Source organism: Impatiens glandulifera, chromosome 4, assembly GCF_907164915.1.
Source record: "Impatiens glandulifera chromosome 4, dImpGla2.1, whole genome shotgun sequence".
Taxonomy (NCBI): Eukaryota; Viridiplantae; Streptophyta; class Magnoliopsida; order Ericales; family Balsaminaceae; genus Impatiens; species Impatiens glandulifera.
In genome coordinates, this window is record NC_061865.1 from 34487293 (window position 1) to 34559381 (window position 72089).

Sequence of the window (72089 nt, forward strand, 5' to 3'; positions counted from 1 at the left end):
ATTCGATTGAGATAAATTTTATATTTCAAAACAAATCTTATTTTAAATTATATTAGATGAATTAAATTAAAAATAAATACAATTTGACATAAAAATTATAAAAAAAAATATCCCTAAATAGATTAAGAAAACTAATTGTAATTTAAAATAAGAAGATGATTTTTATATATCAAAAAAATTATAATTATAAATACAAGTAACATATTTTTTAGAATATATTAAAATAAAAAAGTATGTCTCAAACTAATTTATAATGTGTTAAGATAAATTTTACTAACTAAAAACAAATATAACATAACATAAAAATAATGCAATATGATATATATTATTTGAATAGGCTTGCGATAATTTCGATTCAATTGTGATAAATTTTATATTTCAAAACAAATCTTATTTTAAATTATATTAAATGAATTGAATTAAAATAAACGTAATTTGACAAACAAATGACACGAAATTTCCCAAACTAAATTGAAATAACTCATTGTAATTTCAAATAAGATTATAAAATTTTTTACACCACAAAAAGTTGTTATTATAAATAAAAACACTAAATTTTCTTAGAATATCCCAAAATGAAAAGCATGTTTAAAATTTATTTACATTGTGTTGAGATTACTTTCACTTATTAAAAATAATTGGTTATGAAAATTTATTGTAATTTCAAATACAATGTTAATATTTTTTTTAACCCAAAAACCTCTAATCATAAATACAAGTACCCAATTTTCTTAGAATATTTCAAAATGATAAATAATGTCTGAAAATGATCTTGTGATTTATTTTACTTATTCAAAATAAATAAAATAATACAAAATCATAAATAATATTCGAATAAGGTTTACAATAGTTTGATTCGGCTGAGATGACTTATATATATAAAACTCATCTTAGTTTAGATTAAATTAAATTAAATTAAGTTAAATTAAATAAATAAAAAATAATTCAATTTGACAAAAACAATCACACAAAATATACACATTTATCATAATATCAAGTACGATAAGATTATTTTTTAAACTATAAAAAACTCTAATTATAAATACAAACACTTAATTTTTTTAAATCACAAAATGTTATAACAAGTCTCATATAAATTTATAATGGGTTGATATGACTTTGACTTATTAAAAACAAATCTAACCTAACATAAAATAAAATAATATAAAATGGTATATATTATTTGAATAAAGTTTACTATAATTTCGATTTAGTTGAAATGACTTTTATATTAAGAAACAAATTTGATTTTAAATTATATTAAAAAAAATCAATTAAAAATAAATGCAATCTGACAAAAAAAATCACCCAAAATATCTCAAACTAAATTATGAAAACTCATCATAATTTCAAATATGATGATATTATTTTTTAAACACTTAAAATTCTCTTATTATAAATAAAAATACCTGATTTTCTTAGAATATCTAGAGTGTGATGGAATTCGCTTGGACGAACATGAGTACAAGGACAATCTTAGGGAGTGCCGAAGGAGATGGAGATTTGAGAATAGTGGAGGTCCTTTGACCAATAAAATGCCGAAGAAAATTCTACAGAATACAGCCGGAGACAGTCACTTCAAGATTGATTTCGTTGTGTTTATTGTATCCAGTTTTTTGCGGACTTCGCAAAATCCATAGTGCAGGTATACCCAAACTACCTAGTAGTAATTATGTAATTTCATTTTGACTGTCATGTAAAATGATTTTATCCTCTATGTTTTTTATACATATTCAAAATATTGAAATCCCTGCAAGATGTATCTAAAATTAAAGATTACAACTGGTGCAAGTTTACTTTAGACGGTCTTGTTGAAAGTGTTTATAATTGGGAAGAAAAAAAGACATCATATTTCCATGGACCACTAACGTTTCTTTTGGTGAGTGTAGAAAATTATATGCAGTAGGTTCTAGCTTCATAATTTTTCAGGTACTTTAACGTAATATATATTTTTTAATACTATTGTATTAGTTGTGCTACTTGGACTGGGTTGTTGAGTACAAGGTAAACTGTAAGATCTCAAAGAATTTCCCTATTTTAGGATGATGGAACGACAAAAAGATGTACGACAGGGTTGATTATGAGGTTTTCCATGGGGGGTTTGGACATGGTAGGGTCATTGCTTTCATAGCCATTCCGAATGACCAAAATGTGCAGCCTCCACCAGAAGAAGCTGGGGATAACAATCCAAAGACTGAGTTGCCTCATACTGAGAAGTCTCCACTAGACCAAAATGTTAAGCCTCATAATGAGCAGCCTCTGAATGACAAAATTGAGAAGCCTCGAACTGTGCAGCTTCGTACTGTGCAGCTTCGGACTGAGCATCTATGAGTGAATGCACATCCAATCATGCCTCATGTTTAAGTAAGGTTGTTGCAGCTGCAGAAGTTTTGGCACAAGCTGCTAAAATTCTAAATGAGGTGCACCACGTTAACGCAATAGAAATTGTACAATCTGCTTTTGAGCCTCTTTCCACGGTCATCAACTACCATCCAATCTTGAAGGAAGGCTGGGCAAAGAGCTTAGATGAGACAAAACATCGCCAATAACAACATCATCACTCCCACAGCCGAAGCCAATAACAACATCATCACTCCCACAACCGAAGCCAACAACAACATCATCACTCCCACAGCCGAAGCCAACAACAACATCATCACTCCCACAGCCGAAGCCAACAACAACTTCATTACCACCACAGCCGAAGCTAACAACAACATCATTACCACCACAGCCGAAGCCAAAAGCATCCCAATTTCTCCAACCTTAATTTTTCCACAAACAGATCTTAGTCCATCAAAGTCATTCAATTTGTGCAGAAAACATCCCCGAAATCTGAAAACCGATTGGTTAAGCGGGATTATCAACACCGAAACTAACAATGCATCTCCTCTCTTGTCGGTAGTAAAAAGTGAAGAAGAATGTATCTATATTCTACCACCGCTACTTGAACCTATATTGCCTCTTCTACCAAATAATGATGAGCGAGCGACTGGCTTCATGGATTATAATTGACCCAGCATTGAAAACCCCCTATTTCGATAACATATTTATGAAGGTCAAGAATATATCAAACAAGCAGAAGATAATTGTGGGTTTTATATATGATAAGGGACTAGAACAAACGTAATGTTTCCTCTACATTCTTATTTCATATGTACTTTCTACCTCATTCTCAAACATGTTTTATTGTCTTCTGTAGTGCAATATTATTTTTTACTGATAGACTAACTATCCTCCTGACGCGCGCGGACATGCTTCCTTGGTTGTTGATCACTGGGTAGACAATATGATTGTTGATGTTTGGTCGTATATGTTGACCGACATTTGTAGGAGAAAAGTAAAACCCTCACACAATAAGATGTTCTTCACAACCGTGATCACCGTAAGTTGTACTAACACTATTATTTATCAATAACGTTATTAGTGTTATAATACAGACTATGTTGTAAACAAGCTTTTTCTATAAATGGGATAGATTCTAAAGAAAAATTTGATTTGAGGTTCTTTAATGAATGTAAGAATTTCAAGATTAAAAAAGTAGACTACCTGAAAGCGGACCTTATAAGTAAATCTGTCATTGTCATATCATTTAATAGCATGTACACCTCTATGAAATCTTATATGCTTTAATTGTATTTGTAGATTTTTTTCCATTCATTAATTAGGGTCATTTTTACTTGGTTTGCTATAACTTCATAGAAAATGAAATTCAAATAATTGACAATAGGGAGGTGATAGAATCGCCCTACGAGATAAGATATAAGAATGTCCTCCTTTTGATAATACACTAAACTTCGCTTTTCATCATGTTTAGTCGCCAAAAGTTTTGGTTTTTGTACATTACATTATGTTGTTTATTATGTACCAGGATTACTACCTTACACGATTTATGGACGAAGTAGACCCCATTCTTGGTGCAAAGTTCTCCAAGTTGTCAATGAAATGTTTGGAATTGTCATGGCAGAATAACAAGAATGTCACTGATTGCGGGGTTTACAACATTAGACACATGGAGTCATATGAAGGTAAAATCAAGGGTTTGAGAACTGGCTTCTACGATAAAAACACACGGTGGTCATGAATAAATTCCTTGAGGATGATGTACATTTGGCGTATCATTGGGTCAGATCTAAACAAAATAAGGAGAACCGTCTACGAGGACTGCTAGAAATGGATTAGTGGATTAATTTGAAAATGTATACAAATTGTGAAATTAAAATTTTAAACTAATTTAAGTTGACATTGTATATGAATGAAAATGTGTACAGATTGTTTCAGTATAAATGTGAGTTTTGTTACTTAAATTATTTCACTTAGTAGAAAGAATGTTTGAACAATGAAGTTCAAATGTGTTTACATGGATGTTCTGGAGGTTTTTCATGAAAAACATTGTTCCAGGAGACGGAATCTTCGCTCCAAACAGTGACTAAACAGAAATTAAAAAATTAATAAAGCTAGCTTCGCAAGGTTGATTTTTTTCTAATTTAAAAATAAATAATCTAGGTGAATTTATGTATTTACATGCATGAGTAAATGTTTTTACATGATAGGTAAACTGTCTTTTCATGGATGTGTTGGGGTTTTACATGAGCGTCAGGGTAAGAACATACTTAAGCCTAAGTATGGTTCGCCCTGATAGGCAAATCTCTTCATTCTGCCTTCCATGTCTCCTGCGAAAGGAAGTTTTGCCCGATTCTATAAGAATATAAACTAATTGATGCGAAGTATGCTTCGATCCCGTCCTTTGACTAGTATAAATTTTTTTTCTAAGTTAAAAATAAATAATCTAGGTGAATTTATGTATTTACATGCATGAGTAAATGTTTTTACATGATAGGTAAATTGTCTTTTCATGGATGTGTTGGAGGTTTTACATGAGCGTCAGGGTAAGAACATACTTAAGGCTATGTATGGTTTGCCCTGAAAGGCAGATCTCTTCATTCCGCCTTCCATGTCTCCTGCGCGAAGAAAGTTTCGCCCGATTCTATAAGAATATAAACTAATTGATGCGACGTATGTTTCGATCCCGTCCTTTGATTAGTATAATTATTTTTTCTAATTTAAAAATAAATAATCTAGGTGAATTTATGTATTTACATGCATGAGTAAATGTTTTTACATGATAGGTAAACTGTCTTTTCATGGATGTATTGGAGGTTTTTCATGAGCGTTAGGGTAAGAAAATACTTAATGCTAAGTATGGGTTGCCCTGAAAGGCAGATCTCTTCTTTCCGCCTTCCATGGCTCCTACGCGAAGGAAGTTTTGCCTGATTCTATAAGAATATAAACTAATTGATGCGAAGTATGCTTCGATCCCGTCCTTTAATTAGTATAATTTTATTTTTTTTACAAATGATCTTACATGGATGTCTTGGAGATTTTCCATGAACCTCAAGGCATACCATACGTAATCTCTACTTTCTTAACGGAGTTTATGGTTTTACATAGGCAAACGTAAAAATGAAGGGTTCACATGAACTGATCAATAGGTTTTCATTAAATCATTAATTTTGTCATTATTTTACATCAACCCCCACGCATATAATGGTTTCAAATCAAACTTACATACAAATATATTTCAACTTTCACATGAAACTGGAATTCGAGAGTTTGAGATGACAAAATAATAGTGAAAGGAGTATCGACATCCATGCTGAAACTTTTGTCCCATTGTTGAGGAGTTGAGAATTGAGTAGTTGTCGTTGTTGGCATTGTATTTGATGGCTGGAACGGTATATCAATTTAAAAGTTGTTAATAAATGAAGTGTAATAACTCAATTATTAGTAAAGTAGTTAAGCGATCAATTACATACCGGATTTATTGGTGATTCGATTGTTTTTCTTTTTCTTAAATTCTTCTCTAGTCTACCTTTCCTTCTCTTACTAGACTTTGTTGTCATCTTAGTTTTCATTCCTTTCACTCGAGCGGGGGCACCCTCAGCAGAACTTGATACAACTGGTGGAGTTTGCGTATTTGTATCATCTTGTAATTTTTTATCCACATACTTACACTGGCTAAGCATAATTTCTTTCACATGCCTATACGTGTCATCTCTTTCAACTGCCTTTGTAAATAAATGCATAGAAAAGCCACACAAATCTCTGTATCTTATGTTTTGAAGCTCACTCGGATCAACGTTACGGTTGTCCACCAGTAGATCAGTTCCAAAATATCCATCTTTGGCTGTTCTTGTCCACCTCTTTAATTTCAACACAGAAGGAATCTTCAACATGTCAATCGTCGTGAAAATCTTTAGAATGTGAGCACACAAAATCCCTCTAAATCTTTAGAATAGTAGTTGTTTTCAAGCTCGTAGTATGTCAACATTTGATTCCAAGCTTCTAGAAACTCTACCTCTTCATCAAAATCATATATACATGAAGAAAAATCCCTCGAAAATTCTCTGAAATTATGAAACACAGAGCTTAGATGTATGGATTCATTTTGAAATATGTGTCAAATACAAAGCTGATGATTTGTTTCGGGCCATGTAGACACTAAGGCCTTAGCCATGGTCGCGTCTTGATCTGTAAGAATTGTTTTAGGTTTTTTCCCAAGCATAGTTGTGGTGAAAGTCTCAAACAATCATTCAAAAGTCATAACAGTTTCATCGTATAATAGAGTTGCACCAAAAATAATAGATTGTTTGTGATGATTCACACATACAAAAAGCGCAATTGGACGACCTTCCTTATTCTTCTTGTAGGTCGTGTCGAAACTAACAACGTCTCCGAAGTATGAATAATTAGATCGCATGTTGGAATCACACCGAAAAATATTCGTTATCAAATCGTCCACATCAAGTTGAAAATCATTATAAAAACATGGATCGTCCGATTACTTTTTCTGCAAATACTCTAATACACCCCTATATCCCCAAAATTACAATCTATGGTTCTTTTCGATCGCAAGTAATTTTTGTAATCTTTAGGAATAAAACCAAGATTGTCCCTTTTAGCGATTTGTTTGGCATTAGAGCATTTGATGCCTTAGGAGGGATTCCCACATTATTTTCCATCTTAATGTGTAAGCCTGCAGCTACAGAAATATTCTTATGGCATCTATATAGGTGAGTTTTCTTTAGACTTGCAAGAGGATGACAAAGCTCAATAATTAAAGTTATCACTTCAAACTTTCTATTTACTACCCTTTATCCTCAATTTCGCTTTACAACCGAACATCGTTAAAGAACGGCTACGTTTCACATAAACATCCCGTTTGTCTTTTCCCCTTTCACCCTGTGTACTACAACAACAAAAACTCTATCTAGTAAAAAATCATCTTCATCGTCAGGTTTTAAACTACGCCTTATACCAAAGCCTATTATTTTAGCGTATGCTAAATAGAATTCGTAGGCATCTTCTTCCCTCTCAAATTCCCGACCTAAATGTGGAATCAAGTTGGCTGCGATGTCCTCCAAAGGTTCGCCATTTTCATCGAAATTCAATTGACGCTGACAACTCGCAGATTCGCTGGTCAATTATAGAATGTGATGAATATAAACATTCATCTCAACAAAATATAAAGATTCTTGTAAAATGAATGAAATATAAGTGAAGTGCGTTTCACTTCACTAGTATTTACGTAAATCCTATAAGTGAAGAGCGCTTCACTTCACTAGTATTTACGTAAATCCTATAAGTGAAGAGCGTTTCACTTCACTGGTATTTACATAAATCCTATAAGTGAAGAACGCTTCACTTCACTAGTATTTATAGAAATCGTATAAGTGAAGAGTGTTTCACTTCACTAGTATTTATATAAATCCTATAAGTGAAGAGCGTTTCACTTCAATATGAATAGAAATATCCTATAAGTGAAGAGCGCTTCACTTCAATATGAATAAAAACATCTTATAGTATTAAAGAAAACAAACACAACAGTATACCTCAAATCATGATTATCATTCTCCTTCATGTGGATTCTTTCCTGATAATTAACAAGAACAGAACATTTCTAGTCAAGTTTTCACAAAACAAACAAAACAATATGAAGAAAACTTGAGAAAGAATATGACATTAAAAAATGTACCATTGTCACTCCTAGATTATAATTTAGGAATATGGATTATCGAAGATATTAATCTTGAAGGATGGACGGATTCTAGTGAAGAAAAGTTGAAATAATGTGTCACCGGAGAGAGAGAGAATCGTACAACGCTAGCCGGCATGGCTGCCATGCAGCATTTAATGTGTTAGGTGGGGTGAAGTGACTTGATAATTTTTGGATTATATTAATAAAATAAATAACATTATTATTATAAATTAATGTTAATCAATGTCAAGCCTTGATCAGATAGCGAAGATTGCTTCATAATTTTTGACAATTGAAAAACATGTATAGAGTTTCACATTTAATTGAGATTTGTAAATACTAAAGGTGCGTATACTTTACATTACATGATTCTTTAATGTTCAAAGATTTAATATTTGGTAATTTTCATATTAAAAACTCATTCTATAAACTCATTCTATTGTTCATATATTAAATGAATACTGTTTAAAACTGCAATACTAAGAACCAAAATCTTAAATCACGAATATAGAAAACAAATTCCATTAGGAATGCAAATATTCAGTATTTTACAAGTCTAAGTAAACAAAGGATGCAAATCACAATCAGCAATAGATTCAAACAATCTTGTGTGAGGAACACCATATTCATCCAAATATGCCGACAAAGGATTTACTGCCTCAAATATCCAAATGACTTCATTAACATCGTGCCGAGACTCATCGTTTACTACTATAGTTTTGTCGTCCTCGGGCTCATAAAATGGATTCTCCATTTCTTTAATGGTACCTCCTCCAGAAATTACAAACCCTATGAGATCCTATTTGTAAGCTAGGATGAATTCACCTGCAAAAATAAAAGTGAAACTGTCGAACAGTTTCGGCAGCTGAAAAACAAACAAAACAATTTCAGTTATCGTGAAAAATAATGAAGATATAGAGGAGAAATAAAACCAAACTTACATTGTTCAAATACCGTAGTTTATCAGATCTTGGACCGCCCAAGGTCCCAAGATTATCTTGTTGAACCTCGTACGGTTCCTCGTCAATGTAAGTTTTTGATTCCAAAGATGATTTTATCCCTGTACAAAAAATATTTGTATTTAGTTTCTGATGCAGCGTGCGTGGCTAGGATGAACCTTTATCAAGATTCGTTGATTCTTACGAATACCGAAAGTTGATAGATATTGAGGAAACCTCGTTTTCTAATTAATAATCTTCCCCTCACAAAGTGTTTTAAGATTCTTTTAAATACTCAAACCCTAGCTTGCAAAAGAAGTAAACAACTTTTAATAAATTGCAAAAAAACACCCGAAACTAATAAAAATGCGATTTTGAGCCCCTAAACGTTTCCGCCCGAAAAACACTAGGCAATCGTCAAAATCTGACACTTGCGAGATATTTTCGGATGCTGCAACTTTCGCATAAACGCCTCTTCGACTCGCACCGCATCATTCCCCCCAGGGTAGAAAAGATTCGTCCTCGAATCTGGAACCGTATCATCCTCATCAGAAGAAGACTCACCCACAAAAGGAACAAGATGCTTCACATTGAACACATCAGAGGTACGCACATGGCTGGGAAGGCGTAAACAATAAGCATTGGGGTTGATCTTCTCCACAATCTCAACATGACCAATCTTCTTAGCAGCAAGCTTGCTATATTCATGAGCTGGAAAACGATCCTTAGTCAGAATAGCCCACACAAAGTCACCAACTTCAAAATCAACAGCACGCCTTCTCGAATCAGCCTTCTCCTTGTACTTGGCAGTAGCAGCAACCAAGCGGTCATGAGTGGTCTGATGAACCTGAGTCAACTGACCAACAAAATCCGCAGCAGTGGAATGAGGACGCACCTTGCTGGGCAGCGCTAACAAATCAAGAGGAGCACGCGGAGACAGCCCGTAAATCACATGGAAAGGACTGAAACCAGTGGAGCGATTAACAGCATGATTGTGAGCAAACTCGGCCTGAGGCAGCTTCAGATCCCAAGCCTTAGGATGATCCCCAATTAAACTGCGCAGAAGGTTCCCCAAAGACCTATTAACAACTTCAGTTTGGCCATCAGTTTGCGGGTGATAGGCACTGCTAAAATTCAGCTGAGTATTAACCAAACGCCAAAGACTCCTCCAAAAGTGACTCACAAAGCGAGTGTCCCGATCAGAAACTATGGAGGCAGGAAGTCCATGAAGGCGATACACATCCCTGAAATAAAGCTGTGCAACAGCCACAGCATCAGAGGTTTTCTTGCAGGGAATGAAATGAACCATCTTCGAGAATCGGTCAACCACCACAAAAATCGAATCAGAACCACGCTGGGTACGTGGCAGCCCAAGGACAAAATCCATACTGACATCAGACCATGGTTGAGTGGGAATAGGCAGAGGCAAGTATAACCCGGCATTAGTCGAAGCGCCCTTAGCCAACTGACAAACACGACAACGAGCAACAAAACGCCCCACCTCTTTGCGCATCGAAGGCCAGAAATAAGAAGCTGCAAGAAGCTGGAAGGTACGATCATGCCCAACATGGCCTTCTTTGTGGAGTTCCTGAATCATCCTCAAACGCAGGCTGCAATCTGGAATGCACAGCTGCACACCGCGGAAAAGGAACCCATCCTCCAAGACAAAGTCCCTCGAATCCCCCTGTTGGATGCGAATGAGGACCTGAGAAAAGAAAGGATCATCACGATAGAGGTCCACAAACGAATCAAAGCCGGGTACATGGACACGCATCTCCGCCAACAGCCCATGACGACGACTCAAAGCATCAGCCACGCGATTAGACTTACCAGCCTTGTGTTTAATCACAAAAGTAAACTGCTGTAAATAAGAGACCCACGAAGCATGACGATGAGAAATCTTGTCCTGACCACCAAGATGCTTGAGGGAATTATGATCCGTATATAAGACAAACTCCCGCTGAAATAAATAATGACGCAAGTGTTTGACTGCCTGGACAATAGCATAGAACTCAATATCATAGGTACTGAAACGAAGTTTAGCGCTAGACAGTTTCTCACTAAAATAAGCAACAGGACGCCCAGATTGGCTAAGTACAGCCCCAATACCCAATTTCGAAGCATCACAATGTAGTTCAAATGGCTGGGAAAAATCAGGAAGAACCAAAATAGGGGCTGAAGTGAGTCGGTGCTTGATCTCAACAAAGGCAGCCTCGGCATCATCCGTCCAGAAGAACTTAACCCCCTTCATACAATCAGTGATAGGAGCCGTAACACTGCTGAAGTGAGGAATAAAACGCCGATAGAAGGAAGCCAAACCATGAAAACTGCGAACTTCAGTGATCGAAGAGGGGCGGGGCCACTAATTGACAGCCAGTACCTTACTCGGGTCCACTTTCAGGCCCTCCCGAGACACCACATAACCGAGGAACTGGGTAGAATCAGTAAGAAATATGCACTTCGAGGAAGCAGCATAGAACTTGTCACGCCGGAGAACAGATAACACCTCACGAAGATGGGAGAGGTGTGCTACCTCGCTGTCACTGTAAATCAAGATGTCGTCGAAGTAAACGACTACAAACTTCCCAATGAAAGGGCGAAGAGCCTGGTTCATCACACGCATAAAGGTGCTAGGAGCATTCGACAGACCAAACGGCATAACCAGCCACTCATATAAGCCCTCACGAGTCTTAAAGGCAGTCTTCCACTCATCACCCATGCGAATACGAATCTGATGGTATCCACTCTTGAGATCCAGTTTGCTAAACACAGAAGCACCACCCAACTGATCCAACAAGTCATCCGACCGGGGAATAGGAAACCGATAACGCACTGTAATCTTGTTGATAGCACGACTATCAATGCACATACGCCAAGACCCATCCTTTTTTGGGGTAAGAAAGGCCGGGACAGCACAGGGACTAAGGCTCTCTCGAATGTGTCCCTTAGCCAGCAAGTCCTCCACCTGTCTACGCAACTCTTCATGTTCTTTGGGACTCATGCGGTAATGAGGACGGTTGGGTAGGGCAGCACCTGGAACCAAGTCAATGTGATGCTGGATATCACGCAAAGGAGGCAAGGCACAAGGCAGATTCTCAAGAAAAACATCTACAAACTCCTGTAACAGCGGCTGCACTGGAATAGGCACCTCAGAACTAGCACCACAGGTAATCAGCGAACAAAATAGAGCAAACACCATGCCCGATTCAACCATGGCGGTCTGAAAAGGACCCCGAGACAACAAGGTGGTAGGGGGGGACGCATGATGAGTGGGGGCAGCACCCTTCTTGGGCTGATTTGGCATCAACACAATCTTGGTACTATGAAATAAGAACGTGTAGGTATTAGCACGCCCATCATGTATAACAGAATGATCAAACTGCCAAGGGCGACCAAGTAAAAGGTGACAAGCATCCATAGGAACCACATCACAATATACAGCATCACGATAATGGGAACCAATGGAAAAATTAACAAGTACGCGCTTGGAAACTGTAACATCCGTACCTTGACTCAGCCAGGACAGGCGATAAGGCTTGGGGTGAGGTTCAGTGGACAGACCCAGCTTCGAAACTGCAACCTCAGAAATCACATTCTCACAACTCCCAGCATCAATGATGAAGGTGCAAACTTTGCCACTGATGGTACAAGTGGAATGGAACAGATTATTGTGTAACCACTCGTTGTCAGGAGCACGAGGGGTTAAACATGATCGACGAATCACCAAAAGGGGGCCAACATCACCAGAAACATACTCCTCCGCTGCCTCATCATCATAAACATCATACACTGGGGCTGAATCTGAAGGAAGAGCAGAGTCAGGATCATCCACCTCAGTAAAAAGACCACGATTGGTGGACTTTGGGTTGCGACACTCTGCTTGGCGATGGCCAACTTCACCACAATTGAAACAATGCAAGCCACCGGGACGTCCCTGCGGGGGGGCTGTAGTGCTGCGAGGGGGGGCTGTAGTGCTGCGAGGGGGGGCTGGGGTGGGATGGGCCGGCTGGGAAGAAGAACCAATGCCACTAGTGGGGACAACCTGTTTTCCAAAGCTACCCGAACCGCGTCTGGCTAGCTGTTTCTCAGCCTATGAAGCACGCTGATGTGCCTCAGAAATAGTCAAGGGATCAAACATATTCAAAATATCCTGCAACTGGAGGCGAAGGCCACCAATATAGCGAGAAACCAACTGGAGAGGGGACTCAGACAGGTCAACACGAGCCACAAAGGTGTAAAACTCAGTGGAATAGTCATCCACGGAACGAGAACCCTGACGAAGATTCTAAAACCGCTGGTACAGGTTACGTTCGTAATTATATGGTAGAAACGCAGCCCTAATATGCTTCCTGAATTTGTCCCAATTCGTGAGCTTTGCCTTACCATGACGAACACGTGTCTGTTTCAACTGCTGCCACCATGCTTGTGCACGACCATGTAAGCGGATCGTAACAAGGGGTACACGACGATCTGCAGGAACTTACTTGAAATCCAGAATCTCTTCAACCTGAGAAAGCCAATCAATAAACTCTTCTGGTGGTAGACTACCATCGAACTTAGGGATGTCCACCCTGAAAGCCTGCTCCCAGCGATGATTGGGGCGTTTAGGGGATCGATTCCGAAGACCACCGAGAGGGTTTTCATCTGTCATCGTAACATCATCTTCAGGGTGGTGCATGTGCATAGATGCATCCATCCGTTGCGTCAACCATTCAACCTGCCGCCTCAAATCGTCGTTATCACGGCGAAACTCAGCGTTTTCACGTCGCAACTCAGCAAGGTCACCATCATCAGCACCAGGGGTAAGGTTGCGCGGCTGTCTTCGGGGCGGCATACCTCAGGGTCGACTGGAAACTGATACCAACTGATGCAGCGTGCGTGGCTAGGATGAACCTTTATCAAGATTCGTTGATTCTTACGAATACCGAAAGTTGATAGATATTGAGGAAACCTCGTTTTCTAATTAATAATCTTCCCCTCACAAAGTGTTTTAAGATTCTTTTAAATACTCAAACCCTAGCTTGCAAAAGAAGTAAACAACTTTTAATAAATTGCAAAAAAAACACCCGAAACTAATAAAAATGCGATTTTGAGCCCCTAAACGTTTCCGCCCGAAAAACACTAGGCAATCGTCGAAATCTGACACTTGCGAGATATTTTCGGATGCTGCAACTTTCGCATAAACGCCTCTTCGACTCGCACCGCATCAGTTTCCTATATGTGAGATTTAATATTGAGTTAAGACTAATAGAGTCTCATAATCAATTTTGAGGACCCATCTCCCGTTCAATATTGCCTTTAAGAATTTGATAGATCGACAACATCCATCATTTGCATCAGTGGAAACTATGACATGGGTTACGTCGTCTCTCCACCTCATTGACACCGTTGCACCACAAGTTTCAGCATATTGAACCATCAACAACTGTGTAAAAATAATAATATTATCTAATACAAACATGGTTATTTCAGTGAAAACTTACATAATATGGAAAAAATGATTATAGGTCAAGAATAGTACTATATCTTCACTAGATAATGCATTTGGACAAAAAATCCATTCTTTCCCTATAGTGTTTAGGATGATATCGTTGTTTCTTGCCTACATATCAAAAAATATGCTTTGTTAATATCAAAAATGAGTTCTCACTACATTAGTAACTAGGGTTTCGTGGAAATAATATACAAAACCCTAACTTTAACCCTAAGTACGTTTTTTCTAAATACAAATGATTTTCATTGAACGTGAAAATGTCGGAGTAGGGTTTCTTAAATATGAACGAAAAGAAAAAGAAAAGATTACTATTTTGGTGTACGTACCATTGTAGGGATGTGAAGATCGAACCTTCTAGTCTGGTAGACGGAGGAGCCGGATTCGAATCGTCGTGAAAGGAGGAGGACACTAGAAGAGAGAGAGAGGAATCAGACGGAAGTGTTTATTATTATAATAATGTTAGGGTTTATATATATTAAAGTTGTTCATACAAGTGAGGTAAACATCGCTAAGTAACTCTTCAAACGAAGTATGATTCACGAAAAAGCGTCTATTCATTCTGTTTCACATGGCGGATGGACGATTGAAGATTCACTCGAAAAGCGTCTCTTCATTCTGTTTTAAATGGGGCGATGGAAGCACAGCTCGAAAAGTCTCTCTTCATTCGGTTTTACATGGCTCCTGGGCGATGGAAGCACTGCTCGAAAAGTGTCTCTTCATTCCGTTTTACATGGCTCTTAGGCGATGGAAGCACCGCTCGAAAAGCGTCTCTTCATTCGGTTTTACATGGCTCCTTGGCGATGGAAGCACCGCTCGAAAAGCGTCTCTTCATTCGGTTTTACATGGCTCTTGGGCAATAAAAGCACCGCTCGAAAAGCGTCTCTTTATTCTGTTTTACATGGCTCCTAGGCGAAGGATGCTTCGCGGAAAACTTAGAAATTTCTTTTTATATAAAAATAAGTAATTGAAGGGAAGTATGTTTCGGTCCATTCACTGGTGGATTAGTATAATTTTTTTTCTAATTTAAAAATAAATAACCTAGGTGAATTTATGTATTTACATGCATGAGTAAATGTTTTTACATGATAGATAAACTGTCTTTTCATGGACGTGTTGGGAATTTTACATGAGCGTCAGGGTAAGAAAATACTTAAAGTTATGTACAGTTCGCCCTGAAAGGAATATCTCTTCATTCCGCCTTCTATGGCTCCTGCGCGAAGGAAGTTTCACTCGATTCTATAACAATATAAAGTAATTGAAGCGAAGTATGCTTCGATCCCGTCCTTTGATTAGTATAATTTTTTAATTTTTGTCTAATTTAAAAATAAATAATTTTGGTAAATTTTGGTATTTATATACATGAGTAAATGTTTTTACATGATAGTTAAACTGTCTTTTCATGGAGGTGTTGACATGAGCGTCAGGGTAAGAAAATACTTAAAGCTAAGTATGGTTCGCCCTGAAAGGCAGATCTCTTCATTCCGCCTTACATGGCTTCTGAGCGAAGGAAGTTTCGCCCAATTCTATCAGAATATAAAGTAATTGAAGCGAAGTATGCTTCGATACCGTCCTTAGATTAATATATTTTTTTAATTTTTTTCTAATTTAAAAAAATATAATTTTGGTGAATTTATGTATTTACATAAATGAATAAATGTTTTTACATGATAGGTAAACTGTCTTTTCATGGATGTGTTGGGGGGTTTTACATGAGCGTCAGGGTAAGAAAATACTTAAATCTAAGTATGGTTCGCCCTAAAAGGCAAATCTCTTCATTTCGTTTTACATGGCTCTTGAGCGAATGAAGTTTCACCCGATTCTATAAGAATATAAAGTAATTGAAGCGAAGTATGCTTCGATCCCGTCCTTAGATTAGTATAATTTTTTTAGTTTTTTTTCTAATTTAAAAATAAATAATTTTGGTAAATTTATGTATTTACATACATGAGTAAATGTTTTTATATGATAAGTAAACTGTTTTTTCATGGATGTGTTGGAGTTTTACATGAGCGTTAGGGTAAGAAAATACTTAAAGCTAAGTATGGTTCACCCTGAAAGACATCTCTTCATTCCGTTTTACATGGCTACTGGAGATGTACGCTTCTCTCTGTATCTCATATCTATATACACTGTGATTACATGACGCCTGGACGAAATGAGCTTCGCTCTAAACTTATATATGCATTTCTTTTGAAATGGAGCTTGGGGGAAGAGAGCTTCACTCCATATGTTAACTAGACATTCCGTTAACGGCGTTTAGGGTAAACCCGGATAGAAATCCGAGTTCCAAATATTCTACCTACCTTCAACCCAGCTTTGATTTATTATTAAAATAATGTTCCTGCAATTTCATTGGTCCGCAACAGGGGAACACTGAAATCGGGAGTAAAAGATCCGGTTTGATATTGGAGTTAACACGGTTAAAATTTCTATACAAAAAAGTTGAAGAAAGATAAAATTGCTTTTCATTTGAATGTTATTTTAAATATAAAGCCTAATCTTGAAAAATTAACATTTAGGTCTCATTTTTTTTTTAATGTTTAGATAAAAATGAGTTCAAGGAAAAGGAAATTTAAGGAGGGAACGAAGAAAATATTACTCACTAAAAAATATAAAAGGTTGAATGGAGAAAAAATTTATTATTATTATTATTATTATTTTAATGAATCAGATAATTTGTTCTTCATAAATGACATAATTTATTAATTTAATATTTAATAGGAGTTACAAAATTCTCATCCTTAAATACACATTGAAACTAGCATTAATCCAACACCATTGTCATCTTGACCCAAATATCTCCTGCTGCATTTTTAGAGACGGACAGAAATTGAAGACTAAATTCATTGGCGATCCGATTATATCTGCCCATCACTTTCTATCTTATATTAATCCAATTAACATATCCCCTCCCTTTCACACCATCCTCTCTCTTTCCCCTTTATAGAAGGGATTCTTCCTCTCTCTCTCTCTCTCCCGGAGAGGAAGAGAGACTACGACGAAGATGCCGGCGAAACTTGTTTCCCGACAAATGTCGTCGGCAGAGAGGTCACAAAGGCTTCTGATCGGGGAAGATTCCGCCGCCCATTATAACGTAGCCGGAAAAGGGTCGCGGTTCGCAGAGGTTGCAGGCGGCACGGCGGCCGAATGCGCAGCGGTTTGTTGTTGCTGTCCCTGCGGACTCGCCGATCTTCTTTTTCTTGCAGTATACAGAGTGCCGGCCGGACTCTGCCGGAATGCGCTAAGACGGAAACGGCAACGATGGCTAATAAAGAGGGGGATTATTCCTAGCCGGATGCAGCGATGTGAGTGCGGTTGCGACGACGTCACGGACCTGCATTTCCACTCGTTCTCGGGAGGGTCATCGCCGTCAGTGATGGATAACGTGATGTCGGCACAGTTGGATGCGGACGTGGTTGAATTGGAGAAGGAAATGTGGGACCATTTTTATGGCGCCGGTTTTGGAAGAAGCATTTCACAAAGGATTACTCCTTCTCCGATAGAAGCATAAGGAAAAGAGTGAAATGGCGACATAGGCATGCATATTCAAATAAAAATAATTTTTTTTATTACCTTATGGAAAAACAAATGTATATATTTTTTATATATACATGAAGCAATTTTTCTCCAATGTTGCAATTTGTAATATATTTATTCACTTTTTTTTAGTCATATTTTAAATCATTCTTACTCACTTTTATCTTTATTAACTTCAAATATAATAATGTATATTTCTCCCATTAATCAATCCCGATGATTTTTGCTCCTTAACTTTTTCTACTTTATATTATCTCTCTTTTATTATTATTTATTAACAAGACAATGGTAAATAAAATTATATACATAGAGAAGGAAAATATGTTACCCCAATAAAAAAAAAAATAATAATTCACTAAATAATGATTTGATGGCAATTATGTTTTTGAGTTTTGGTCTCATTCCCCACCTAATCCAAACAAATAATGAAAAAGCTGTCACCTGCTAACAATCATAGCTATCTAATTTATTTTTGTTTTGAATAAACTTTGTTTAAGAATAACACTTTCAATGGATTGCAAGTCTGAATGCTTCTTCTTTCCTCTTTGAAAGTTGAGTGCTTCTTCTACCTTCTAGAGAAACATTATACCTTATAGGAATTGATTCAGTCAATTTAAATTTTGTTTACTTATATGAATTACGCAGGTAGTATTCACAATTCAAACGTTTAATTAATTAGCTTATGTCATGTTGACTGCTAGAAAAATATAATTCGTTATGGACAGTTGTTTTGATATAGTTTTTGTCATTCAACATTTTTTTCTAACCAAAGTTGGTTATAAGAAAAGAAAATAAAAAGAAGCTAGTTACCAAAAATGATTGCAAAACAAATATAAGTATTCAACAAATCAAAATAAACAAAACTAGGATACAACATCAAAACAATTATAAAGAACAAAATAGACAAAACAAATTAAGACTAATGCGTCTAGACTCTAGATCTAGATGTCATAAAAATGTTCACAATAATTCTATTAGAATAGACCAGATATTCATGTCAAATTTCTTTAAAAACAAAACAACAAAATGATATAACTCATCACTAGCCATGGAAGACCACAATAGTTGTTCTCAAAGATCTGTATATGATTGTGTTTATTCAAAATAGACCACAAGAAAATCATCAAAAATCGAGAAATATTTTCAGTCTAAGTTGCAACAACCTATCACTCAATGGATATTATAAAAACTCCATATAAAATCTCAGATGATATAAAGTATAAAAGGTTAATGTAATATACTATGATTTCCAACTCCTCAAAATATGACAAAATAAACTAGACTATTACACAAATAAAAAGAAAGGGACAATACCATTTGATTTTCGGTCGAGATATACAAAATTCCTGTCAATATTAATCTACACCGACCATTTTTTATAGCTCATAATTGTGAAAAAAGAAACTACCCGTTGTAAAACATTTTGTGGGTATTGATTAGTACCCTGTACCCAATAACTTTTATCTCAATGGTATTGATCACTAATTACTAGCATTTTTTCTATAAGTGTTAATCAATCTCCACTAAAAAACTAAGATGGGTATTGCTTGTATTTTTAGAAAACAAATTCAATTGTTTATCAGAAATATTTTGCAATTGAACCTTTTACTAAGCATAGAAAAATCAATCCTTTTAATGTATTTTAGAAAGGTATCTTCTGCAATTATCTATTTTTTATTGGACCTTCTACCGTAATGGATGACTAAGTTATTTGTTTGGCTCATATGAGAAGATTTTTTTGAATTTTATCCAACTTTGAACTTAGAAAAGGACTAGTGCATGTTATTACACACACTTTCCAATAGTTAGGACATGGCCCATTATAAAATACCAAGTTCCAGCTCAGGTCGGTCCAAGAGTTAGAAAGCCTGGTACAAATACAAATTTTGTGGTCCTACAAAATTAACAAAATTAAAATAAATATAATAATTGTATATTTTATAAAAATAAAAATATTAAATATATAATCATATTAATTAGTATAAAAAATATTTGAAAATTATTATTATAATATGTTTTAAACGAAAATACGATAATAATTTATCAATTAACTAGTATTATTCGATTCAACAAAAAATACTCCTCCGTGCATTTTTTTAGGCAAAATTTTCAACTAAGTCATTATATTCTAACAGTTCAAAATACTCTTTTTCAGTTGATATCATCGCTAATCCATTCAATCTTTTTGTGACATTGTACTCCGTAAGTAATTTTTTATCAACTTCAACTTAGAAAAACTTCTCTCTGTTGAAGCAACGGTAACTAGTATAGTCAATAAATTCGATAAATAATCCCTACATTTTGAAAACAACCTGCCTCCCATAATGACCTTGTAAAATTAAGGATGTCAATCAATTTTTTACTTCTCTCGGTAGTATTGTCTTCAAATTACAAAGCTCTTTAAATAATTCATCACTATCAATGTCCATTTGTTAGTTATGTTTCAAAAAATTTTCTAATTTAGTACAATCTTTCAACAATTGCTTTTTGAATTTTCCATTGAATACAAATTCAAGAAATTCTTCATGTCGTTCAAATTGCTCAAACCGATCTCGAAACGATGTAAGTGTTTGATCTATAATGTGGAGAAAATATGTAATTCTAAATTTATCATCTAATGCTTGATTGACATTGTCATCATCTCTCACACCCTCATCAAATTTCTTTGGTCTACGAGAAACTCTCTTTTGAACAAACACATAATCAATGCCAATTTTACGTGCAAGTGTTCTAGCTTCCTACATCAAATCTTTAAAATCACGTTCTCTATACCTTGGAGTACCCCTGTCATCAAAACAACTCCGATACAATCACTTTAGACAACTGGTAGAAAATGTTAGAAATTCTGTTTTGGGTTGGGCTACGAAAAAACTGTCTTATGCAGGTAGAATCGAGCTCGTTAAAAGAGTCATTTTTGGAATTATTGGCTACTGGGCACAATAGATAGTCATCCCAAAGAAAGTAATGGCTGAACTCGATAGAATCATGAGAGACTACATATGGGGAACACAAGGCAGAGGAAAAAAAGTCAAATGGGAGGATGTTTGCACTCCCATAGAAGAAGGAGGACTAGGAATAAAAAGTTGTGTTGAATGGAACAAAGCCCTCACCATCAAGAGCTTATGGGAGTTGGAGCAAAAAGCGGACTCCCTATGGGTCAAATGGGTGCATACAAGATTTATGAAAGAAGAGCAGAGTATCTGGACATTAAGCATCAACGAAAGAATGGCATGGTCATTGAAGAAAATCCTAAAAACAAGAAAAGATGCCTTTCAAATGGTGAAAACCACAATTGGAAATGGAAGAGGGGTACTATTTTGGCATGATCCTTGGCTGGATAATATTCTCATTATATTCAAAGAAGAAATGCAAGGAAACAGAGTTAGAAGAGAATACATCAAGTACTCATTTAGAGACGTATATGAAGGTAGATGTGATTCACTTTTGAGGCGTATTCCAGAAGGTGATAGAATCCTAAACCTAATGAGGCAGAAGCAACTCAATGAAAATAATGATGAAATAAGCTGGAAAACAGAAAGCAACGAGAAGTTTATTACAGGAAAGGCATGGGAAATCGTTAGAACAAGAGGACAGGAGGTAGATTGACATAATGTGGTATGGTCTCCAAAGATTATTCCTCGTCACCAATTTATTCTCTGGCTGGTATACAGGAAAAGGTTGACAACAAAAGACAGAATTCGAAAATATATAAACATTCCTGATATCAACTGTGTCCTATGTTCGGGAGTTGAGGAAAGCATAAACCATTTATTTGGGGAATGCTCTTTTGTAATACAAATATGGAGGATGTATGCTGCAAACATGAACATCATCAACTTTCCAAGAATATGGGAAGAAATCCAAGAGTGGATGAAGAATAAAGCAAAAGAAAGATCCTTCTATGTAAGTATGTTGAAATGCTACTTTGGAGCAGTAATCTACAATATATGGAAAGAAAGAAATTCAAGAACTCACAATGGAAGAAGTAGAACCGCTGAAGATATTTGGAGAGATATAACTTCAGATGGAAATGCACTCATTCAATCCTGGAGAGGAATCGAAAGGAATGAAGAGAATAGAAAGCTCTGCCATATATGTGATATTTCGTTTGAGAAGGTCACAAGTAGAATAAAAGTAAAAACGCTGTAGGCGCTAATTGATTATTGTTATTGTCTGTAATTCAATTATTGTTTCATTGTCAAATCTAGAAATTGTCTAGATCTGATCTTAAACTTTTGTATTTTTTTCCCTCTTTTGGGGTTTTTTAATGAAATTGCACTAAGCTGTTTTCCAAAAAAAAAAAAAAAAAAAAATCACGTTCTCTAACATTTTCAAAGTATAAAATGATTTCCTTAATTTCCATATATTCTTGTTGAAGTAATTTACTCACACGATTAACTTTGTCTAAAACTTTGTATCAAATACATAAGCTAATCAAAAACTCAAAATCTTCTAAAGCGGTCATCCACAAGCCTTTAGCTTCTACCCTCCCAATTTGATCATGCTTTTCTGTAATTGATAATTCAATCAAAACATATCTAAATTTTACTAATTGAATTTTATTGCTTTAACGCTTTCAATGCAACTTTCCTAACGAGTCGTCGACAAAGGTTTTAGTGTCAAATTCTTCACAAATGTTTTAAGAAGGTCCCATCGTTGTATTGAAGCCGAAAACAATGTATAGATGTTTTGCAAATATCAAAAAAAAATATGTTGCTTGGTCACAAGATTTTGTCATATCACATATAACAAGGTTTAAACTATGACATCCACATGGAATATAAAATTCTCTAAGATTTATATCAAGTAACATTTTTTGTACACCTTATTGTTTACCTTTCATATTTGAGCATTGTCATAACATTGCCCTCTTATATCATCAATGTTGAGTTGAAGTTCAATCAAAACATCTTCTAATCGTTGGAAAAGTCCAAGCCCCGATGTGTCTTCAACATTTATAAACTCAAGAAATAACTCTTGCACTTTGATAATAATATCATCAATATCTAAACATCTTATAACAATCGTCATTTGTTCTTGATGACTTATATTCAAAGTACAGTTTAGGATAATGGAAAATATTTTACTTTCGAAATATTCTTAAAAAAATTTCTTTGATCTCTTCTGCCAACAAATTTATCAATTCATTTTAAATTCCGAAGATCAATCGCAACGACGATTCCTTTTCTACGCAAGCAATAAGTGACCCCAAAGAAAGTAAAATATGATCGCATATTTCGTTTCGTTTGAGCTTCACGTCTTCTTACCTTAGGGATTATTTCATCTCTTAGTGGTAGCACAATCTACATAGTTTTCCATTCGAAGGCCTTCAAAAGTCTTTCTGGATTTTGAAGAGCGGAGAGATTCTAATAGTAAAAAGAATAGAACTAAGATAATACTTACACATAGGGATTCTATTTAGGATTAGGCTATGTCAATTATGAAATTTATTTATGATTATTTAAAACTAGTGACCTTGAATCGAAATTCAAGATCACATACTATACAAATTTAATCAAATTCATGGTCGGAAATATGGATTTAGCCTAACGGAACTACTCTTAGTTTATATGCAAACTTATACTATCAACAAGGGGTTCACTAATACAAATAAGTAATCATACATGTAATACACAATTAATCCACACAATATAATACATGATCAAATAAAAGCTTAAACAAATGTTTAATTTCTTAAAAAGTATGTAATTTAATCAACACAACATAATCATTATTGTGTTTGAGGCTTATAGTCTAGCAGTATCTGTTACCTAAAGAAAAGGTGCAACAAACTTAGAACATAAAGACAAGATTCCATAAGCTTAGAAGCTATGGTGATTAGTGAAGGAGCCTTTAACTAGCTGGAAGGAGCTCGTCGGAAGGGCCTTCCTACTCGTCGGAGCAGTTATTTTGCTCTCTTCAAGTTCTCTCTAGAAGAAGGTAAGTAAGAATTAGATCATTAAATGTCATGGTTATGGAGGATTAAGAGTCCTTATATAGTTAGTTTTAGGGGTAGATTTGAAAATTAGGATGAAAATCAGTTATCATGATGGTGTAGTCGACTAGGCTATTGTCAAGTTTTTAGGCTGAATTTTGGCTGAGTTAGTTGGATAGCTGAGACACTTTTTGTTTTGAAATTAGATCATTTCATTAACTAGGGCCCAAGTTACATATTTTTGAAGTTTTGAAATTAGATCATTTCATTAACTAGGGCCCAAGTTACATATTTTGAAGTTTTCCAATTACCCTTGTCTGATTTTAGTTCATTCTTCCAAACTATAACTTTGTCATGCTCTCTTAAATGGTTCAGGCAATACCCTAGACTAAATCTGTATCTGTTGGAAATATATTCTTCTAAGCTACAAGTTTTGTGTTACATGTTTTAAATGAAACAGATTATGGAATTAAGAATTTCCGATTGAATGTTGATGGTCTCAAAGTGCACCACTTGGCTTACGGACGACCTATCATGAGTTATAGATCAGACCACGATTCATGCTTTATATCAATGGAAAGTTGACATCCATATTTTTCTAATGATAACTCATTCACCTAGAATGAACAATTAGAACCAATGTTATTAAATTTTAAAGTACAGCCTATTACCTTTTGGATTCAAAATCTCGGCCAAATCAAACTATGATTTCATTGAGGTCTTTTGGGCAACTCATGATGAACTAGAGGTTGGGATTAGTATCATTGGAAATGTGTGTCTCTTCGTAACAATTTTGGTCGCAAATTCAAACCCTAAAATGGACCATATATCTCGTAATATTCACTTGAATACAAACTATTTTTTTCAGACACGCTTTAGTATGGACAACCTCATGTGGGTTGTAGGACAAACCGGGTACCCTATTTGGTGTAAAATATATTCTAAGAGGATGACATTTCTGATTGTAATTCATAGACTTAAAATAGTTGAGCATAGCCAAAGTTATATCCCTTAGAATGGAGGTTATCTTAGATTAACTCTGTAATGAAAAATTGAACATGCATCACCTCGTATTCAATGGTTTGAACCCTGAAACGTAATTTGGGGTGTTTACACTATTTTCATTTGAAACATATGGATGTTACCTAACTACTCAAATTAGAATCATCTTTTTGGATTATTACAGCTCGAGTTATGATTTTTGAATGAATGTATGTCAAGCTTGAAACTCATTTGCAAACTTCTTTTTTCTCGTAATCCCATCAGGTTCGAAAGCCTTTATCCAACTTTGGGCTGAGAGGTTTTGTAGAGGACTCATTCAACTTTCCAAAACACTTAAAATCATCAAAAATGGTCAAATAATGAATTTAGGGCGATTTTTTAAGTTGGTGATGCCTTATGTTCTCCCTTCAACCACATTCTTACCAATTGAAGAACTTCGACCAACCCATGATGATGATTCAGGAGCTCCCCCGACAAAAACCGACGCTGAAATTGCTACGCTCCTTTGACTAGTCAAGTGTATTGACTTGAGGTTCACCTATATTGACTCGACTTTAAATCACTCAGATTGACTCGCTTTCAACTCGGGTTGATCCTAGTCATTGAATGACACCTCTCCTTGGCGAGTGGGTGCCACGCATCACCGTGGGTGGTGGTTTTCCGTCAGTCCTTCAAAAAAATATTTTATTCTCTTGACCTCTGGAGTAGTTTCCATAAAATTATTATACTCAAAATTCACGATTTTACAAGCCTAACAACATGAAAGTATCTATAGGCCGAATTCGAGTATTTTACAAAGAGTCGTGTTTAAATCCCATATTAGGCATAGGAGGATTTTTTCTTAAAAACGTAAAAAAAAAGTTATACTCAATCTACATGATTTTTTAAGCCGAATGACATGAAGGTGTTCGTGGGCCCAAATTTTGAGTATTTCTTAAAAGTGGTGTCTTAAATAATCCGAAATAGACAAGAAATTAATTTATAGATTAATTACTTATTTTAAATATTCTAGTCTAGTACTTGTGTATGAACATTGTACTTGACCGAATACATTTATTTTAATTAATTGAGTACAAAATTAGGGTGTTTACCGAATACCCCTCTTAGACAAAATTTGTAGAAAAAATCTTGTTAGCAAAACGTGTGTCCAAGCCTAACAAATAGGCACCATGTTTGTGAACCTAAATTAATTAAATATAGAGAGAGGGAAGATACAACATGGCATTGTGCATATTCCACATATTTTCTTATTTGACGATCGCACATTCAAGGAACACGGGGTATGAACCATGTGGTGATTCTTGTGAGATAACTGTAAGAGAAAACCATTTGTGATCTTACCATTCAATAGTTTTAACATGCATTAAAATCGAATAAATGTCATGTCATGATTCGATCTAATGATTGATCACCATGAACTTCTTTCCAAAGTTGTTCTTGTGTGAATTTCCATTATATGAAAATTTATGAGAAGTACAACCTGCAAAATAAGGTGGAACAAAATAATTGAGCACACGAGTAGTTAAATCAATAATCACTTATCAAACTTATGTTTTAGATTTTACTCGAGAATGCTTAAAACGGGGAAGAACATGGTTTAAAGTTTATGGGTCGACAATCAATCGCACCGCAAAACTTTCTTATTGATGTTCTTTTAGAGTGAATACTTTTCCGAGGGTATTCATACTAAAGACAAGTCGATAACTACTTTCTGATCGTCCAAAACAATTGAAGCTAGAGTTATTTTGAATGAGAAGATACCATGCTAAGAATCCTTAGAGGATTAGAGTCGTTAGAATATACAAACAAATTTTATGTGTGAATACCAAATGATAGGTTCCTGATAGAGATGAATAAATGACCGCCTTTTTTCCAAAGCAAACAAAATTGGGATTTCCTTTAAAATGTGAAAATACCATGCTAACAATCCTTAGAGGATTGAAGTCGTACAAATCTTCTAATGAATTTTTTATGTGAACACCCAAATGATAGGGTTCACGAAAAATATTAATAAAGGACCGCCTCTAAATTGCCAAAGTGATTGAAGTTGGAGTTTCCTTTGAAATGAGAAGTTATCATGCTAACAATCTTCGAAGGATTAAAGTCGTTAGAATATCTGGATGAATTTCCCGAGTGAACACCATAGTGCTAGGGATCGCGAGAAAGATAAATAAACGACCGCCTCTTCATCGCAAAAGCAAATGAAGTCGGGGTTTCTTTTAAAATGAGAAAATACCATGGTAACAATCCTTAGAGGAATTAAGTCGTTAGAATCTTCGAATAAATTTTCTATGTGAAGACCCAAATGATAGGGTTCACGACAAAGATGAATAAAGGACGGTCTCTTCATCGCCAAAGCGATCAAAACTAGGGTTTCCATTAAAATGAGAAGATTACATGTTAACAATCCTCGGAGGATTTAAGTCGTTAGAATATTCAAGTGAATTTCCCGTGTAAACACCCAAATGATAAAATTCACGAGAGGAATAAAGGATCGTTTCTTCATCGTCAAAGAGAACGAAGTCATGGTTTCCTTAAAAATAAGAAAAATACCATGCTAACAATCATTGGAGGAATAAAGTCGCTAGAATCTTCAAATGAATTTCTCGTGTGAACACCTAGAAGATAGGGTTCATGACAAAGAAGAATAAATGACCGTCTCTTCATCGCCAAAGCGAACAAAAACGAGGTTTCCTTTAAAATGAGAAGATATAATTGCTAACAATCCTTGGAGGATTGAAGTCGCTATAATAAGTCAAATGAATTTCTCCTATGAGCACCCAAATGATAGGGCTCACAACAAAGATGAATAAACACCACTTCTTCATCGCCAAAGCGAATGAAGCTGGGGTTTCCTTTGAAATGGGAAGATACCATGCTAACAATCCTCAAAGGTTTGAAGTTACTAAAATCTTCAAATATCCCTCGTGAACACCCAAATGATTGGGTTCACAACATAAATGAATAAAGACTGTCTCTTCATCTTCAAGTGAACGAAGCTAGGGTTTCCTCTAAAATGAAAAGATAACATTCTAACAATCCTCATACATGGTAGGTAGCTCGAGTTTGATAGGTTAAACAACATAATACCATAAACCAACGCATAGGGAATCTCGCTCGTTAAAGTCCTTGTCGTTGTTCGGTAACCCCATAACACGTAAGGGAGCTTTTCATGACAATCTATGTACGTTTAGGTGGTCTTCTTTAGAATGGATATCACATTCTTGTTCACAACTTCGACAACTTTATTGGTCTACGGTCGATACGGTGAAGGCATGTGATATTCAACCTTGACTTTTTGGAGAAGTTCGAACACCTTTCCTTGGAAATCATTGAATGGGAAACCACATATAGACTAATTATATTACTTCGAATAAATTTAGCAAAATGCAAAGATTTGAAGATCTTGAATGAAGTAGTCTCAATCCATTTGGTAAAATAATTGATGGCAACCAAAATGAATTTGTTGGGATCGGCGTCAACAACAACCGATGAGGTTTGAGTATTGTTGAACAACTATCGTCTTCCAATTAGGTTTTAACCCTGTTAAAGGTTAAGACTTGTTTATATTCTCGTGACAAATCTTCGCGAGCTCTTGAATCAGTTTCAAGTGCGGAATGACTCGCTAGATTTAAAGCGTATTGATGCAAGATGAATAAGACAATAATAAATGGACACGGAGTTGTTTATGGATGTTCGGAGATAAAAAAACTCATACGTTACCCCTTCTTTTATTTTCTAGAAGGATTCACTAGAATACTTTAACTTATATAGTCTCTACACAAGCTCAGACAGAAACCCATGTCTTACAATGCCTGTTCTGAACTCTTAGCTCTCACTCTATTGAACATACACCCTCTGTTCAACTTACAATGCTTAATATTCTTAATAGATATTACATCAATTTCTCTCTCAGCTTATCTTAATGGAAAATACAGAGTATACGAATTACAATTAAAATAGTGAGAGAGTGATATTAATCGTAGATGAACAATGTCAAATGAACCAAATAGAAGAGCTAAAAAGAAGCACCCGAGGCTTTCTTCTTGATTAAGATCCACTCATATATATGAGTCACAACCTCTTTGCATTCAATGATGGCGTATTGTAGAGCTCCGCGTATTGATGTAGCGTAGCTCTACTTGAGTGTTGTAGCCGCACTTGAGTATCGCAACCTTACTTGAATAGCGTGTGACTATTGAGATTCTTAGAGGGTTTGTATTAATGATACACGACAGTTAATGTAACGGTCGAATCTGAATATTGACCTGTGGCATTATTCTGTTGATTACTGTGCGTGCTGATGTGGCATTCTGTTGTTTATCGGGAGATGAAAAAGGAAGATGAACGGGCACTACTTAAGTCTTCTATTGAAGCCTAGACGTCTACTAGAAGAAGCGTCTGTTGAAATCTAGACGTCTACTAGCGCTTCTTCATATCAGAGCATATGTTGAAGCCTATACGTCTACTAGCGCTTCTTTAGACTAGAGCGTCTGTTGAAGCCTAGACGTCTGCTAGCTTTTCTTCAGACTAGAGCGTCTGTTGAATCATAGACGTCTACTAGCGCTTCTTCAGACTAGAGCTTCTGTTGAATCCTAGACGTCTATTAGCGCTTCTTCAGACTAGAGCGTCTGTTGAAACCTAGACGTCTACTAGCGCTTTTTTAGACCAGAGCGTATGTTAAAGCCTAGACGTCTAAATATTCAATTACTCTCACATATATATTCAAATTAACTTCGATTTTGACCCTGACAAATTAGAATTAAATATCATTAATTTTATATATATCTAAATTTATTTTTAATTCTCTAGGTCAAATTTAAAAAAAAAATAGTTGACTGATCAAAATGTTTTATAAATTTTACATTTTGTAATTTAAAAAAATTTATTGTGAATGTTTATTCAAAATAATAGTTTTAAATAATTCATTCATTAAAATTATTTGAAAATTACTGATTTGTTTTGATAATAAAAATATGATTAAATTAGATAAAAAAAAATTATGCTAAAAGTAAATAAATTTATAGATATTCTAAAATTGTTAAAATAAAATTGAAAAAGAAAAAAAATATTTATTTGGCTGAAAATTTGTTATCTAAATATTTAATAACTTTTCACAAATATTACATTTTTCAATTTTAAAAATAATATAATCATTATGGAAAAATAATAATTTTAAATTTTTTATTGAAATTAATTGAAAATTAGTATTTTATTATTATTATAATTATAGAGCGAAAATAAAGTGAAAATAAAAAGTATGAATACTTTATTTAATATGAAACTAGTAATTAAATTAAATAAATTAAATAATATAAAAAATAAAAAAATTATTTGTAATCAATTTTAAAGTCTAATACAATTTTTTAATCAACTTGTTTTATCAATAAAATGAAAATATTTTAATTAACTTAATTAAAAGAGAATAAAGTAAAAATAAAAAGAAATTGGATGAAATGACCATAAACCTTACAGGAAAAAATGACCTGCTCTCAATCAAATTTGCGAAAATGACCACTTTTCTCTGTGTTATGTGTTATGACGAAAATTGACGCGACAGAACCCTAATTTGTCGTAATGGCGTTCGTGTCTCGCGACGACACAGTCGTCACGCAACGTCACGCTTGTCACGCAACGACACACTCGTCGAATTGGAGTTTCGTCGCATGACGTGAAAAGATGACGTGAAAAGGATATTTTCGTCCGAAATTTGAGAATCATTTGCGCAATTTTTATAAGTCACGGGTCATTTCTCCAATTAAGGCTAATAATAGGGTTTTTTTCATCAAATTTCCCAAGTAAAAGGTGGGACAGGTGGCATGCTCTCTTATCATCTCTCACAATCTTTCTGGCCCTTTATTATCTCTCTCTCCCTATTTCTATGATTTCTATCCCTTTCATTTTCCCTTCTCTGTCTTCTAATCCCCGTGATCATTCCATCTCTGTCTGTTTCTAGGGTTTTCTGACCTCCTTTCCATGTTGCTTTAGCTTTTACTATCTTGGGAGGAACTTTCAAAAGCTCGACCTTCGGCCCCTTGACCCTCTTTCGTGACAATTTCTTTGTTGCAATGGAGGTAGGCATAACGTTTATATCTATTTCAATTTCCGTAAATTTATATCCACCGCCTCTTTTTTGTTTGATTCTGTCATCAAGTTTTATGATAATTTTTCTTGTTTGTTTATTCATTACACTATATGTTATTAATTCATTCCGGTTTGGGACATAGATTACATCGTCAAAACGCAGAATTTATTTGTTGGTGGTTTAGTGGTCTAGGTTGTTTAACGTTTTCATACGATTCTTCCTTAACCTTATTCAAGATTTAGTATAATCATGTATTCCTGTTATGCTGACATTAACTTTTCTTGTTTATAAGGTTCATGTGACCGATGCTGTTGAGAATAGGGAAGGTCATATGACATCTGCTTCAGCCTTTGTGGAAGGAGGAATTCAAGAAGCATTTGAGGATGCTTGCAGCATATGCTTGGAGACTTTCTGTGACAGTGATCCATCATCTGTACGAAATTAGCTACTTGTTGCTTCTTCTTGTCCATTAAACATTTGGTAGGCTTTAGTTGATGAATCAAATTTGCTTTGCAGGTTACTAATTGCAGGCATGAATTCCATCTTCAGTGCATTCTTGAATGGTACAATAGCTATTACGCATTTTATACTTTCTCTGATCTTTTGCTTGTGCTCCACTGATTTAATATTGAAGAATTGTCTGCATAATGAGTACACGTTCTTCTAAATAGAAATTGAGCAATATCATTTAGATAATTGTGTTGAACCAGGAAACTATGTATTAGTTCTAGGGGTTGTTCTAAGTCATCTTTTACTTGCCTTGTAAAATTCATGCAAACATCATGGAGGCTGGCTGTTGTAACATTAGTAGCAGAAGTTGTGGATTAAATGTATAGGGACATTGAGATGTTTAACTAGAGATTCATATGGATGCAGCAACTGACTTTGCAATACTATTTAAGAATATTTTTTTTAAATTTAATACGGAGTGTCTTTTAGCCCCTGCTGGTGATGGTGGTACTTAAAAACTACTGCTTCTTTCTCATTTTGGAAGCAAGGAGATAAACCACTAGGCTGTGCCAGGATGTAAATCATTGTTTTCAGTATAGATTAATCTTGTTTTCTTCATTTTTATTTCAATTTCTTTAGTTTCTTTTATTATCATGTTTTATAGCTTTTGTTGGCATCTAGCTGAAATTTTGTTTTCCCTGGAACATTTTTAATCTTTTATTGTCAAGTCAGGATGGTTGCTTTTTTATTTTAAATTTTAGGAATAATATATCCTACAAGAAACATGCCTTGCAAAACTTCTTAGGGTTTGTCTGATGACTTTCTTTTCAGAATCTTGTCTGCTTGTTTTTTAAATCATTATTGATATTATGTCAGTTTATTATTTTATGAAATGTGTTTATTTCTTCACCATTTTTTTCTGATTGGTAATTGTATTCATCATTGTGGTGTCAAAATGAAAAGATGTTTTTTTTCTTTTAATCCAACTACTTTTGTAAGAACAAAACCTTATTCCATAAATAAATGATTTTTCTATTATGTTTTATTTATTTTTTAACCAGGGTTTAATCCTTAGATGAGGCTAGCATAGCATCCCATTGCCATGACCCTCTGTTATTTTTTAGATTTTACTAGTATTACATATTTGAAATGCATTTTACTCTTTTGTTGATTTAACACTATATGACATTTATTTTACTCAACAATTGTCTGTTTGGATTCAATTAATAAACTCTACTTGAGCTGGACAGCACAATGAAAACTAATGTTTTTATGTCCCTCTGAAGGTGTAACTTTTCCCTGATTTTTGCAGTATTTTTTTTTCTTTAAGTTCTGTTTTCAATAGTTGCATTGTTGGCAATCACATGTAGGATTTTTGTTATAAGTTATAAAAAAAAAACCATAGTTTTTTATTACAAATATTTATTTTAATGATAGGGGACAAAACAGTAGACACCTTATCTTCTCAGCTACCAATATTCATGTAGAAATAATTTATTGATACAAGTTCTTGGTAACAACTAAGATGGGTACACTTGTCTATATTTAGACAACATGGAAAATTACTAGATTTGGTTATATGAAGACATTATGGCAAATCACTATATTTGGGTACACTTGTCTATCTATATTTAGACAAACATAGACCTGTATCCACAAATTCATTTACAGTTTCTCAGCCAGTTCCAAATCCTGATCAAGACACAAAACTGTTTCCAAATGTTATCTTGTTTCAGTACTTCAACTCTGAAAATTTATTTCATGTCAATTTAGAAACTAATTTTCTATTGAAGATCTACAATCTAAAAATTAAACTGTTATATCATTTAGGTGCCAGAGAAGCTCTAATTGTCCAATGTGCTGGCAGCCAATTAGTATGAAGAACCCAACCAGGTATGTCAATTTCTTCAGTTGTTAATGTTTCCTTTGCCTGCTAATAGGCATTCCTTTGTAGTTTCATGATATATATGTTATGATTTTGGTTGCAGTCAAGAATTGCTTGAAGCTGTCGAGCAGGAAAGGAATTCTAGGCTTAAATCATCGAGGAATACTACAATTTTCCATCATCCATCCTTTGGAGATATTGAACTACATGTCTGTTATCACTTTTTATACACTCTATAACACTTGTTTAGAATTAAAATTTGCACTATTTTACTAGCCCTCTTTGCTTTTATATTGAGATGCAGCTGCCAATTGATGCAATTGATTCTGAGATTGAAGAGCGTATTAACCAACACTTGACTGTTGCTGCAATAAGAAGGGCCCGTCACATTTCTCCATTGGACAGCTTGACAAGACGGTCATCTTCTCTTGGCCGCCCACAATTTGTTTTAGTTTCTACACCTCCCACTGATCATGAATCTCAATCGGGTACACTAGCTACTGGACGTTTTGTCCAGACTGAACACACATTGTCTTCCTCGTCTGGATTAGGAAATACTCCATTGAATGGGCACAACATTCACATTAATAACAGGTATTTGTATGTATATGTTAATAGTTTCTCATCTACATCTATAGAGAAAGTGTTTTTTCTTTTTCTGGAAAACGGAACACCATTTTTTTAATAACCAAAAAAAGAGTTTACAACTTGAACTTGAAATGAAGAGCAAAATAGACTTGGCTTCTAACACAACAAAAACTAAAGAAAATTCAACTACCGTTCAATTGAAAGTTTAAACACAACTTGAAACAAAAACTAAACAACGCATCACAAATTTCTTCTCATATGATTAGTGTTTTTCATGACCTGTTTACTATCATTGCTGCACCATTCTAAATGAGTCAATTCTGAAACGTATTTGAGACCCTCCTCCATGAACTAGTAAGGTTAGTCTACTAAGGTAATCTCTCCAAACCTCTTCATCATTTCTTCTAACTTTTGAAAAGACTCTAGAATTCCTTTCTCTTCAAATTTCATAGACAATGGCTCCAAAAATAAATAGAGGACGTTTTGAAGAGAAACAATCCTCCTTAGTCTCATTAGTAATCCATTCATTGATCTCATTCCACTTCCTTGGAACACTAGGAAGAATCATGCATTGCCCACCCTTTGCCAAATTGAGTAAGAGAATGGGTAATCACATAAGATATGATCCATGGTTTCAGTTTCAAACATGCAAAAAACACACTTGACATTATTAATATGCATAAATTTACTTAGCGTGTACTTTGTTATCAATCTTTCTTAAAATGCTAGCCAAATGATGAATTGATACCTCGGAACCACCTTTGTTGACCACAACCTCAACACCTTGGACTCTTCCCATGCCTTGCTTGTTATAAATGAACCTTCTTAGAAAATGTGTTTTCTAATGAGCCTAAAAGAATGTTTCTTGGATCTAGATTTAACTCCGAATTTCTGGATCTGGATTCAACTCTGGATCCAAATTACAAACTGCCAATAAATTTATGAAACTGTAAATGACTAAAGTTTTGTTTCAGCGTGATCTCATTCTCATCTAGATCCAATTCCAGATGAGAAGCCACTTATAAATTAATGAATAAGTGTTGTTCCAAACATCTCATTTTCATCTCGATCCACATTCAGATGAAATATTTGGCATGAAAAAGTGCTCCCCAAGAGATATCTGACTGAAAATTTCTACGTCCACTAAAGTTTGAAGCTTGAAATATTTCCAGGAACTATGAGGTGCCAAATCCTGATAGAGCGGGACCTTCAGATGTTCAGACTTTTCCAGAGACTTTGAAATCTCGATTCGGTGCCATGTCAATGAGGTATATATTTATTTATCTCTAAATTAATAAACAAACATTTAGAATGACTGTTTTTATTCCTCTAAGTAAATAAATTTTTTTTACAAATAAGATACAAGGAATCACTTTCAAAGAGCACGAGAGGGTGGAGGGAGAAGCTGTTCTCTCGTAACAATTCAATGACCGAGTTTGGTTCAGATGTAAGGAGAGAGGTGAACTCCGGGATTGCAATTGTTTTTCGAATGATGGAGCGGTCAGAAGACAGAGAAGATAATCATCGTCCAGTAACACCAAATTCAGCCACTTCTTCATTCACCGAACAACACAACAACCAGGGGAATGAACAGATTCGTCAAGGCCCACAATTTTAGCTGCTTCAAAGTTTGTTTTATAAATTATTAATGGTCTGCAACATAAGTTTCTTTGCCAAGTCCTTAGCATTTCATCTTTGAAGGTCGGTAGTATTCTAAACTCTCTACTTTTAGGCCAACCTTTAATGTGAATTTGATTGATATGTTGGTAATTTTATCTTCTTATTTAGGTTGCTGATAGATACATCAGATATGACAGACTGAGCACCTGAAGATGAATAAGTCATGATCTTCATTTATTTCAATGGCTGAAGCATTGTTTTCTTGAAACTTGCTACTATAACTTTCTTCTGCACATCTGAATTGAGCTATATTTTACATATTTGTAGCTACTACTTTTATGTTCACTGGATGATGATATTGGAATGGTATTATTTTTGTATTTTTTGAACATTAAAATATGCTTCTTGAACTTAAATATATCATTATCCTCAAAGAGGTATCAGCTGAAATAGATATCAATGGACAAGACATACTAATATGTTTAAAGATTGTTAAACATCATTCAGCTCGGATTGAATTATCCCTTCTTTTAGTCTAGCGGCAACAAGACCTGGATATCTCCAGGTCTCCATGAGGTCTTGGATTCGAGCCTGTCAGGCGACAAGTTCTGCGTCTGGTTAAGTGTGTTTCCAGGCTATGTGCTTAACCTGTGAGGATTAAAAAAAAATGTTTGAATTGAATTAGAATTATCCAAACTATTTAAATAAAAATATATTTTTCAATATGTATTTCTTTAAATTACATTTCACCACCTCAAGGTAATATTATTTTTTTTATATATTTTTGCATTACTTAGTCAACAAGATTTTTTTTTAAGGTTCAAATTATAAAAAAATAATAATATTTTTATATTAAACATTAAATAATAAAATAAATAAAAAAGAAAGTAATTAGATAAAATAAAATATTAAATTGGATTAGATTAGAGGGGAATATTTCAACAAGATTTTTTTTCAAGGTTCAAATTATAAAAAAATAATAATAATAATATTTTTATAATTAAACATATTAAAAATTAAATAAAAAAATAAAGTAATCAGATAAAATAAAATATTAAATTGGATTATATTAGAGGTAAACATTTGACGGATTAATCTGAATTGAATCCGAATTACAAAATTGGATTAACTATTTTGATTTGAATTTAATTCGGATTTGAATAATTCAATTAAATTTTTTTTTCTACCTAATCACTACATTTCTCAAATTTCTATCACTTAAATGAGTTTCTTCCTTCTTTCTACATGTCCAATAACATCCACAAATTTATATAACTTTATAATATTAAAACTTTGAATGTAAAATAAATTTCTTTAAATAAATTATAAATATATATTTTTTTATATAAAATTAAATATAAACTTATGTATATAATATATGCATATACTTAATTCACTTTTTCATTTTTTAATTAAATACAAATAAAATTATTAATTAATTATTAAAAAAATATTATTATTCAATAATTTAAAATCTGATATTTACACTAATAATATATATATATATATATATATATATATATATATATATATATATATATATTTTGTATTAATTAGTAAAATAGTTTTAAATTGGACAAAACGATGAGTTTACGTTTGCTCACCCCTATTCTCTTTCCCTCTTTTAGAGGCTTTGTGAGATCTATATGATCTCGCGATTAGTGAGTCAAAACGACAGTCCATGAACTTCTTTTTAACTTTTATCTATTTCAATTTTTTTCTTCTTCAGACTTATTTTTCATCCAATGGGTATGAGTTGTGATTGAACTAGGATTTCGGTTGGGACTTCATCTAAATTAGGGTCAACCAGCAACAACTAAAAACCAATTCATATTAATTAGAAAGATTTTTGTGCGATACAATACACACGAACAAAAATTAATAAAAAAAATAATAATATATATTCAATGTTTAAAATTATTAATAAATCACAAATAGTATCTTAAAATAAAAAATATAACGCACTAATTCCAAATTTTATTCATTTCGGAAACACAACTTATCTTCTCACATATCTTATCACATATTTTTCCGAATGAACCTCTAATCTCGTGATCTAAAACTTTCACTTTGGTCAACCAAATATTTGATTCATATTTTTAATATTTAACATCATGACCTCACACTTTGATCAATCAAATATTTGATTCATATTTTTTTAATCACTTTCAATTAATATCGGACTATTATCCCTCGGCAAACCACATCACAATCACACTTGATTAAAAGGTTGTACTTGTTTTGTTAGGTTACAAGTTCGAAACATACCTATAGCATTTTTAATTTTATTTTTAACCGTTTTAAGTTTATGGTTGAGTCAACCCACAATCCGACCCAAGTATCTATTTACTCTCACATATATATTCAAATTAATCACAAATCTCGACCTGGCAATCCGGACACTTTAAAAATTAAGTATCATTGTATATATATAAATTAGTTAGTTAAAAAGTTGAACTTATATTGTTAAAATGTTCCGCGATCATCTAATTTGGTGTTGAATTTAAAATATAAAAGTATTATTAGCCTAGTTGATTAAAAGGTTGTACTTGTTTTTGTTAGGTTGCAAATTTGAAACATACATCTAGTATTTTTAATTTTATTTTTTAATCGTTTTAAGTTTGTTGTTGGGTCAACCCACAATCCGACCCAAGTATATATTTACTCTCACATATATATCCAAATTAACCACAACTCTCGACCCAGTAATCCGGACACTTTAAAAATTAAGCATATATATATATATATTAGTTAGTTAAAAAGTTGAACTTATATTGTTAAAATATCCCGCGTTCATCTAATTTGGTGTTGAATTTAAAATATAAAGTGTTATTAGCCTACTTGGTTAAAGTGTTGTACTTGTTTTGTTAGGTTAGAAGTTCGAAACATTCATATAACATTTTTAATTTTATTTTTAACCGTTTTAAGTTTATGCATGGGTCAACCCACAATCCGACCCAAGTATCCATTTACTCTCACATTTATATCCAAATTAACTACAGCTCTCGACCCGGCAATTCAGACACTTTAAAAATTAAGCATCATATATAGATTAGTTAGTTAAAATGTTGAACTTATATTGTTAAAATGTCCCGCGTTCATCTAATTTGGTTTTGAATTTAAAACATAAAGTGTTATTAGTCTAGTTGGTTAAAGGGTTGTACTTGTTTCGTTAGGTAGCAAATTCGAAACATACATATATCATTTTTAATTTTATTTTTAACCGTCAACCCACAATCTTTTGGTACCCACATTCACTTGGGTCCTCGATCAATCAGTCCCTTAGAAATCCATATTTAAGTTATCCTGATGGATTTCCCTTTTTGTTTAGTGATAAGTGCGTATGATTTAGGTTTAGCAAACGTCTTCCTACTAGCAGTTGTTCCCTTAACCTTAGAGGATGGTTTTTGTTTAAAACTTCTTGACTTCTTCTCAGGTTTTAGTTTGCCAGACTTGCTGGCTGTTTTCTTATTAGGTTTCAACCAACTTACTGTTGGCGGAACATAAGTAATCTCATCATTTTTGGTTAGATCCTCACAGCTTGAATCAATTTCATTATTAGTTAGACTCTCTTTGACAAAGCTTATTGGCTTAAGCTTGTCCGTTGCTGAGTTTAACTTCGTATAGGAATTGTCTGAGTCATTACTATCAAATCCTAAACCGGATTTGCATCCGACAGGCCTCAACTTATAAACTTGATGTCTAACAGCGTCTCCAGACTTCGTCCAGGAACTGACCACATATCAAGCATTTGTTTTCGGAAAATAGAGTTTGAACCTTTTCTTTGAGCATCTCATTCTCAGATAAGAGCTCAGCCACTGTGTTTTCAAAAAGTATTGGTTCAGAAACTTGAGATGAAGGAGAGTTGTTGGCTTCATATTTTGATTTTATTTCATTCAAAGAATCTGATAACTTCTTGTACTCAATGACAATGTCATTGAGTGCAGCAGTTAAATTATCTCTAGTAAAGTCTTTCGAGGAGAAGTCGAATACCTTGGATTGGTCTTCTTCCATCAAGCATGTGATGACTTTGTTATCACTTTCTCCATATGAGTCCTCTAAGTCGCTATCGGCCCATTTGGACTTACTTTCAACACTTATAAGAACCTTCTGCTCTGTACGGTTCTTCTTTGATTGAACATTACAACCATAATTTGAATTAGCTTCTCCCAGATTTCTTTAGCAGAGGAGCAAAACTTGATGTCACTAAATATATTCATGTTGATCGACTTAAACAAGACATCTTTGGAAACATTATTCAGGTTGTTCATCATCTTATCATCAGTCATCCAACTACATCTTGGCTTCTCAATCTTTATAGGATCATTAGTGATGACATTCCACATGTAGAAATCATGGGCAGCCAAATGATCTTGCATTATCATCATCCAATAATCGTAGTTTTCTTTTGAGACCACAAGAATATAGTTGACAACATACATGATTCAGGTTCTTGTTGCTTGAGAATAGGACACGAGGCTTTGATACCACTTTATAGGATCGGTGTAACCAACAGACACTAGAGTCTGACTATTGATAACAACTTATGACAAACAATTCGATTTTAACTCTGTTAGAAGTTAAAATCTGTTTCTATTCTTCACAAATCCTTCGAACTCTTGAAACAGTTTCAAGTGCGGAAGTGTTCGTCAGATTGGAAGCTTTGAACCAATGAAAGATGAATGACAAAAAGTAAAGAACACATGGAGTTGTTTATGGATGTTTGGAGCAAACTCTCCTACGTCACCCCTTCTTCTACAACCGGAAGGATTTCACTAACTTCTTTGAATCAAATATAGCTTACTGAGCTAGCTAACTCTCTGTTGAACAGAACAACCTTTGTTCAACTTACAATATTCTCAACAATATTCTCACAGCTAGACAATAATTGATTCTTTATCTCTTGAACTTGAAGAATATAAGAAATTAGTAAGTGCAAGAGTAAGCTTTTGAATTCAGTAAACTGGTAAGGTGACAAGTGATTCGTCCGTTGTCCTTGGGCATCTATTTGTAGTAGAAGGATACCAACGGTCGAATCTTCTTCATGGACACGTGACAAGCGTCCATTAGAAGGCCTCCCATAATATTAGAAATCTACAGACTCTGAGCAAAGAGATTGTGGCCGTACCGAACTGGTAGTGCACCGAATATCCTTCTGAAATTGTCTTCTACTGAACAACCCGTTGGAAAGACATTTGCGTATGTGAAATTCGTTCATTGGATACAATTAGCTGGTTTGTCAGACTGCACAAGAGTGAGTGGAGTAGAGTAGCAGACAACTAGTTGATCGTGGTTAGACATATACTTACTTCAGACGGTTGCTGAAGTGAGGCATTAAACGTGCTCCATTAGACTACCAAGTCTATGGGAGCTAGACGTCAACGTCTAACTACGCATTCAATTAGACTACCAAGTCTAAGGGAGTTAGACATCAACGTTTAACTACGCGTTTCATTAGACTATCAAGTCTAAGGGAGTTAGTCGTCAACGTCTAACTACGCGTTCCATTAAACTATCAAGTCTAAGGGAGTTAGACGTCAACGTATAACTACGCGTTTCATTAGACTACCACGTCTAATGGAGTTAGACTGCAACGTCTAACTACGCATCTGTTAGACTGTAACGTCTAATTACATATCTGTTAGACTGCAACGTCTAACTACATATATGTTAGACTACAACGTCTAACTACGTAACTGTTAGACTGCGACGTCTAACTATATATCTGTTAGACTGCGACGTCTAACTACGTATCTGTTATACTGCGACGTCTAACTACGTATCTGTTAGACTACAACGTCTAACTACGTATCTGTTAGACTGCGACGTCTAACTACGTATCACATTAGATTGTCAAGTCTAATGGAGTTAGACGTCAATGTCTAACTTCGCTTCCCATTAGACTACCACGTCTAATGGAGTTAGACTACAACGTCTAATGGAGTTAGACTACAACGTCTAACATCGTATCCCTTCTGACTTGTCTGAAGGAGTTAGCCGCCAACGTCTAACTACGCATCCCATTAGACTACCACGTCTAATGGAGTTAGAATACAACGTCTAACTTCGTATAATTAGCCTGCTTAGACCACATCTAAGTTAGCATAGTCTTGTGCACCTACATAGAAATAATTAGACAACTTAGCTTCATTTTTAACTAAGTTTTAATCACAATTAAGTTTTAATCACATATCATCAAAATAAAGTTGTCATAGAATACACTTATTCTCTTAATTATTTTAATCAAAATAATTTGATCCAACATATTAAATTGATTACATTTATTACACCCCCACAATCGAAGTAGGTGGACGATGTATTCTAAGATTTGATCGAAATTCTTCAAAAAGAACTCTCAGAAGCCCCTTCATGAAGATATCCGCAAGTTGTTAATGTATGAAGAAGCGCCACTCCCAAAGCTTAATGCAGCAGGCTTTGCAGTTGGAGTCGCCAATGTTGGAGCAATAGTGGAAGTGTTAGATAAATTCATACCGGTTCAAATAAACCTAACTTAAACAAACTTCCCATGCAGGAACAAGGAACCGGACCGGATGAACAAAAGAACTGACTGAAGAAACCTAACCGGTCAAGTCACCATACCGATCAAAAGCATTCTGAACGTGACCGCACAAAGGATCGGCCAAACCTCAAAACCGGAACTATCAAACAACCGATCATCCACAAGACAAGAATAACCGGAAGAAATCCGGTTACTTCACTACCAAAAGATATTCGGCCAAGTCAAGTGGCCGACTAGTACAAGAAGACATTTCGGGTATCTATTGAGAATGATACCAAAGGAACAGACTGAATACTTCCATATCCATGCAAGTCTGAGGAAAGACTGTAGGCTGCAGAAAAACCGTACTACCGAATCCTTCTACTTCGGGATAAGCCAGAAAGGAAATCTTCAAAGTACAGACAACTGTCCAAACAGACAGTGCCTACATTGAGTAAAAGACAAACCCAGCAGGTTTGCCTTACAGACCGGCAGGTCTGAAACAGGATACCAGGTCTGAGATTGACCGTCAGGTCTGAGGAGACGACCGGCAGGTCTGAGACACTGAATCACTGCACCTCTGATCAGCCAATCGGATTCAAGGCAGTGAAATATGACCGTTGGCATATTTCACCTATAAAAGGAGGCAGTTGCAGAAGAGTAAATGCGGGACAAATATTGGGACATCAAGGGATATCTAGTGATATACATTGGGATAACGAAAGCTAAGAGCATTTACTACAAGTGATAACAGTGTGCTAGTCTAGAAAGCCTAAGTGTTGAAAGCTAAAGTGTGTTCTATAATTTCGGTGTGAATTGTAAGAGTATTATCGAGCAGGAAATAAGTCTCGATCGGATTGTACTTGTATTCCTTAGTGAATATCCTTCTCGCGATTTCGAGAGGAAGGGGTGACGTAGGAGTTTTATCTCCGAACATCCATAAAATCTGTTGTGTTATTTACTTTCTGCCGGCTTCACTACATAACCGACTAACTTAACCATACCGCTCCAAACCGACTCCATACTAACCATACCGAATATCCAGATTATCGAAACCGACCCACCATCTCCAAATCTTCATCATCCGAAACCGACCGTGCCTATCATACAAGCGTACCGCTTCAACCTGAAAGCAAACCTCTTCTGCGCTTGAACCTAGTTCAAGGGTTTGTGACAGGCTGTGTAGTATTGAAACCCCGGTGTTAATCTCTAACCGGATTAATCACCACCCTACGAGTGAGAACCGCTAACCGGTCCAACCCCCGGTCCACCAGCGGCGACCTAGATCCTAACAATTGGTATCAGAGCAGTTAGTTTCAATACTCAAGCAAACATGTATCAGAATAGGCCTCCAATGCTAGAAGGTGATGACTTTGCCAACTGGAAGGCATGCATGCACCTGCATCTAGTCACCTTGGATGATGAAATGGAATCCGTTCTAACCGAAGGACCGATAGTCATTGATAAAGACAGAAAAGAATGGACGGCTGATGATAGGAGAAGGAACAATCTGGATAACCATGCAAGAAACCGGATCTCCAACAGCGTAGACAGAAATACATACTGCAAGATCAGAGATTGCAAAACTGCGAAGGAGACATGGAACACGGTCATCCAGATCTTTGAAGGAAATGAAAGAACAAGGGAGAACAAAATAATGATGGCTACACAGAAGTTCGAAAGCATCAAAATGAAACCAGGAGAAACTATGAAGGAATACAGTGACCGGTTCACTGGTGTGTTAGATGAACTAGCAACTCTGGGCAAAAAGTATGAGAACAAAGAGGTAGTTATGAAGGCTTTGAGATCTCTTCCAAGTGCCTGGGATATAAAGACAATGGTAATGAGGGAATCAAAGAGCCTACGTAAGATGAAACTATACGATGTATTCGTAGATCTAAAGGCATACGAGTTCGAAATGAAATCTAGAACCGAAGAGGAAGTCTCGGCCTCAACATCAACCAAAGCACTAATCACATCTACAGAACCGACTGTACCTGCTCCTGTACCTACACCTGCACCGATACCGGCTCCTGCACCTGCACCTATCAGAACAGCCGAACAGTTTACTGAGGACGCCATGGCCATGCTCGCACAGAAGTTTGGGAGGTTCATGAAAAGGAGCCAACCGACAAACAACTACTATGGTGACAAATCCAATATAAGATGCTACAACTGTAACTGTTTGGGACACTTTAAGTGGGAATGCAGGAAACCAAGAAGGGATACCCAGAAACCGAACTATCAAAATGACAGAAACAATTATCAACAAACCGGTGAAGGAAGTGAGGTACCGAAAGCACTGATAGCCGACGATGGAGGAAGTTTGTGGGCTCGCAGTGACAGCGACGATGAACTCACGTGCCTCATGGCCAATGAGGAACAGGTATTTGACTCTCCCTATGATGAATTTACTAAAGATGAGTTATATGAAGCATTGAATGACATGGTAGAAGAATATAAGAACCTACTGACCATGCTACCTAAACATCTCAACATCAAGCCCGATCCCATAGTACCTATTCCAATAGAACCAGAGGTACCTATCATCACCGAACCGGAAGTCATACAACCTGATGATACCTACACTCTAGAAACCGAGTTAGATCTTAAAATCGAACAACATAGTGAACCGACTAGAGAACTAACCGAGGAAGAAAATGCCCGATTTCAATATACGATGGCCGCCTATAAAAGATCTAGCGATATAGTAAAGGATATGAATAAACACTATAGGCATCCCCGTTGTAAGCGTGGTCTAGGATACACAGGGAATAGCTCCAAAGACCGAAAACCCATAGAGAAAGCAAGGCTTACAAAAGGAAACCTTCCCTTTATAAAATTTCTTAAGAGCACCTGGACAGCCGAAGAAGAGGAAACCGCATATTATAGGGAAGAGAAGCTAAAATACGATTATGTTGGCCCAACCGATTCATGGCTTGACCTTGAGAAAAGAAAGGCCGAAATTCTCAAATATAAGAAAGACTTCCCTGAACCGCGTAGGTCAAACCATAGATCATCGAACCAAAGACCGCCACCATTTAGGACATCTGAAGGAAAACCGAAATACACGAGATCGAGTGCCAAAAGGACAGTTAAAACCCTAGCAAAGAAAACTGTCCGGTTCATCAAGGTTTGGATACCTAAGGGACTAATCGCATGTGGACCCAAGTAAATGTGGGTACCAAACAGTTGTAAATATGTACATTTTGCAGGATCCAAAGAAACGGCTAGGAAACTCAGAATGGTTCTTGGACAGCGGTTGCTCCAGGCACATGACCGGAAATAGCAATTTGCTAATCGACATCAGATCAGTAACCGGTGCTCTAATTACCTTCGGTGACAACTCAAAGGGTAAAACTGTGGGCAAGGGTAAGATTGTCCATGGTAACCTAACTATTGATAATGTACTTTTAGTTGAAAACCTACGTTTTAACCTACTTAGCATTAGTCAGATGTGTGATGCTGGATACACGGTAGAATTTCTTAAACATGCATGCTTAGTTAAGAACTCTCAAGGTATTGTACTACTAACCGGAAATAGGATAGGCAACATCTATAAGGTAGATTGGAAAACAAGAATAGAATATCCTATATGCATGATAGCTAAGACTGATCAAACCTGGCTATGGCATAAAAGACTAAACCATCTAAACATGAAAACCTTAAACTACATTCGTGGCAAAAAGCTAGTTAAAGGTATTCCTGATATAGTATTTAACCAGGATAAGGTCTGTTCAGCATGCCAGATGGGTAAACAAACTAGGTCATCTTTTAAAAGTAATGGAAATATTCAATCAAGCCGATGTCTAGATCTTCTTCACATGGATTTATTTGGACCGATTCAGGTCATTAGCCTAGGCGGTATGCTTTACACCATGGTAGTTATTGATGATTATTCTAGATATACATGGATGATATTTCTACCATCTAAACGTGAAACTGTATCAAACCTGATCACACTTCTCAAGCGGTTGCAAAATGAAAAATCAACTCGCATCAACAGCATTCGAAGTGATCGAGGTACCGAATTTACTAATAGTACATTAACTGCATATCTTGATGAATCCGGCATTAGACACGAGTTGTCTAGCGCTAGGACTCCTCAACAAAATGGCCTGGCCGAGAGAAGAAACCGGACTCTCAAGGAAGCCGCACGGTCCATGATAGCCGACTCCGGCATTGCTTAGAAATTTTGGGCTGAGGCTATCAACACTGCATGCCATACACAAAACCGGTCTTTAATAAACAGATTTCACAACAAAACACCATATGAGGTTTATTTTAACAGAGTTCCTAAACTCAAGTACCTCAGGATTTTTGGTTGTAAATGTTATATTCATATAAATGGTAAAACCCAACTCACCGCTTTTGATGCAAAGACCGATACCGGCATTATGCTAGGATACTCGTCAGTAAGTAAAGCATATAGAGTATATAATAATAGAACTGCAACCATGGAGGAAACAATTCACGTTGTTTTCGATGAATCGGTTGAAAGCAATACTACTTCATGCTTTGATCTACACAACAGATTGGAAAATAACGACATTCATTCTGATAGCGAAGATGAGACTCCGGTCTTCAGGCGGTTTGTCCATGACCTAATGGGTAATATTGATACCCAGCCGGATCAAGCTGTTCCACAACAGGAAGCTGACACTTCGGTCCAATCCGAGGAAGTCGGTCGGTCTGACAATCTCGGTCAACCTACCGACATGTCTAGCCTTGGTCAAGTTACCGGTAATTTGGTAGACACCCCTGAACTGAATCTCAGAAGAAATAGTAAACATCCTCCTGAGCAAATTATAGGTGACCCTTCAGAACCTGTTCGAACTAGGAGTCAACTTCTGAAAGGATATTTTAACTCAGCTTTCATATCCCAGATTGAACCGAAAAGAATAGATGAAGCATTGTCAGATCCGGATTGGATCTTGGGAATGCAAGAAGAGCTAAACCAGTTCGAGAGTAGTAAAGTCTGGTACTTAGTTCCCAGACCGAAAGATCAATCGGTCATAGGAACAAGATGGGTATTCAGAAACAAACTCAATGAGGACGGTTTGGTCACGAGGAACAAAGCCAGATTAGTGGCTCAAGGTTACAAACAGGAAGAAGGCATTGACTTTGAAGAGTCATTTGCTCCTGTAGCCAGGATTGAAGCCATTAGGATTTTTCTTGCATTTGCTGCTTTCAAAAACTTCAAAGTTTTTCAAATGGATGTTAAAAGTGCATTTCTGAACGGTGATCTACGTGAAGAAGTGTACGTTGAACAGCCACCCGGTTTCAAAAATGCTGCATTTCCAAACCATGTATACCGGCTGAACAAAGCTTTATACGGTCTAAAGCAAGCACCTAGGGCCTGGTATGATACGCTAACCGCATTTTTATTAGAGCATGATTTCACCATCGGTTCGGTGGATAAAACCTTGTTTAAGTTTGAAAAGAAGGAACATATCCTACTTGTTCAAATTTATGTAGATGATATTATTTTCGGTTCCACCGATCCAAAGCTTTGTGACAAGTTCTCAAAAATGATGACTGACAAATTTGAAATGAGTATGATGGGAGAATTAAGTTTCTTCCTAGGTCTTCAGGTTAAACAACTCAAGGAAGGAACATTCATCAGTCAACCTAAATATACCAAGGAGCTTCTGAAGAAATTCGGTATGGACACATGCTCCTCGGCGGCCACTCCAATGAGTTCATCCATTAAACTGGACAGAGATGATGAAGGCCAATCAGTAGATCAGATTGCATACCGGGGCATGATCGGCTCCCTATTGTATCTAACAGCAAGTAGACCGGACATCCTGTTTGCAGTTGGTGTGTGTGGGAGATTCCAAGCAAATCCAAAGCAATCTCATTACACAGCCGCAAAGAGGATACTGAAGTATCTAAAGGGCACACCTGATGTCGGTCTGTGGTACCCAAAAGACTCATCCTTTAATCTGACAAGCTATTCAGACGCAGATTATGCAGGATGCAAGATCGACAGGAAAAGCACCAGTGGAACATGTCAGTTCCTAGGTGACCGACTGGTGTCATGGCACAACAAGAAACAGACATCGGTGGCTACATCAACCGCAGAGGCTGAATACTTGGCGGCCGGAAGCTGCTGCTCTCAACTCCTCTGGATCCAACAGCAGCTGAAGGACTTCGGTATCATAGCCGAAGAGTCACCGATCTTCTGTGACAACACAAGTGCCATTGCAATCACCTACAACCCGGTTCTCCACTCCAGAACCAAGCACATCGACATAAGGCATCATTTCATTCGGGAGCATGTCACGTTGAAGCATATCCGGCTGGAATACGTACCGACCGATCAACAAGTGGCCGATATCTTCACGAAACCGCTGCAGGAAGCTAAGTTTTCTCAATTTAGACTTACTCTCGGCTTAACCGATATTAGCCAAATCCTTCCAAAGGATAATTAAAAGGAAACCGGTTCAAGCAGACAAACCGGTAACTCTTCCTAAGATGTCGAACTTCGAATCTTCGGGGTATCTGTGGAGGAACCGCCCAGCATATCAGATAGAGTAAACCGACCGGCTACTTGGTGCATGCACCAAATAACCGCATCGGGATGAACAACTGATACCTGACCGGTTCGGAAGCAGGTTACCCTAGATTATTTGAATTTCAAACAGAAGAGGAATAGTTATCAGAGGTTAAAGATATCTGCTCTGCATCATTACCCTTTCAAAGTAACATGGTCGCGCCTAAAAAGACGTGAAGATCTTTTGATATCTTTCACAGTTCAGGCCTATGACCGACACCTAGACTGCAAACTTGCCTATTTCATGCAAAATCTATTATCCTGCAGTTAATACATGTCATCCCATTCAATGCCTGGACAATAGGATAGCCCCTAAACTAGTATTTAAGTGAAGCAAACGCTCACATTAACACTCACAAGTCACAAGAATATCCTCTCCCTCTAAGGCAACCTAATCATGTCTCAATTCCCAAACATCCTCCAAGTCGATTTTGAATCCTGCTGTGGTACCGAACACTATGAAGTGTATCGGATGATCAAACAACTGGAAGATACCGGTCTCCAGCACTTTCTGGATGACAGGCAAACAATATACCCTGAATCAGTCTTGGAATTTTTCTACAATGCCAGGGTATACCGGGGGACACCCCACTTTGATACCCATATCCAATCAAAGGTTGGGGGTATTCTCTTTGACTTCACCGAGCAGGACTTCTCTCGGTGCTTCGATCTGCCCAAACAAGGGCTAACAGACCTAAACCCTCCAGCCGATATTAAGGCTGAGGTCTCTCTCTCCCTTGCCCGGTCGGACGAGCCTGTTGATGATCATGGCTCCAAACCTCTCTTGAGGGCTGAGTATCAGCTCCTCAATGATATAATAGGAAGGGGCATCTTTAGAAAAGATGTCACCAACACCTACTGCGTGGCGGCTTTCAACATGATGGCGGCCATCATCACCAGGATGCCGGTCAACTGGTCTAGGGTACTGTTTGACGTCCTTATTTGGATAATCGGCACCCGGTCAGTGGCCTTTGTTCCCCAGATAAGTCGACTTTTTGAGGAACTTGGAGTTCCAACCTGTCCCGGCGAAGGTTTGAACCATGGTCAGGTGTTCACCAGAGAAGTAATCGACTCATTCTACGATCGGTTTGAAAGAGAATGGAGGAGGAGAAACTTCAATTCCCCTCGTGATGCTAATTCCCGCGCTCGCTAAGTCACTCCTTCTTACATCCGGTCGTTTTGCAGCATGTACCGGATGTATCATTAACCAACTCAAATTTGATCATATCGGCTTCATCCATGTCTTCTTCGGTTTTATTTGTGCTTTTCTTGACTTCATCATTTATGTATGTCATTTCCGGCATTATCTATACCATTTTCGGTTTCTATCTAATCAATATCGGTTATGTGTTAAATGCATTTAATGAGATAATCCCAATTAATGAGATAACTCCCAACCACCCGCACATTTAATTTCCAACTAATCTGGTCACTTCCCAACTAACATTTACCTCGAGCCTTGCAATCTGCCGCTTCCCCATGCATCTTGAAAAGGGAAAGATTCTCTTCCTTAATAAAACAAAACTGACCATCAATGCACAGATTTTCCCTCCAAAACCGATCCTATATAAGGAGCCAATCTCCTTTCATTTTATCACATCCAAAAGTACAAAACACTTGTATTCATCTTGAACTTCTCTTGAATCTCTCTCTCAACACTATAATCATGCCAAGCCGATCTTTGGGAAATTTCCTAAGCGTCGATTTCAACTCATGTATGGCAGAATGGGACTATGACCACCCAAAGAAAAACATGTTTGAATGTCTTATTGATACCGGGCTTCAACCCTTCCTCGAAGAATCCGGTCCTATTCTGATTGAGGATGTCAAGGCATTCTTCAGAAGTGCCTGCATTAGGGGTGACTACATTGTCTCTACGGTAAGGGACCACACCTTCTGGCTTGATGAAGCCGAATTTGCCACCCTTTTCAATCTGCCCAAAGAAGGGTTCTCTAATTTCCCGACTATGGAGGGACTTGATGCATTCTACTATGGATTGCTCTGCTCTGCAACCCTTGACCCAGTGGAAACCTATGGGTTAAAAACCCGCCTCTGTCGTAATGCTCAACTCCTTCTTGAGATTGTCACTCGGTCCATTCTGTGTCAATCCCCAAATCAACGGTATTCACAGAACACCTATAACATCATGACTCATATCTACCACAAAACGCCTATCAATTGGTCGGCGGTCCTCTTTCAAAACTTGAAGAACATGGTGCTGACCAAGAGAGGTCTCGGTTATGCACCTCACATCAGCAAGTTGATTCTCAAGTACCGGCCAGAGTTTGGACCGGGTACACCGGCTTCCCACTCCAACATTTTTGATGCCGATGCGGTGGAAGAGAAGTTTTCCAGAATGGTGCTTACTTTTTAAGTGCTTATCTTTCGTATCATTCTATCAGTTTTCTCTATGTACTCTTTCGTATCGGTCTCTTGAATAAAATATCGTTTTAGTTTCAATGACCGCTTCTCTTTACCCTTTGCGCATTTATCTAAGTAACCGAAAATAACCTCGTTCTTATCCGGTTTCATAAAATCTGATTAAAACTGTTAATCAAAATGTCTGATTAGACTTAGAAACCGATCATACATTCGGTCTCAAAGTAAAATGCGTCATCCATGACATAGGCTAAGGGTTTTGGAGGGAAATCTCCCGCTCAAAGTTACCGCCCACCTTTTCACACTTAACCGCCCATAGCTTAAGCGTCCTTTCATTTTGGAGGGAAAACTCCCGCCCATTAATGATGGGACGGTTGGGCTTCCAAACCGTGCCTATAAAAGGGGGCCTTCGGTCATATTTTTCATTCTCACGCGAATTCACTTTCTCTCTCTAAGCTTCCTAAACTCTCTGAAGCCGATTTCTCTCATTCTCAAACTCTTCAACATGGGTCGTGATTCGGCGTTGTTCAAACTCTATTCTCAAGTAGACTTCGAGGAGATTCGGCAGAATGGGACAACCGAAGCAAAGGAAGTTATTGACCTGCTGATTAAAACCGGTCTGGGATATTTCCTAGACGGTCCTCACGTAATTTACAAAGATGCGGTCGAAGAATTCTTCAACACCGCGATAATCTCCTACGACAGGATCATCGCAACGGTTTGCGGTTCCCAAATCGAGATCACCGAAGCATTGGTGGCCGAGAGCTTGCATCTCCCAACTACCGGCCAGGATGCAACGGCAGAAATAGACGATGATACCTTTGAGACGGCTTGCCACGCCTTATCGGCAACCAATGAGCCGATCACCACATCCGGAAGTAAACAAATGCTGAAACCGGAATATATCCCGGCGTGTGACGTTTTCGCCAGGGCGATACTGGCAAGGGGAAGAAACTTCAGCAATCTCACCAAGGACAAAATCAAAATGATTATCGGTCTGTTGGAAGGAAAAGAGGTCAACTGGACAAGATCAGTGTTCGGTAACCTCATGGACATGGTGAAACCGGATTCAACCCGGTCGTGGGGATATGCTGTGCAACTCGGTAAGATCTTCCTCCACTTGAAGCTCAACGTCGGTCCCGGTGTTGAGTTATTAAAACGTTGCCTCATTAGATCGAGGCAATTTCTTACAAGAACGCAGACGGCCTCCAGTTCCACAGGTGGCCGAAAGAAGAAAGCCGCAAATAAAGATGCCCCGGCAAAAGCAAAGACCGGAGGAAAGAAGAAAGAAAAGATAACTTTCGTAGACCCACCACAACAAACAGAGGATGAGGAGTGGGCCCCTGAGGAAACCGACCCGGGGAGGACCGAAGATGGAACGGTCCATGACGACGATCATTCGGCTCGGAGTCCGAACGATGCCGAACAAAGCGCTAATCCTGAAACCACCGAGGGTGAAGAAGGGGGTGATATAGGAGCCAATGATGAAGGCCACGACAGGGAAGAGGCCGACGAAGCCGAGGCCGAAAGACTAGCCCAGAATATCTTTCACGGCATCAACAAGCGAGACGAGGACGTTATAGACTTATATTTGGAGTGGCATGAGCACCGGTTCAGTACAAAGTATAAAGATATCCTACCGAACTTCCCGCAACAGGATTGCATCGCCAGATTGGAGGAAGTAGAGGACATGATCTTACGCCTCACAAAATCCAATACAATTCAGGAGGTACAATGCCGAACTTGTTTCCTGATACCGAGAAGCCATCTTCGGAAACTAAGAAGGCGAATCCGGAAAATTACGGAAGAATATAACGAGGGCGGATCGGTGTGCACCATAGCGCCGCGAGTATTAACAAAGCTTGAAAAAGGCAAACTGGAAATACGTCAAGAGATAGAGCGGCTAGAAGCAATATGCAATCAAAAACAAGTTCCGGTATATACCGCTCCGGTTATCGAAGAATTTCCAGTTGACTATCCAACACCTCCAAGGGAAGTTGAGGAACCGATATTGGAAGATGAGGAACCGATACCGACATTGGGAGTTGAGGTTCCAAACTTGGATGTTGAAGTACCGATCTTGGAAATTGCGGTAACAAACTTGGAGGATGCGACAACATTAGAACCTCCAAATAAAGAGGATGCACCGTTGAATCTCGATGAAAGAGCCGATCCAGATCCCACCGAGCAATCAACTCCTCCTCCACCACCGGAAGCCACCGCCTCGGATCCTACTAAAGAATGGGCTTCTAAAGAATGGATTGAGGACCGACTTCAAAAGTTTGAAGCATCAGTTTCGGAGCGGGTTGAGGACCGACTTCAGCAGCTTGACGCATCCATAGTAGAGCGGATCGATGACCGCGTTCAAGAACACGACGTGTCCAAGCTTCAACCGTTCAAGGATAAATGCAACACCATATTTGATTCGGCCCTGAAGTTCACCGATGTGACAAAGCAGCTTCTGGATCAACATCAAGCACGCCTAGCAGAACTCAGCACCGGACTGTGGGAAGAGGCCGGTGAGCGCGAAAAATGGGCTCAGCGAACCACAACTCTGGAAAGTATGACCTCGGACTTAAAGAAGGACTTTGAACAAGTCGACACGACAATGAACCGGGTCTCAGAACTCGAAAAATCGAACGAGAGTCTCGTGTCCGAAGTAAAGGCACTTACTGCACAGATGACCGAAATCCTAAAAGCTAAGGAGAATGCGGACGCCGCGGCTATAGAGGCTGATGCTCAGGTTGCTAAAAGGGTCCAGGATGCGCTGGACGCCGAAGCTAGCAAAGACAAAGAGGCGCCGCGATCGTCTCAACTGACCGAAGCAGAATTGGAAGCCGAAAGAATAAGAAGAGCCGAGATCTTATATCCAGGGTATGCTGAAAAAGTGGCCAGTCAGGCTGCGGAGGATGCCGCACGATTGGAAGAGCAAAAACGGAACCTGGCCGAATTTGCAAAGGCAAACGAGAAGAAGAAGAAGGCGGCCGCCTCCGCTTCAGCACCGACAAAAAGAAAGAGGCCGGCTCCTAAGAAAGTTCAGATTGCCGAGATGTTCAATGAAATCTCTGAACCGATTACTGCGGGTACTTCCCAGCAAGCCGACCCAGTCGAAGACGAAGTCGAAGAACAGCTGCGGTCCCGGTCCAAAAGACAAAGACCCTCCCAGGAGACCAGGCAACCGATACCGAAGAAAAAGAAGAGTGCCTATGAATTCACAGACTCTGAACAGGGACTATCCTTCCTTTTCTTATTTGCCTTAGTTTTTATGCTTTGTCTTTTCCGGTCATCTATAAATATATATGAAGTTATTTTTGAATCCGGCCTTATTTTGCATCTCTACTTAGTTTTGATAATTTTAAATAAAATAATCAAAAAGGGAGAAATTGTTAGATAAAAGATAAAGACTCTTCCAAAACTCCACCCTCAAAATTTTTCAAAAATTCTCTACGTCTTTTTCAAAAATCGGCCAAACAAAACAACCGGCCTACGGTTGCAAACTTACATGATTGTGATAATTTTAAATAAAATAATCAAAAAGGGAGAAATTGTTAGATAAATTCATACCGGTTCAAATAAACCTAACTTAAACAAACTTCCCATGCAGGAACAAGGAACCAGACCGGATGAACAAAAGAACTGACTGAAGAAACCTAACCGGTCAAGTCACCATACCGATCAAAAGCATTCTTAACGTGACCGCACAAAGGATCGGCCAAACCTCAAAACCGGAACTATCAAACAACCGATCATCCACAAGACAAGAATAACCGAAAGAAGTCCGATTACTTCACTACCAAAAGATATTCGGCCAAGTCAAGTGGCCGACTAGTACAAGAAGACATTTCAGGTATCTATTGAGAATGATACCAAAGGAACAGACTGAATACTTCCATATCCATGCAAGTCTGAGGAAAGACTGTAGGCTGCAGAAAAACCGTACTACCGAATCCTTCTACTTCGGGATAAGCCAGAAAGGAAATCTTCAAAGTACAGACAACTGTCCAAACAGACAGTGCCTACATTGAGTAAAAGACAAACCCAACAGTTTTGCCTTACAGACCGGCAGGTCTGAAACAGGATACCAGGTCTGAGATTGACCGTCAGGTCTGAGGAGACGACCGGCAGGTCTGAGACACTGAATCACTGCACCTCTGATCAACCAATCGGATTCAAGGCAGTGAAATATGACCGTTGGCATATTTCACCTATAAAAGGAGGCAGTTGCAGAAGAGTAAATGCGGGACAAATATTGGGACATCAAGGGATATCTAGTGATATACATTGGGATAACGAAAGCTAAGAGCATTTACTACAAGTGATAACAGTGTGCTAGTCTAGAAAGCCTAAGTGTTGAAAGCTAAAGTGTGTTCTATAATTTCGGTGTGAATTGTAAGAGTATTATCGAGCAGGAAATAAGTCTCGATCGGATTGTACTTGTATTCCTTAGTGAATATCCTTCTCGCGGTTTCGAGAGGAAGGGGTGACGTAGGAGTTTTATCTCTGAACATCCATAAAATCTGTTGTGTTATTTACTTTCTGCCGGCTTCACTACATAACCGACTAACTTAACCATACCGCTCCAAACCGACTCCATACTAACCATACCGAATATCCAGATTACCGAAACCGACCCACCATCTCCAAATCTTCATCATCCGAAACCGACCGTGCCTATCATACAAGCGTACCGCTTCAACCTGAAAGCAAACCTCTTCCGCGCTTGAACCTAGTTCAAGGGTTTGTGACAGGTTGTGTAGTATTGAAACCCCGGTGTTAATCTCTAACCGGATTAATCACCACCCTACGAGTGAGAACCGCTAACCGGTCCAACCCCCGGTCCACCAGCGGCGACCTAGATCCTAACAGGAAGCAATACTGGTAGCAAAAGCTTCTATTAAACCAAACCTAAGAGAAGAAGAGAAACTAGAAGCTGACACATTTGTAAAAGAGAGGGTGGAGGAAATCGAAAAAGTTGATTCAATAGCAGGTATTATTGAAACTGAGGATACATAATGAAAGTAAAATGAAGGGTTAGAGGCTGCTGAAAATAGTGAAGCTAGATGAGGAGTAGATGATCCAAACAAAATTGTAGAAGCACCTAAACCTAAAGAAACCCAAAACAATGATGGTGTAGAAATCGAAGCTGAAGAAGGTGTCCTATCCAGAGTAGAAGCATATGAAGATCTAAGCATTGTCGAGGTCACAAATGATCCGAAAGTAGAAGCACCAAAATTAGACGACGATGCACCGATTTCCATCCCAAAAAGAAGTTGACAAAGAACTACCGACGGTTGATCCAATTTGTTAGGATTAGTATTGACAATAGAGACGGGGTCTGATTATAGTTAACAACTTTCAAACTTCGATTCAATGTTAATCCTGTGATGGATTAAGATCTTTTTATATTCTTCACAAATCTTCACAAACTCTTGAACAAGTTCAAGTGCGGAACAGTTTGTTAGATTTAAAGCGTCAAACAAGCGAATGCAATGGACGGAAAGAAAACAACACAAGTAGTTTTTATGGATGTTCGGATATAAAAACTCCTACATTAACCCTTCTTCCTCAACACAAATGATATTCACTAGAAGACTTTGATTTGTATAGAGCCTACACAAACCCAGTCAAAAACCCAGGACTTAATTGACCGTCTGTTCTGAACTCCTAGCACACACACTGTTGAATAAAACACTCTCTGTTCAACTTACAACACACTATTAATGACTAGCAGATAGTCCAGTAAACTATCTCTCAGCTTCACGTAGTGAATTACATAATACACTTGAGAATAAAATAGCTAGAGAGAGAGAGAGTAAGTTGATTCAAGAAATCAAGCTTCTAGAAATCTGGTGATTCCAAAAGAGAGAGAGAGAGAGAGCTTCATCTATATTGGCGACAGGTTCGTCCGTTGTCATTGGGTAACTATTTATACTTGAAGTACACCAACAGACAATTCTTCTTAATGGACACGTGTCCTCTTTCTGTTGGATGTACTATCTATGATGTGTTGGGTAGTACAACAAAAATATATTCTTGAGATCGTGGTAGTACAGTGCTGGGAATTTGAATAACAGCGTACATTGTAGTCATTCATTTATTGAGATATAGGCAATGGTTGAATCATCTTCTACCAGTTGTCTAGACGTCATCTACTTATACGTCATCTACTTAGACGCCCAACCTTCAAACGGCTCGCAGACCTCTTCAGATGGCTCACACCTTTTCAAACGGCTCATGCACGACGACTCGCACCTCTTCAGACAGGGACGTCTACTCATACACCTTTGACTTTGAAACGTGTCTTCTTGCGCACCTTTTACTTTGAATTGTACATCTACACCACTTAAGATGTTGATATCTAAGTATATATTTATATAATTGATATGACTATCAATTATATATATATATATATATGTTTAGTTTTATCCATTCATTATAAAACCATTTCATCGATTATAAATCATAAAAATCAAGTATGTTAATTATCCTAAATCAATTAAGACCTTAATATAACAATTTCTTCCTTTTTGATTATTTAAGCTAAATTATCAAAACCAGGTGAGTTCATGATTTAAACACAATTCAACAATTTCTCCCTTTTTGATTATTTAAACTAAATTATCAAAATTAGGTGAGTTCAAAATTTAAACACAATTCAACACAAATCCTAATGAAGGTGTGAAGATTATGGAAGTCGTTGTGCTGGTTAATCTACACCTGAAAGGACCAGAGGCACCAATTGCACTAAATCCAAAGGAAGAAGTGGAAGTGTCTGAAGCCGAGTCACCAATTGTTCCAAATCCGATGGCACTTGTGGAAGCGGATGATGTTAAGGCCCATTTCATCCAAATCCAAAGGTGTTAAGGGAAGCGGACGAGGCAAAGGAGATTAGTGAAGAGAAGGAGGAAAAAGAGGAAATCAAGAGAGGTGAAGGGTGGTCCGACAAGAGATGATGAATTCGAGGCTAAGAGCAAGAAAACAATAGATGTAGTTGTGGAACTACTATGAATGCTATTGGAACTACAATGGTGGCGACTGCGCCTACAAAAAGGATGAGGTAAAGAAGACAAAGAAGAAGCAAAAAGAAAGATTCAAAACGATAACCATGAATGAGAAGAGATCTGTATGAGATATTAATGGATGGAAATAGGTAGAAGGGGTTCACTCAAAGCAATGCTAACTGTTGAAAAACAGGATATGAATCTAAGACAAATCAGAATAAAGAAGAGATGAATATAAAACTAAGAAAGTACGATAAATAACACACGATTTACGTGGAAATATAAAATGGGAAAACCACGGGCAGAGGAAGAAAAATTCAATATGTTTAAAGTGGAAGATTATAACTTAGAAAGAGAAGAATAATTATGGAAAATATTTTGAATGCTGTAAATAAAACTCTAACTAAGACCATATATTTATAAGTTACATAATTAGGTCTAGTGGGCCCAATATCAAACAGTTATGATTTTATATTATATTATATTACATAATATAATATAATATTATATTATATTATTATATCGCGAGCCCAGGCCCAAGGCCCGATCAAAACTCATCTGGGTCATCATAATCTAAAAATCTCCACCTTGATACGGATCCAGTATGTCTAAAGAAAAATTGATCTTCAAAATATAGACAATAACCATAGCAGTCTCCACCTCTTCCAAAAACCCTATGGTTTTCAACAACCAAGACCAACTAAGTTCGAGCAATGCTCAAACTTAACAATAGGGAGCGTCTGCGCCATCATATCAATAATATTATCAACAATACTAATTTTTCTCACATCAATATCACCACGAGAAATAACATCACGTAGGATATCGCACACCAATGCGCTTCGTCAGAAAAATATTATTTTGACTATCACAAAAGACTATCGTTATATGTAAATCCTTCTTGAATTCCCCGAATAGGCCTTTTAGCCAAATATCAACTTTACAAACTTCTATAATGGTCATGTATTCTACTTCAGTAATAGACAACACAATTGAACTCTGTAAAGTAACTTCCCAATAAATCGCAAAACTGCCAATACAAAAAACAAAATTTCTAAGCGACCTTTTGTTGAAATCGTTAGCATAATCAGAGTTGACATAACTAAAAACTCCATCTCTAGTAATTCCAAACTGTAAGTGAATGTCCGTTTAACTTCTTAAATAACATAAGGTCCACCAAACTACTCTCCAATGCTCTTTACCTGGACTTACCAAATATATACTAATTGCACTTACTGAATATGTCAAATTTGATTGAGTATAAACCATTACATACATAAGTGAACTAATTACAATAAAATATGACGCTCATAAAAAATATTCGATATCCTCATCAAACATAGTTGGAGAGAGTTTACATTGAGTTATAAATAGAGAACTCGCAGGACTAACATAAAAATTGTTGAACAGATAAAGGATTTTGAAGTTGACGCAACTATTAAAATCACTTCTCTTGAAATAATGAGTGGTCATAAAAGAGTCAAAACATTTATACCACCACCTTGGCGATTGCTTTAAACTATAAAGGATTTTTTTCTAATAACAAATACAATCATTTTTTTTAAGACTGTAAATCCTTTAGGTTGATGTATATAGATGTCTTCATCTAAAACTCCATGTAGAAACACGGTCTTCACATCTCGCTTCTCAAGCTCCAAAATATGCATCGCCATGATGTCAAGTAATACTGAATCAAAATATATTTCACAACCAAAGAAAACACGTTAGTAAAATTAAGCCTTGGAATTTGACTATAACCTTCCTCATCGAATCTTTGAGGATGTCTAATTTCAGATATGGGCTTATCTGCAACAATATTATATTGTAGTGCAAGCGGCGAAGTATTTGATAACTCTAGTGTAGTTAACGATAGTGTTGTAGGTTCAAATTATGATCTGCTCTCAAACTCCACCTACTTGCTATATTCTTGCTGAATTTATCTCGAAAATATATAGAGGATGTAGAATGTAACATAGGTATAACATCAAAGGTAAAATCTCGATTAATTATTACTTTTCTAGTTTTTGGACACTATAGCTTGTACCCCTTTATACCAGATTTATAACCGATGAAAATACACTTCACAGACTGAGCTCCCAATTTTCTTTGATAAACATGAGCATATACCGAACAACCAAAAATTCTCAAATCATAATAACTAGAAGGAATAACATACCATACTTCTTGTGGAGTCTAATTATTAATTGCAGTTGTCGGAGAACGGTTGACGAAGAAACATGTTAAAACTACAACTTCGGCCCAAAAACACTTTGATAAATCAACATTATGGAGCATACGACTCACCTTCTCCATTAAATTTCTATTTATCCTCTCTGCCATACCATTCTGTTGTAGATTCTTAAGCACTGTGTGGTGCCTTACGATTTCCTCAGTTATGCATAAAGAATTAAATTCTTCATAACAGAACACCAAACCATTATCAGTACGCAAATATTTTATTAGTCTTCCACTCCTTAAACTTAGAACATAACACTCTTTTTCTTCAAGAAGAAAACCCAAAATTTTCTAGAGAAATCGACGATAATTGTCAACACATAATAAGCACCTCCCATAAAAGGCACCCTAGACGGTCCCCAAAGATTAGAGTGAATATAATCAAGTGTTCCTTCAGTATTGTGGATGCCTTTACAGAATTTGATTATTTTCTACTTGTCGATGACACAATGCTCACAAAACTTTAATTTAATAATAATCTTTCCATCAAGAAATCCTTACTTGCTCAATTCGGTCATGTCAATCTCACTTATATGACCAAGTCGCATGTGCCACAACTTTGTGACATCATCATCAGATAATGAGGAGGTAGCAACAACAACATCGCCTACAACTGTGGAGTTTTTAAGAACATATAACATGTCGAGTTTTCTTTCATCTTTCATCACAACAAGAACACATCTACTAACCTTCATAACTCCACCTTCAACAGTATACTTGTAACCTTTTGAATCGAGGGTACTAAGATAAATAAGATTTCTCTTCAAATTAGGAACATGCCGCACATCATCAAGTGTTCGAACAACTCCATCAAACATCTTGATTTTTATTGTTTTTATACCCAAAACCTTGCATGATGAATTGTCTCCCATTAACACAATACCTTTGGAAACTATATCATATGTTGAAAACCAGTCCCGATTGGGACACATATGATACGTACATCCAGAATCGAGTATCCAATCATCTTGCGACCTTGCATTATAAACAGAAGCCATGAGGAGTTCACTATCTTCGGCATCAGCAATACTGGTTTCGCCACAAATTTCTGTCTATTTATCAGTCAGAATATAATCATCTTCCTTAACTTTATTTTGTAGCTTCCAACAATCATATTTTATGTGGCCTCCTTTCTTGCAGTACTTGAAGTATTCCAAAGTTTTCTAGAATTTGATCCATTTGTTTGATAACATTTTGAACCATTTTCTTGGATCCTTCCTCAAGCAGTAAGACCCTCTGCTGAACCATCAGAATGAATAACAAGACGTGTCATCTTCTCCTTAGATAATAATGCATCATAAACATCTGTAGTAGTGACAACATCACGACTAAATATAATAGTATCTCGAAACGTGATATAAGATGGGGTAGCGAATACAACAAAATTAAAGATAGATTTTCATCGTTATACTTGACTTCTAAGGCTTCCAAATCAGTAACAGTTTCTTTAAATGTCGATATATGCTCTTGTAGAGACGTACCTTCTAACATACGATGGAAATATAATCGCTGCTTCAGATGTAACTTACTAGTAAAACTTTTTTTCATACATAGTTGTTCCAGCTTCAGCCATAACCCAACAACACTCGTCTCCTTCAGAACATCTTGCAGAATATTGTTTAATAAATGCAGATGTATATGAGACAATGCCTTACGATCCTTCCTCATTTTCTCTTCTATAGTCCACGAACTGGGCATCTTATCAAACCCTAGTAGAGTTTCGTCCAAATCCATCTGAGTGAACAAACCTCGTATCTTTATCTACCATAAAGAAAATCTGGTGTTGTGATCCAATAATGGAATGTCGTACTTCATACTTGAATTCTCTAAAATAGATATAGTCTTAGAATAAAAAAAGCTCAAGGTTCTGATACCAATTGATGAAAAATAGGATATGATCCTGAGACTAATTAGAATAAAGAAGAGATGAATATAAACTAAGAAAGTACGATAAATAACATAAGATTTACGTGGAAACCCAAAACGGGAAAAACCACGGGAAGAGGAAGAAAACTTCACTATGGTTAAAGTAGAAGATTACAACTTAGAAAGAGAAGAATAATTATGGCAAATATTTTGAATGTTGTAAATAAAAATCTAACTAAGACCATATATATATATATTTTTTTTTAGAACGAAAACCATATATTTATAGGTCACGTAATTGGGCTTAATAGGCCCAATATCAAACATTTCAGATTTTATATTATATTATATTATATTACATAATATAATATAATATAATATAATATAATAGTATATTATTATATTGTGAGCCTAGGCTCAGGCCCCGATCAAAACTCATCTGGATCACCATAATCTAACACTAAGATCAACAAGGAGATTGGTGGGAGTATTAGTATTTTGATGGGTCGTTTACAAGGACTAATGTTGAATTAGAGGAAGGAAAATCGATAGTGCAGAAATGAAGAGAGGTAGTAGAGCTTTATTCCAGTCATTCATCTATGGCTAATTAGTTTAATGCACACGTAGTTGCAATTTAAATATGCAGTTATTACCCGAGAGTTCAAAATAAATTACGAAATAAGTCATTAGATCTGCAATAAACATTGCATTGGCCTTCAAAATATATTATTGCCATAAATATTACAGTTCAACGCTAAATATAATTTAATGCATACGTAGTTTCTATTTAAAAATGCAGTTGTTACCCGAGAGTTCAAAATAAATTACAAAAAATGTCATTGAATCTGTAATAAATATTATATTGGCATTCTCAATATGTTATTACCGTAAATATTGCAGTTCAACGCTAAATTAAGATTAAGTCATAAGTAGTTTCTATTTAAATATGTAGTTGTTACTTTTGAGTTCAAAATAAAATAAAAAAAATGACATTAGATCTGCAATAAATACTTCATTGGCCTTCTAAATATGTTATTGCTGTAAATATTACAATTCAACGCTAAATTAAGATTAATAAGTATATAGTTGCAAGACCCTTTAGTTCAAAACTATTTCACAATAAGTATTGTGTAATGCAAACATAGTTGTAGTTATCTTCGGTCAAAAAATTTTAATATGCCGCATAAATAAATTTTTGCGCCAAATTACTCTGCCCAAACATCAAGGACTAGAAAAAATTTATATTTCCCTCCTTTCCTTCTCTCTCTCTCACCGACTCAAGCCTCTCAACCCCAAACCCTACCCCCGAATATCATTTCCCTCAACCTTAAATCCTACCTGACTCACACATCCCTCAACCCAAAATCCTACTCTGGACTATCGCTGATTCCATAATGCTCGCCGACATTTCCACAACTGAGCCACAACCTCGTTGCAACCTCGTCGATTCTTTCTCGTCGGAACCTCACCAAAAATCAATTCTTCTTCATAGAGGTATATAAGTATTATGGTAGATTTGTCATTAGTGTTTGTTTTAAGGTTTATAATATATGTTTCAATATATGTTATCAATATTATACTTCACCGAAAATCGGTTTAGGATTATTCAAGTTCTCAATATTTGTTTTCAATATTCGACAGTACTTCTAACTTGGTCTTTCCTCGACTTGATTTGATCTTGGACCTAGCTAATTATGATGCCCTTGTCTATTAGGGTTCTGCTATTATTTATCTTGTTATGAATCATGCATGTTGAAATATGTTGTTCAATACAGTCTAATTTTTAGCCTTTGACCAAATCTATCAATGGGTCACATGCTTTCAAGCCTTTTGTCGTTAAAAGAATTGTGTAAGACATGGATATGAACAATAATGACATTAATGATCCCATTCCATATCAATTGCCGCCAAATCTCACTGGCCTGTAGTAAAGATAGTTGAATCATTATCCTTAATTGAAACCAACATTTACTTATGTTATTCAATTCAATGAAGAAGTCTTGCTTACGACAACATAACTGAAAATTATCCATATTCTATGAGAGTTATATTTTTTTAATCTTTCTAGACTTGGTAGCTTGTTACATATATTTCCTTGATAATGTTACTTTCTATTCTACTAATAGGGATTTTGTTTTAAAATAATAGTCCAAGTTTTGTATATTCTATTGAATCTTCTTAGTTGACAGGTATGTGTGTGCATCATGACAATAAATTATTAATTGGTTCTCTTAACACAAAAATTTAGGGGACAAAAACAGAGTAACATAGGACTGTATGGTCACAAGGGATTTTAGAGGACAAAAACACAATAACACAGAAAAATATCTTGAAGTTTTGGATGTTGGAAAAAGTCATAGTCCCTTAGTATTAGGACCAACACTGACTAGAAAATAATCGCTAATATGAAATCATTGTTATGATTGGATCTTAATAACTTGTCCAATATATAGGGTTCTTATGTGACTTGTGTGTTATTTCTATGTTTTAGCGACTTGTGTGCTCCTAATAGATATGAAGAATTTGTGTTCCCTTAATTGATTAAACAGAAGATGTTATTTCTATGTTTGTAGGTTTGTTTCATGAATTAGTCATATTTTTTCTATTAATAATTGGTAAGCTATTTGGTTTTGTATTTGATATTAGATGAACAGACAATCTCAAAGAAAGTGAGATCTAATTGAATTCGAATATACAAAATCAAATCAGGTATGATTTAGTTGATAAAGTTATAATTTGGTTAATAAAGTTATTTATGTCTTAACAAAGTTTGTTACTGGTTTTAGGATGTGGGTGAATATGAAATTGTTAATAGACGAACAACAAAGGCCAAAGAGGTTCCAAAGAAGAAATCATCATCTTCTAAACGTCCCAAAACGATAATATCCCAAAAGAAAAACAAGTATCTTCTAGACGAACAGGTCCAAAACAACCACCCCCAACAACTCTAAAAAAATGTCTCCTAAAAAAAATACCCTCAAACAACCAATACCCCCAAACAACCAACACAAATTACTTTCTCTCATAAACCCACAAACCAAAATAAGAATCCTAGTCCATCCAAACCACCTTCAACTTCAATTCAACCAAGTCTTCAACTTATCTTTTCTAAAGGTTTATAAACTCAACCTAACACTAGGGGTGAGCAAACGGGTAAACCCAACCCGTATTACCCAACCCATATTCAACCCAAATTAAATTTACCCAACCCATAATTCAACCCATATTATTTACTAATATGGGTTGGGTATGGGTTGGGTCGAGTATGGGTTGGGTAACCCAAATTATTTTATTTTTTATTTGACTCATTTAACATATTTTTATTCGTTTAACACGTTTTTTCACGTTTTTGACATTTTTAATACGTTTTTCACACGTTTAACACGTTTTTGACACGTTTAACACATTTTGACACGTTGAACACGTTTTTCATGTTTTTGGCATGTTTAACACGTTTTTAACACGTTTAACACGTTTTTGACACGTTTGACATGTTTTTGACACGTTTAACACGTTTTGACACGTTTTCGACACGTTTTTGACACGTTTAACACATTTTGACACATTTTGGCACGTTTAACACGTTTAACACGTTTTTGACACGTTTTGACACGTTTAACACGTTTTCGACACGTTTAATACGTTTTTCATATTATTGACACATTTTTCACATTTTTGGCACGTTTTGACACGTTTAACACGTTTTGACATGTTTAACACGTTTTCCACGTTTTGAGACGTTTAACACGTTTTGACATGTTTTCGACACGTTTAATACGTTTTCGACACGTTTAATACGTTTTTCACACATTCAACACGTTTAACACATTTGACACGTTGGACACTATTTTCATGTTTTGACATGTTTAACACGTTCTTAACACGTTTGACACATTTTTCACGATTACGACACATTTATCACATTTTGACACATTTTTCACGTTTTGGCACGTTTAACACGTTTGTAACATGTTTAACACGTTTGTAACATGTTTTTACACGTTTTCACGTTTTTGGCACGTTTAACACGTTTTAACACATATTCCACGTTTTTGGCACGTTTAATACGTTTACCTCGTTTTTGGCACATTTTGATACGTTTAACACGTTTTTGACACGTTTAACATGTTTTTCACATTTTTGACACGTTTAACATGTTTTTCACATTTTTGACACGTTTAATGTCAAACGTGTTAAACGTGACAAAACGTGTTAAACGTGATAAAACGTGTTAAGAATGTGAAAAACATGTTAAACATGTCAAAAACGTATTAAACGTACTAAAATGTGAAAAACGTGTTAATGTGTGAAAAACGTGTCAAATATTTCAAAAACGTGTCAAATATGTCAAAAACGTGTTTAACATGCCAAAAACGTGAATAACATATTAAATGTGTGAAACACGTGTTAAACATGTGAAAAACGTATGAAAACGTGTTAAACATATCAAAAACGTGTTAAACGTGCCAAAAACGTGAAAACCGTGTTAAACTTATCAAAAACGTGTTAACGTGTTAGTTATGTTAAAAACGTGTTAAATGTGCCAAAAACGTAAAAAAAAACGTGTTATATTTGTCAAAAACGCGTTAAACATATTAAACATGTCAAAAACGTGTTAAACATGATAAAAACGTGTTATTAGTATGAAAACGTGTAAACATGTCAAAAACTTGTTAAACGTGCAAAAAACATAAAAACGTGTTAAACGTGTGAAAAACATGTTTTAAGTGTGAAAACGTGATAAAAATATAAAAAACATGTTAAACGTGTGAAAAACGTGTTAAACATATCAAAAACGTGTTAAAATGTCAAAAACGTGTTAAACGTGCCAAAAACGTGTTAAACGTGCCAAAAACGTGTTAAACCTGCCAAAAACGTGTTAAACGTGCCAAAAATGTGAAAATCGTGTTAAACTTATCAAAAACGTGTTAAATATGTTTAAAACATGTTAAACGTGCCAAAAACGTGAAAATCGTGTTAAACTTATCAAAAACGTGTTAATGTGTTAAATATTTTAAAAACGTGTTAACGTGTCAAAAACGTAAAAAACGTGTTAAACTTGTCAAAAACGCGTTAAGCGTATTAAACATGTCAAAAACGTGTTTAACGTGACAAAAACGTGAAAAACGTGTTTTAGTGTGAAAATGTGTTAAAAATGTCAAAAACGTGTTAAACGTGTCAAAAACGTGAAAACGTGTTAAACGTGTCAAAAACGTGAAAACGTGTCAAAAATGTGAAAACGAGTGAAAAACGTGTTAAACGTATGAAAAACGTGTTAAACGTGTGAAAAACGTGTTAAACGTGTGAAAAACATGTTATAAGTGAAACGTGTTAAAAATATTAAAAACGTGTTAGATGTGTGCAAAACGTGTTAAACGTATGAAAATATGTTAAACATGTCAAAAACGTGTTCGACTTAAAGTTGGAAGATTAATAGTTTATATTGGATTAATAATAGAGAATTAAACTAAATTTATATAATTTGGGTAATTTGGGTAACCCTAACCCAACCCAAATTAAACTCAACCCATACTCAACCCAACCCATACTCAACCCAATCCATATTAACCAACCCAAATTAATATTTTGGGTTTGGGTTAGGGTTGGGTTTGGGTAAACCCATATTATGCTCACCCCTACCTAACACAACATATATTGTCAGCAATCGTGTCCTTATCCTTGATAATACATACTTAACTTAACCACCCTCAAATATTGAAACGGAAGATGAGGATGAAGAATATTCAAGGGAGGATGTAGACCTAGAAAATATTTCCAAATCGTCGAAGACTACATAGAAATTATTGGAGAGAAGTAAGTTTATTCATTTAAGTTATGTGTATATTGTAATTTAAAAATATAAAATGACTTCATTTTTAACCTTGTATGTTTTTACTTCTTCTTTCTATATATTTTGAAAGACATACATCGAATAATCACAGGTTATTAAAGGGGGACATACTTGAATTGGAATCAAGTTCCCCAAAACATTAAGAACATTTGGTGGGAACAATTCACGGTATGTTTAGTTGTATTACTCTAACTGATTTTCATTATCAATTTATTATTGTAGGTCTTTACCAAATTTATATGACTAGTTATAGGAGACATTTGAGTAGGATCCTATTAAGGAGGGGGTGTGTATAAACTTTTCAAGAAGAAGGGTAGTGCCAAGATAAGAAATTTTATGACTAGGGAAAAAGCCTCTTTGAAAAAACCCTCACACATTACCCTAGAAGACTGGACCTAAATGAGAAGAAACTTTAATGACCCAAAGTATTCTCAAAAGTGCACCAAGACCCAAGGAAATCGAAAGAAATACACAGAAAACGGTGGTGCTACATATTATGGGAGTTCAATCTCGACTGTAGAAAATCAAAGAAGATTGGTAAGTAATTTATTTATTTGATTTATATTTAATTGATTGAAATTTATATTACTAACACCTAAATTGATAATTTATAATAGACAAAGAAACTTGGAAGACATCCTTCCCGTCTTGAAACATTTGAAAAAACACATAAAATAAAGGATTGTACATGAAGTGGAAATAGGGTAGCATAAGTTGTTGTATGTGTTAAATAATACTAAAAGTAAATGTTTTGTGTTCATTAAAAGCTAAAGATTTATTTTTTATACACAACTAACTATATATTTTTGTTATGCAGAATACTTATAGTCAACTACATCAAACTCATTATTCTTTGGATATCAATGAACATAAATCTGAAATGGAGTTGTGGATGGAGGTAGTAAAAATTCCAAGAGTAGTGTGTTCGGAATAGGCTACATGGACCGAAAACATGTATTTGAAAATGGGAAAACCAACACACAACTTTCTTTGGAGATAAATACACTTAAAGAAAGCGTAAGTGCTTTACAAATGCTAAATTTAAGAAGGATAAAGAGAATGTACTTCAAAAATAAGAAGTTGATAAATGTAAAGTAGAGTATGTATAACAACAAAAGATAATTAAAGTGTTAGAGTCCAACCAAGTAGAACTAGTTCAGAACAAAGTTGTTCTTTAAATCTAAGTACAGTCTTTAAATAAAAAAATTGACACTATCCTAGCATTATGGAACAAGTCAGGGCAACAAATGAGCCCAAACATTACAACTCCGGACAACTGATAAAGAAAGTTAATGATTAAGATTTAGTTAATATTATTCATATTCAAATGCAAGGATATGATATTATCATAAAAATATTAATCTTAGTTATAATCATAAAGATTTAAGTATGTTGAATTATAGGTTTGAATAATTAATAAGTAGATGAAAAAAATAATATAGTTATTTAGTAAGATTTTGTTTAATCCTTAATATTTTCAGAATGTTGATTTGTCAAATACTTGTTTTTATATCCAATATATGAGTTCCTTAATGTTGTCAAGTGATTTAGTTTAATGTTTAATGTTGTATAATTATAGGTTAGTATTTTATACAATTTATTTAGTAAATTTCAAATGATTTAGTTTTATGTCCAACATGTGAGTTCTTTAATATTGTCAAGTGATTTAGTTTCATATACAATGTTGTCTAATTAATATGTTAGTATTTTATGAAAATTAATTAGTAAGTTTTCAGGTGATTTAGTTTTATGTCCAATATATGAGTTGTATAATATTGTCAAATATTGTTGGAGAATGCACCATGATGGGTGGGATGGGTCTTGGGCTGCTAAAGCTGTAAGAAAATCAGAATTGTACATTGTTCAATATATAAACTAAATTACAATTATGATTTTCTTACAACTTTGGACAATAATATAATTTTAGTTGTGACAATTACATAGTATAATGCAAATGATAATGCTATAATATACAAAAAATAATATAAATTGAGTAATATAAATAGAATTTCAAATTAAATAATGCAAATCGAATTGTAGACATATTTATAATTGATTTTGCGAAGAGTATTGCATTACAAAATTTAATAAGTTATTGCAAAGAGAATATGATAGGATCGGTGCTAACAATAGAGACTATGGTCTGACTATTGATAACAACTTATGATAATCAATTCGATAATAATCATGTGAGGGATTAATATCTATTTCTATTTTTCACAAATCCTTCGAACTCTTGAAACTGATTCAAGTGCAGAAGTGTTCGTCAGATTTAAAGCTTTGAACCGAGGAAAGAAGAATGACAGAAAATAAAGAACACATGGAGTTGTTTATGGATGTTCGGAGCAAACCCTTCTACGTCACCCCTTCTTCCACAACTGGAAGGATATCCACTAAATAATTTGAATCTAATATAGCCTACTGAACTAGCTAACTCTCTGTTGAACAGAACAAACTATGTTCAACTTACAATATTCTCAACAATATTTTCACAGCTAGACAGTAAGTGAATCTTTCTCTCTTGAACTTGAAGAATGTATGCAATCAGTAAGTGCAAGAGTAAGTGAGTTAGCAAAATGTACAAGTTAGTAACCAGAGATTCGTCCATTGTCCTTGAGCATCTATTTGTAATAGAAGGACACCAACGGTCGAATCTCCTTCATGGACACGTGGCAAGTGTCTGGTTGAAGGCCTCCCATAATATCAGAAATCAGTAGACTTTGAGATAATGGATCGTAGCCGTACCGAACTGGTAGTGCGCCGAATATCTTTCTGATATTGTCTTGTACTAGACAAACTGTTAGAAGAACATTTGCGTGCGTGGCGTTCGTTCATTTAATACAATTAGCTGGCTTGTCAGACTACACAGAAGTGAGTGAAGTAGGAGTAGCAGATAGCTAGTTGATCGTTGTTAGACATATACTTTCTTAAGACGGCTGTTGAATCAAGGCATTAGACGTGCTCCATTAGACCAAGTCTAAGGGAGTTATACGTCCTCGTCTAACTACGCATTCCATTATACCAAGTCTAATGGAGTTAGACCTCCTCGTCTAACTGTGCGTTCCATTAGACCAAGTGTAATGGAGTTAGACGTCCTCGTCTAACTACGCATTCCATTAGACCAAGTCTAAAGGAGTTAGACGTCCTCGACTAACTACGCATCCCATTAGACCAAGTCTGATAGGATCGGCGACAACAATAGAGATAGGGTCTTGCTATTGATGACGGCTTTAGATAAACGATTTGATAGAAATCCTGTTAGGGATTTAAAACACTTTCTATTCTTCACAAACCCTTGCAAACTCTTGAACGATTCAAGTGTGGAAATGTTTGCTCAGGTTTGAAGCTAAGAACCAAAGAATGAGAAGATGACAGAATGTAAATGACACAAAGAGTTGTTTATGGATGCTCGGAGCAAAACTCTCCTACATCACCCCTTCTTCCAACCACCGGAACGATTCACTATACGTTTCTTAGAATCAAATACAGTTGCATGACTAGCTCACTATTGAATAGAACAGACTCTGTTTAACTTACAGTATATTGAAGAATATCACTCAGCTAGACAATACTTTGATTATAACTCTCTCTTTATGTACACACAGTAAAGTAAGAAAGCAATTCGTGAGATTTTTTGTGTATCAGCTTGTATGTTCGCGTATATTCTAATTCATCGATGTGTCATCTGTTGTCCTTGAAGATCTTTAAATAGAGAGAAGTTACCACCGATCGAATATTTTGTAATGACACGTGGCGAACTTCCATTGGAACGCCTCCATAGTACACAGGTACAGCAAACTCTGAGCACTAGGATCATGGTCATACCAATCTGGTAGAGCACCGAATATTCTTCTAGGATTGTCCTGCAAGAAACAAGTAGTTGAAAGAATATTTTCTTATGTGGCATTAGTTCATTAGTTGCAACTGGCTGTCGTACTAATCTGCACGGAATAGTGAAGTAGGAGTAGCATACAGCTAGTTCATCGTGGGTAGACGAATGTTAACTTCAAGCAATTGCTTAAGTATGGTATTAGACGTTTTTAAATTAGACTGACGAGTCTAATGAAGTTATACGCCCCCGTCTAATAGCAGGATTCATTAGACCACCTGGTCTAATGGGATTAGAC

At 36.0% G+C, this 72089-nt stretch overlaps 2 protein-coding genes across 2 annotated transcripts; both read left to right on the plus strand.

Moving 5' to 3' along the window:
* Window positions 1–17474: 17474 nt before the first annotated feature.
* Window positions 17475–17981, plus strand: LOC124935057. Its single transcript, XM_047475520.1, has one exon. It carries the CDS (start codon window positions 17475–17477, stop codon window positions 17979–17981), a length of 507 nt encoding a protein of 168 aa, XP_047331476.1.
* A 12856-nt stretch (window positions 17982–30837) lies between these two features.
* On the plus strand, window positions 30838–35958 carry LOC124936786 (E3 ubiquitin-protein ligase RHF2A-like). Its single transcript, XM_047477313.1, has 9 exons — window positions 30838–31018; window positions 31322–31462; window positions 31546–31592; window positions 33310–33372; window positions 33468–33573; window positions 33669–33958; window positions 35125–35220; window positions 35312–35653; window positions 35741–35958. Exons 1-8 carry the CDS (start codon window positions 31013–31015, stop codon window positions 35568–35570), a joined length of 1008 nt encoding a protein of 335 aa, XP_047333269.1. The 5' UTR covers window positions 30838–31012; the 3' UTR covers window positions 35571–35653; window positions 35741–35958.
* The last annotated feature ends 36131 nt before the right edge of the window (window positions 35959–72089 follow it).

Coding starts and splice junctions, on each gene's coding strand:
- LOC124936786 (XM_047477313.1), top strand. Junction 31,463..31,545: donor GTGACAGTGATCCATCATCT/GTACGAAATTAG, acceptor TTTGCTTTGCAG/GTTACTAATTGCAGGCATGA. Junction 31,593..33,309: donor CTTCAGTGCATTCTTGAATG/GTACAATAGCTA, acceptor TATATCATTTAG/GTGCCAGAGAAGCTCTAATT.
- LOC124935057 (XM_047475520.1), top strand. CDS start 17,475: ATGCCGGCGAAACTTGTTTCCCGACAAATGTCGTCGGCAGAGAGGTCA.